Source organism: Capsicum annuum, chromosome 7 (assembly GCF_002878395.1).
Source record: "Capsicum annuum cultivar UCD-10X-F1 chromosome 7, UCD10Xv1.1, whole genome shotgun sequence".
Lineage (NCBI taxonomy): Eukaryota > Viridiplantae > Streptophyta > Magnoliopsida > Solanales > Solanaceae > Capsicum > Capsicum annuum.
In genome coordinates, this window is record NC_061117.1 from 10,735,772 (window position 1) to 10,792,498 (window position 56,727).

At 37.3% G+C, this 56,727-nt stretch overlaps 1 protein-coding gene across 1 annotated transcript; it reads left to right on the forward strand.

Annotated features, from left to right (window-relative positions):
• Positions 1–27,719: 27,719 nt before the first annotated feature.
• Positions 27,720–55,317, forward strand: LOC124885488 (uncharacterized methyltransferase At2g41040, chloroplastic-like). The gene is made up of 8 exons (XM_047415187.1): positions 27,720–28,151; positions 39,957–40,057; positions 40,149–40,289; positions 40,456–40,537; positions 41,823–42,016; positions 42,108–42,219; positions 54,478–54,582; positions 54,857–55,317. The coding sequence occupies exons 1-8, from the start codon at positions 27,984–27,986 to the stop codon at positions 54,983–54,985; spliced, it is 1,032 nt and encodes a 343-aa protein (XP_047271143.1). The 5' UTR covers positions 27,720–27,983; the 3' UTR covers positions 54,986–55,317.
• Positions 55,318–56,727: the final 1,410 nt, after the last annotated feature.

Genomic DNA, 56,727 nt, shown 5'->3' on the forward strand with positions numbered 1-56,727 from the left:
TAAAAACAGCTTTCCGTACTCGGTATGGTCATTTTGAATTATTAGTTATGTCCTTTGGTCTTACCAATGCCCCAGCAGCTTTTATGGACTTGATGAACCGTGTGTTCAAGCAGTACTTGGACAAGTTCATCATAGTCTTCATAGATGATATTCTGGTCTATTCTCGTAGTGAGTATGATCATGCAGACCATCTCAGGACAGTACTTCAGACTCTCAGAGATCATCATCAATTCGTAAAATTCAGTAAGTGTGAATTTTGGCTAAGGTCAGTAACATTCCTTGGTAATATCATTTCCGGTGATGGCATTAGAGTGGATCCTCAAAAGACTAAAGTAGTAAGAAACTGGCCTCGCCCTGTTACTCCATCAGATATCAGGAGTTTCTTGGATTTGCCCATCTATAATAGATGGTTTGTTGAGGGATTTTCTTTTATTGCATCCCCTATGTCCATATTGACTCGAAAGAAAGTCAAGTTTCAGTGGTCAGATCCTTGTGACAAGAGTTTTCAAGAGTTGAAAACTCACCTTAGCTCCAGTATTAGCTCTTCCAGATAGTCCATATGGTTTCGTAGTGTATTGTGATGCATCCAAAGTAGGTTTGGGTTGTGTCCTCATGCATCATGGTGAGGTCATACCCTACGCCTCCAGACATCTTAAGCCCCATAAAAGTAATTATCCTACTCATGATCTTGAGTTAGAAGTCATAGTCTTTACCTTAAAGATTTGGAGGCATTATCTATATGGAGTTCATGTAGATGTATTCATAGATCATAAGAGTCTTCAGTATGTCTTTTCTTAGAAAGATCTCAATCTTCATTAGAGAAGGTGGTTAGAACTGTTGAAAGATTATGACATGAGTGTCTTTTATCATCCGGGCAAGGCCAGCATAGTGGCCGACGCTCTCAGTAGACTATCCGTGGGTAATGTTTCTCATATTGAGGATAGTAAGAAAAACTTAGCTCAAGAAGTCCATCAGCTTGCCAGAATAGGTGTTTTCTTAGTCGATACAGAAGAGGGTGATTTATGGGTTCAAAGTAATTCATAATCATCTCTAATTTCTGAGGTGAAGAAAAGCAAGATAGAGATCCTAGCCTTGTCAAGTTAAAAGAGTCAGTCCAGGATCAGAAAGTAGAGGTTTTCTCCCAAGGGGGAGATGGTGTCCTTCGTTGTCAAGGTCGTCTCTGTATTCCAGGTGTAGATGACTTAAGGAAGCAAATTCTGGTAAAAGTGCATGGTGCGTGCTACTCTATTTATCCAGGGGCCATAAAGATGTACCACGACTTACAGAAAATCTATTGGTGGAGTAGGATGAAGAGAGAAGTTGTAGATTTTATGGCTAAGTGCTCTATATATCAGCAAGTTAAGATAGAGCATTACAAGCCTAGTAGGTCCATGTATGAGTTCAGTATTCCTACTTGGAAGTGAGAAGTTATGAACATGGACTTCGTGATGGGTTTACCTCGAACTCGTCATCAGCATGATTCAGTCTGGGTCATTGTAGATAGAATGACCAAATCAGCTCATTTTCTTCCAATTCATACCTTTTATTCAGCCAAGTATTATTCCAAACTCTATATCAAGGAGTTGGTCAGATTGCACGATGTTCCATTGTCCATTATCTCAGACAAAGGTACCCAGTTCACCTCTCATTTCTGGAAAATAATCCAAAAGGTTCTTGGTACCCAAGTTCATCTTAGTACAGCCTTTCATCCTAAGATAGATGATCAAGCAGAAAGGACCATTCAGACGTTAGAAGATATGCTAAGGGCGTGTGCAATCGATTTCAAGGAAAGTTGGGATGACCACTTACCTTTAATTGAGTTTGCATACAACAACAGCTATCATTCCAGTATTTAGATGGATTTATTCGAAGATCTCTACGGTAGTTGATGTAGATCTCCAATTGGTTGATTCGAAGTTAGTGAGGCCTCAGTCATAGGTTGTAACACTCCGATTTGCTGAACCGGAATGCTACACGGTGCTCATGACCCTGGGGGACCACAAGCTAACCCATGACTGATATCTGTACCTGTATACTACAAATCATGATATAATAATGTGGAATATATGGAACTGTAAGGCCATAAGGTTCAACTGAATACAATCATATGGGCAAAAATACCCAAAACAACTAAATCTGAACGTAAATCTGAAAGCCTTTAAACTGTCTGAATAAGAAGTTGAAGGGACATATCTCCAACTAACTCCGTAAAACTGAACTAAAAAATAAATAAATGAATCAAATCATATTATCCTCGAATCAATGAATACTCACTGTGTCTCTACGACTGGAACACTACCGCTACTGTTGGGCTGGAGCTCGTGTCTCAGAACCTATGGTGTAACATGAAAAGAAAGCACCATAGCGCAAATGCGTCAGTACAACTAGAGTACTGAGTATACGAGGAAGGTAGGATAAATATAAAGGGTTTTATGCATGAACAACACTGACTGACTAATATGAACGTGGGAGTGTAAACACACATATATAGAAACTGGGACCATGAATACGTGATAGCATGACCTGTAAGCTAATACATGGTTTACTGATAACTTGTCATGACTGATACTAAAACTGATAACATGGATGACTGTCTCTGACAGTCCTGTATATACTAAAATCTGAAAAACGCTTTGAGTTCTTTTACTGAGACTATTACTAAAACTGTTGGAAGTAGTATTTAACCGACATGCCTCGTGTATGCCGTTATGGCTAAGCTGGGGTCCAATCTCTGCCCCGATTGGAAGGGTGTCAATACCGCTCCACTGGTAAGGACAGCTGTGAGTGACCCTTATCTGGCGGGTACTCAATGAGAACGGTGGGAACCCTAAACTAACGGGTTAAGCCACCTCATCAACCCTGACCTGATGGGTTAAGATGTCTCAACCTACGCTGGCTACATAGTTCTGGAACACAAGGATTGCTACTAAGAATCACACCCTGAACTGGTGGGTGAGTTCTCATCCTTGGGTTCACTCGGTGCTAAACTCTACTCCCATCTGGAGGGACTAGGCATGAATAACTGACTGTGCATGACTTGATCTTACTGAATTCCATTGACTGGCGGAAAGTTATTGATATCTTACAACTGACTAAGATCATGAGGTTTTCCTGAGTCACATGACTGAATAAAGTCTATGGAATCATAGCTTGAGTTTGGATATCGTGAAGCATGACATGGATCTAGGCACACAGCTATAGTTTTTGGGTACAAGTACCCCCAGGACTCGATGGAAGGAAACTGACACACATGACTGACTTGATCATAAGAGTAGAGTCCATAATATATAATATCATAAGTAGGGATCTCATACTAAGCATGGTTATCAACAATGTATTACATGGAAAGGATTTCATATCACATGGAAGTACTTGTACAATCTTAATATCATGTTCATTGCATAATCCTATTGGCAACACATACTAATAGCATGGAGGTTCATATGGATTGCATGTTTATCATGCATCTTGTTCATAAGTAGGATTTGCAAGTAGACATAGTATAATCTCACAAGAATAGTTCATGAGTATTCCAACAACATTTACAAGGCACATTATCAATCATAGAAGTCATTGGCACGTATGGGTATATCATGAATCCTTCACTTAGTCACAATTTAGCTATATTGCATGATATCTAGTTCCTTAGGCATTTCATCAAACACCTTACATGCACATCTTAAGAATAGGTGAAATCAACAAATTATACATCATGAACAACCAAATTTACATGTTTCCATCTCATATGATATCATGAATTCAAAAAAACATATAAAGATTCCATCTTGGGAATCACCCAATATCAACAACATGATCATCAACACCCAACAATATAGAAATCATACTTTATAATGAGAAAAAGGAAAAACAAACAAGCATCAACATGGGTATGATCATATCACCATAATTAACCAAGATTTTGTATTTTAAAGATTTATTCTTGAACTCTATGAAAGATGAACACTACGCATACCTTAGAAGGAAGATTCTTGATGATTGGCGGAGGAATTTCCTTGAAATCAGATCTTCAAGCTTAATTATGCAACCCTAGTTGTTTTTATCCTTTAGTGCTCTTGGATGATGAGCTTTGAGATGAAAATAGGGTTGTAATATGTTTAGAAGATATATATTTCATAGGGTTAAGTTTAGGGACGTGTTAGGAGTATTTAACGACTTAATTACCTTCAAAATAACTTAAGACAGAGTGTTTTTGACACCTGGAATTGGCTTAGGCGGTGCCCAAGTGATCTCTTATGCATGGGTTGGGTGGCGCCTAACCAATCGCCTATGCTTGGGTTAGGCGGCACCTAACCAATTGCCTATGCTTACTGTCTCTCACGAAAATGGGCATAACTTTTTGCTCGGGTATTGAATTAAGGTGAAATTGGTATCGTTGGAAAGCTAATTTGATTCTGTACAATTTGGTGGGTTTAAATCACCCAAAGTACCACATTAACATCAAGTTATACTCGTAGAAAAATGACCCTTGCAAAATCAAACACTAAAACTTGATGGATTCAAAAACTCTTAGCTTGTATTACCTTAAGTGACTCATATGAATGTGCTTAATGCATCATAAGCTATCCCATCACTAGGATATTCATTGTAAGTCATGTACTCAAGTATGAATCACAAGATTAGAAACATGCAAGGTATTACAATATCTCCCCCTTGGGAACATTTGTCCTCGAATAAGAATTTACTAAGAAGGGATACAAGACAATAGAACCTGAACTGAACATGAAGAATTGAAACTTGATCTCATGACTGACATGCTAAACATACTGAACTCATGCATATCTGATGCACGAAAAACTGACACATGAACGCATGACTGAGTATAAAATGGTTAATAGGTACCACGTTTATACTGGAAACATGAACATGAAACTTAATAAGCTTAAAGAGAACTGTTACCTTGAGCTTGATCTGAATTGGCGAGGAAGAGGTGAGGATACGTGGTACGCATATCTACTTCTACTTCCCAAGTAGCTCCCTCATGAGACTGATTTTCCCAAAGAACCTTGACTAGAGGGACTTTTTTGTTCCTCAATCTACGAGTCTGATAATCTAACATTTCAACTGGAGTCTCTTCATAAGAGAGGCTGTTTTGAATGTCGATGCTCTAAATAGAGACAACAACTGCTGGGTCACCTATGCACTTCTTTAGCAAAGAGACATGGAAGACTGGATGGACTGAGGCTAGATTTGAAGGCAACTCAAGCTCATAAGCTATCTTGCCGAAGCGATAAAGAATTCTGAAGGGACTGACATACCGAGGACTGAGTTTCCCTTTCTTGCCGAACCTCGTCACTCCTTTTATGGGAGAGATCTTAAGATAGGCATAGTCATTGACGTCAAACTCGATATCCTTTCTACGAACATCTGCATAGGACTTCTGTCAGCTCTGAGCAGCCCAGAGTCTCTCTCTGATCAACTAAACTTTCTTTAAGGCATCGAATACTAAGTCAGGACCTATGATTGAGGCCTCACTAACTTCAAACCAACCAATCAGAGATCTATATCTCCTACCATAGAGATCTTCAAATGAAGCCATCTGAATACTAGAATGATAGCTATTGTTGTATACAAACTCAATCAAAGGCAAGTGGTCGTCCCAAATTCTCTTAAAGTAAATTGCACACGCCCATAGCATATCTTCAAGAGTCTGAATAGTCCTCTCTACTTGATTATCTGTCTGAGGATGAAATGATGTACTGAGATGGACTTAGGAGCCAAGACCCTTTTGGAATGCTTTCCAAAAGTGAGTAGTAAACTGGGTACCTCTGTTTGAGATGATAGATAGTGGAACACCGTGTAATCTGACTAACTCCCTGATATAGAGTTTGGCATAATCCTCGGTGAAATAAGAAGTATGAACAGGAAAGAAATAAGCTGACTTGGTCATCCTATCTATAATGACCCAGACTGAATCAAGCTGATGATGAGTTCTAGGCAAATCTGTCACGAAGTCTATGTTAACTTCTTCCCACTTCCAAGTAGGAATGGTGCACTCTTGCATGGAACCACTAGGTTTTTAATGCTCTATCTTAACCTGCTGACATATAGAGAACTTAGCCACAAACTCTGCAACATCTCTCTTCATTCCACTCCACCAATAGATCTCCCGCATGTCATGGTACATCTTAGTGGCCCCTGGATGAATAGAGTACCGCGCACCACGCTCTTCTGCAAGAATTTACTACCTCAATTCATCTACACCTGGAACACATAGATGACCCTGACAACGAAGAACACCATCTCTTCCTTGGGAGAAAACCTTGACTTTCTGATTCTGAACTGACTCTTTGAGCTTGACAAGGCTAGGATCCCTGTCTTATTTCTCTTTTACCTCGAAAAATAGAGATGACTCTGAACTACTATAAACACATACATCACCCTCTGAAGAATCAACTAAGCGAACGCCTAGTCTGGCAAGCTGATAGATCTCTTGAGCCATCTTTTTCTTACTATCCTCAATGTGAGAAATACTACCCATGGAGAGTCTACTGAGAGCGTCGGACACAACATTGGCCTTACCCGGATGATAAAGAACACTCATGTCGTAATCCTTCAAGAGCTCTAACCACCTTCTCTGGCGAAGATTGAGATATTTCTGGGAAAAGACATACTGGAGGCTTTTATGGTCTGTGAAGACATCTACATGAACTTCATAGAGATAATGCCTCCAAATCTAGGATAATTCTTCTCATGTGGCTTTAACTGTCTGGAGGCGTAGGCTATGACCTTACTATGCTGCATGAGGACACAACCTAAACCCACTCTCGATGCATCACAATAGACTACATAACCGTCTGAACCGTCTGGAATAGCTAGAATTGGAGCGGAGGTGAGTCAAGTCTTCAACTCTTGAAAGCTCTTCTTGCATGAATCTGACCACTGAAACTTAATCTTCTTCTGAGTCAATCTGTAAATGGGAGATACAATAGAAAAAAATTCCTCAACAAACCATCTGTAATAGATAGCCAAACCCAAGAAACTCCTAATATCTGATGGAGATATGGGTCTGGGCTAGTTTCTTACTGCCTCGATTTTCGAAGGATCTACTCGAATTCCATCACCTGAAATAATATGGCCAAGGAATGCTACTGATCTTATCCAAAATTTGCACTTGCTGAATTTAGCGAATAACTGGTGAGCCCTGAGAGTCTGAAGAACAATCCTGAGATGGTCTGCATGATCATGCTCTGTGCAAGAATAGACCAGAATATCATCTATAAAGACTATAACAAACATGTCCAAGTACTACTTGAACACACAGTTCATCAAATCCATAAAAGCTGATGGAGCATTGGTAAGACCAAATGACATGACTAGAAATTTAAAGTGACCATATCGAGTATGGAAATCTGTATTCAAAATGTCACATTCTGTAACTCTGAGTTGATAATAGCCTGATCTGAGGTCTATCTTAGAGAAGTAACTGGCACCGTGAAGTTGGTCGAATAGATCATCAATCCTGGGAAGAGGATATCTGTTCTTGACCGTGACCTTGTTGAGTTGATGATAATTAATACACATCCTGAGAGAACTATCTTTCTTGCGCACGAATAATACTGGCGCACCCCATGGGGAAACTCTAGGTCTGATGAATCCCTTATCTAAGAGGTCCTTCAACTGATCTTTCAGTTCCTTGAGTTTTTCTGGTGCCATTCTGTATGGCAGAATAGAAATAGGTTGAGTATCCGGAAGAAGGTCTATGCCGAAGTCTATTTCCCTTTCGGGAGGAATGCCTGGAAGATCTTTGAGAAAGACATCTAAGTCTTCATTAATAACAGGGACTGTTTCGAGGCTGGGAGATTCAAAACTAGAATCTTTAACATGCACGAGATGATACACACACCCCTTAGAAATCATTTTCCTTGCTCGAAGGTAGGAAATAAGTTGACCCCTGAACGCTAAAATGCTATCCTTCCACTCTAGGACGGGCTCATTCGAGAACTGAAACTGAACTATTCTATTTCTACAGTCGACTGCGGCATATCAGGAATGAAGCCAATCCATGCCGAGAATGACATCAAAATCAATCATCTCTAACTCCACTAAATCTGCTAACATGGATTTTTGAGATATCATAACTGGGCAATTCCTATATACCTGTCGGGCTATGATGGTTTTACCCACTAGGTTAGAGACTGAGAAGGGCTCTGCTAGGACTTCGAGACTGATTTCGAAATCGCCTGCTATGTATGGAGTGACAAAAGACAAAGATGCACCTGGGCCTAGCAAAGCATAAACATGAATATGGAAAATCTGTAACGTACCAGTAACGATATCAGGAGAATTTTCCTGATCCTGCCTGGACTGAAGAGCATAGAGTCTATTTGGGCGTTGCCCACTGGTAGCACTGGAAATGGCACCTTGCTGATTCGGACGACTGGACTAAGCTGTAGAATAATTTTACTGACCCTGAAGACTTGACTGCAGACACTCCCTAACCCTGTGGCCTGGCTTGCCACAACCAAAATAGACATCACTACCAGCTCTGCAATTGCCCTTATGTTTCTTACCACAAGTCTAACAAAGGGGATTCATTCAGGCACTGCTAACACTGCCCTGAGATTTAGAGCCTGGCGCTTTGTCTCTATTGCCGTCTCTGAACTTCGGCACTAGAGCACTGGCAGAGGAAGGAGCTGGAACGGATGACTTAGAGCAAAATTGTGAACAGTTTTCTCCATCTGACTTGGGTGAGCAAAGTTGAAATTACTTGACCTTGCTCTCTTGTTCTACCTCTCCCTTATCTTAAACTTCTGCTTTTCTACTAGCTGGGCATGGGTCATGAGTCTTGCTAAGGTCATATCACTAATCAGCATCACAGACCTACACTCATTTACCATGCTATCATTGACTCCTGACACGAACTTGCTCATCTTAGCTCTATTGTCTGCAACCACATGAGGAGCATACCTGGCTAGCTGAGTAAATCTGAGAGAATACTCCCTAACCGTCATATTCCCCTACCTAAGGTTGATGAACTCAAGAACTTTGGCTTCCCTCAGCTCTTGGGGAAAGAATCTATTTAAGAAGGCCGTGACAAATTTCTCCCACTCGATAGGGCCTGAATCATCTAACCTCTCAAACTTCTACTGTTTGTACCAATCATGAGCAGCTTCTTGTAACTGGTAGGCGGTTAACTCAGCACTCTCAATAGAAGTAGCACCCATGATGTCAATGACCCTCTGGACTTGGTCAATGAACTCCTGAGGGTCCTTATCAGACTTAAGACCAATGGAAAGATGGAGGGTTCATCCGGGTGAAGTCCCGAACCCTAGATGCTTTGGGAGTGGCCACTGGATTGGCCGAAATGACTATTAGCCATTCATTTTGTGCAGCCATGGACTGAGCAAGTGTGGTAAATATGGCTCTAAACTCTGCATGGGAAACATGTTCGCCCAAAGGATCTTCGGGCTGAGGAGCTGGTTGGTTTCTTCTCTTTGGGGCCATGGTCTGGAATCAGAGAAGAATGGATTAAACTGAAAGTTTAACTTGTGATTATGCTCATTAGCATGACATGAATAATGAATAAAGGGGACTGTTTCTAAAATATCTTATAGCCTCCCGCACATAAATGTGCCGCGCAACACACCCATGTATAAGACTCTACAAGATGCGGCTTTCAGACTTTATAGGACTCTATTGAACCTTAGGCTCTGATACCAAGTTTGTAACACCCCGATTTGCTGAACCGGAATGTTACACGGTGCTCATGACCCCGAGGGACCACAAGCTAACCCATGACTGATATCTGTACCTGTATACTACAAATCATGATATAATAATGTGGAATATATGGAACTGTAAGGCCATAAGGTTTAATTGAATACAATCATATAAGCGAAAATACCAAAACAACTAAATCTGAACGTAAATCTAAAAGCCTCTAAACTATCGGAATAAGGAGTTGAAGGAACATGTCTCTAACTAACTCCGTAAAATTGAACTGAAGAATTAAATGAATCAAATCATATTATCCTCGAATCAATAAGGACTCACTGTGTCTCTGCGACTGGAACACTACCACTACTGCTGGGCTGGAGCTCGTGTCTTGAAACCTATGGTGTAACATGAAAAGAAAGCACCAAGCGCAAATGCGTAACTGGAGTACTGAGTATATGAGGAAGGTAGGCTGAATATAAAGGGTTTCATGCATGAACAACACTGACTGACTAATATGAATGTGGGAGTTCAAACACACATATATAGAAACTGGGACCATGAATACGTGATAGCATGACCTGTAAGCTAATACATGATTTACTGATAACTTGTCATGACTGATACTGAAACTGATAACATGGATGACTGTATCTGATAGTCCTGTATATACTAAAATCTGAAGAACTCTCTAAGTTCTTTTACTGATACTGTTACTGAAACTATGGGAAGTAGTGTTTAACCGACATACCCCTGTATGCCATTATCGCTAAGCTGGGGTCCAATCTTTGCCCCAACTGGAGGGGTGTCAATACCGCGGCACTAAGAATCACACCCTGCACTGGCGGGTGAGTTCCCATCCTTGGATTCACTCGGTGCTGCTAACAGAGCATATATATATGCTTATGTAAATAGACATATTACAATAATCAAGTATGAAATAACTAAATATAATTATGCAGTTACATCTATGGCTTATGGGGTCTTAACAAGTTTTAATGGCATTACACTATAGACAGCTAAGTGTTTTCACCGTGACGGGACCACCAACAAGGTCTAAACGGATCGTAGAAACTGTATTGTTAAAAGCACAAAAAGCTGAAGAAAACAGTGATAAAAGAGATATAAAAGAGATGGAATAGCAGGGATTTCTTCACCGGGAAAGGAAATAGGCTCCCTGAGATGATCAGTTGGAATGCTGATATTAGCAGGCGGGGACGTAGGAAGAGAAGCCTTTGGTGAGGCTGATTGTAAGACTTGTTCCGTTAGAACATGCAGTTCGACCTGATCAAGTCTGCTCTTAAGGCTCTAGCGAATCGTCAAAATTCAACAGACGAGCATCTCGTAGGATAGCACAGACAGGAATATCTAATCCTTGTCAGAAAAGAGGCTTAAAGGTACCTTGGTCTGGTGCATGGTCTTTTTGTTCAACCCTTTATGCGCTTACTAAAGGTGTATTGACATTCTTGAACAGAACAACATTTAAGGTTATTAAATTCTGAAAACAGAAAATATTGGAAAGAACAATAGCTAATTAGTTGATTTTAACTGTTGCAGTGATCAATTTTTTACCATTCCATTGTTTTACTATTACATTGAATTAGTTACAAGATGGTTAGTTAGCTGGTGTATTTAGTTAGTAAGTTAGTGAAGTTGGTTTCCAGCTAAGAAAGTAAGGTGGATGATCTAGGAAGCTTCTAAATCAATTTTCAGTTTATTGAAGTTTTTGCTGAAGAAACCCTAGAAATTGTGGTTGTTATGATCGATTCGAGTGATCCTCGGTATATTGGACCTTTAGATGTGGCCATAATTGTCTTAATTCCAACAAACTTATTGGATCTGAGAACTATGGAGTGTAGAGTCAATCTATGAGGATTACACAGTTAGAAAAAAGGAAATATAAATTTGTGACTAGAGCATGTAATAAAGCTACACACAAAGATGAATTACATGAGCAAAGAGAGACTTGTAATGCAATTGTGTTGTCATGGTTAATGAGTTTAGTAAGTACAAAATTGTTAAGTGGAGTTGTATATTGTAACACCCCGAATCTCATACCCAGAACGCTACACGGTGCTCATGACCCCGAAGGACCACAAGCTAACCCATGACTGATATCTGTACCTGTACACTGCATAATATAACATAATAATGCGGAAACATACACTAAAAGGCCATAAGGTTCAATATTGAACATGATCTAAAAAATATAACATCTGTGTAGGGTAATAGAATACCCAAAACAAAACTGAACATACTGAAGTCTGAAACATGATAGTCTAGAAAGTCTTTAACTGACTGAACTGTATGAGTAAGGAGTTGATGGGATATGTCTCCAACTAACTCCAAATAATAAATTGATTAATGAGATAATAGGGAAATAATCATCTCTTCGAAAGATAAGGACTCACTTCTAACTCTGTCTGCGGATATCTGGAATCTACTGTTGCTCTGGAGCTCGTGCCTCTGAACCTATGGTATAAGAAACCATAGCGCAAATGCGTCAGTACTTTGAATGTACTGGTATACATGTGAGGTAGGATGAATGCACGGGGTTCATATGCATAAAGAATAATAATAACTAACTAACTATCATGAGCGTAAGAATACATGCATGAGATATAACAACTAATACTAATACTATGATAACATGATTACTGAATCTGAATATAACTGATAACATGAGTGACTATATCTAACAGTCCTGAATCTGATGGAACTATCTGAGTTCCATACTGTATCTGAGTTGACTATATCTGACAGTCCTAAATTCTGAAGAACTATCTGAGTTCTTTTACTGAGATTCATACTGAAACTGTAGGAGGTAGTCATCTAACCGACATGACCCAAATGACATATTATAGTTGAATTGGGGTCCAATCTGTGCCCTGATTGAAATGGTGTCAATACCACACCACTAGTAAGGACAATATGTAAGTGACCCTAATATAACAGGTAACTTTAATGAAAATGGTGGGAACCTCCATATAGCAGGTTAAGCCACCTCATCTACCTTCATATAGTAGGCTATGATGTCTCAACCTATGCTGGCTACATAGTTCTGGAATGCAAGGATTGCTTCTAAGAATCACACCCTCATATAACAGGTGAGTTCCCACCCTTAGGTTTGCTCAATGCTAATTTCTACTCCCATCTGAATAGAAACTGAACATAAATTACTAAACTGAATATGGACTGAGTTACTGACTTCCGTTGATTGACGGAATACTACCATATCTGACAACTGACTGAGTTCATGAGATCATGAAGATTTCCTGAGTCATAAGATTGTTTGAAGTTTAAGGATCATAGCTTGACTGAGAGTATCGTGGAAACATGACATGGCTTTAGGCACACAACTAATATTTCAGGTATAAGTACCCTCAGGACTCGATGGAAGGAAGTTGACAAAACATAACTTACTTGAACATATAACTAATATCATAATCCATAATACATTTATAGAAGCATTCCACCAAAACATGTGATAGGCATAACTTGTACATACATGGAGATTTCATGGTATCATGCTAGTTAGGCACTTTTCCTTCATCTAGGCATTTAATCAAACATATTGCAGGCATGATGCATGTAAACATCATTGTACAATAATTAAACATCATGGTTCAATTCTAATTTCATTATTCAAGGGTTTAGTCATAGATTTCCATAAATCTATAGCTATAATAATTTAACCCACATAGAATTTATCACCCAACATGGAGTAGAATTTAATTTCTCATTATCCACATGAACAAGAGTAGCCCAATCTTGAAATTCATAAGGAAATCCATAAACTTAAACTTTGAAAAGAGATTCTTGGGCTTCATGGACGGAAGGAGTCCATGAATGAACACTATGCATACCTTGGTTCGTGATTTCATGAAGATTGACGGAGGAAATTCTTGATTCTGAATCTTCTATGAAAAGTCCTAGGTTGTTCTTGAGAGGTTTTTTGAGAAAAAAGAGTGCATTTTGGGTGAAAATTGCCTGAATCATGTGTTATTGAGTTTAAATAGGGGTAGGAAATTGACCCTTTTAACCCTTGGATGCGTCTTTTAAAGTTGTAATAATTTCCCAAACTGGACCTTTAGCGCGATGTGGTGCTATCGTGCCGTGTCACTGGATTTTGACAATTGGGAAATTGAGGGATGGCGAGACGTAGGGCCATCGCTTTGCCACTTCCTTTATGACCTGGAACTTTGGCACGACGCAGGGAAAATCGCGCTGAGACATGGAAAATGGACAATTCTGAATTTGGGCCCTGGCGCGATGCACCATAATCACATACCCCTACTGTAATTTGCCAAATGTCATTTCCTCTTGTGGCGCAGCACGCCACTAACTAATACGGCTCTGTTTTACGATGGGAACTTGAAATAGTTGTTACTTCTGACCCAGTTATTGGATTTGGGCGAATCTTATATCGATGGAAAGCTTATTGAATTTCTCATATGACAAAAAAGTGAAAATCTTGAAAATTCCTCATGGAATAACCATAATTCAATTTATAATCTAATACTAGACATTCTTGAGATGAAATTATCTAGGAAAAAGTATGGGGTGTTACAATATCTCTCCCTTGAGAACATTCGTCCTTGAATGAGACTGACTGAGAGAGAAGAAAAGACAACTGACGTACATACTGAACATGAATAACTAGAATATGATCTCATGACTGACATGACTGACAAGCTGAACATATAATACTTAACATGCATATCTGATGAATGCGTAACTGATTCATGAATGCATGACTGAGTGTTCTGAAGAACTAAGTTTGTCACAATGAGAATGCATGTCTGATGCATAATTATATAACTGAACTGATACATGAGTGCATGAATAAATAGGCTATGGTACTTGATACCAAGTTTATAATGGGAACATGAGCATGAAACTGAGTAAGCTTAAGGAGAACTGTTACCTTGAGCTTGATCTGAGTTGGCAAAGAAGAGGTGAGGATACTTGGTATGCATGTCTGCCTCTGCTTCCCAAGTAGATCCCTCGATGGATTGATTTCTCCAAAGAACCTTAACTAGATGGACTTCTTTGTTCCTCAATCTACGAGTCTGATAGTCTAAGATTTTGACTGGAATCTCTTCATAAGAGAGAGTGTTCTGAACATCAATGCTCTGAATAGGACTACAACTAATGGGTCACCTATGCGCTTCTTGAGAAAAGAGACATGAAAGACTGGATGAACTGAGGCTAGATCTAAAGGCAATTCAAGCTCATACACTACTTTGCCAAAACAACTGAGAATTTTGAAGGGACCAACATATCGGGGACTAAGCTTTCTCTTGCCGAATCTCTTCACTCCCTTCATGGGAGATATATTTAGATAGACATAATCACCAATGTCAAACTCGAGATCTTTTCTACGACTATCTACATAAGACTTCTGTTGGCTCTGAGCAGCCCGGAGTCTTTCTCTAATCAATAGGACTTTTTCAAAGGCGTCGAATACCAAGTCAGGACCTATGTAATACCTCGAATATTTCTAATCCTGTGATTCATACTTGAGTACATGAATTACAATGAATATCCTAGTGATGGGATAGCTTATGATGCATTAAGCATGTTCATATGAGTCACTTAAGGTAATACAAGCTAAGAGTTTTTGAATCCATCAAGTTTTAGTGTTCGATTTTGCAAGGGTCATCTTTGAACGAGTATAACTCGATGTTAATGTGGTATTTTGGCTGATTTAGACCCACCAAATTGTACAGAATCGAATTAGCTTTCCAACAATACCAATTTTGTCTTAATCCAATACCCGAGCGAAAAGTTATGCCCATTTTCGTGAGAGACAGTAAGCATAGGCGATTGGTTAGGTGCCGCCTAACCCAAGCATAGGCGATTGGTTAGGCGCCGCCCAACCCATGCATAAGAGATCACTTGGGCACCGCCTAAGACAATCCCAGGTGTCAAAAACACTCTGTCTTGAGTTAATTTAAATGTAATTAAGTCTTTAAATACTCCTAACACGTCCCTAAACTTAACCCTACAAAATATATATCTTCTAAACATATTACAATCCTATTTTCATCTCAAAGTTCATCATCCAAGAGCATTAAAGGAGAAAAACAACTAGGGTTGCATAATTAAGCTTGAAGATCTGATTTCAAGAAAATTCCTTTGTCAATCATCAAGAATCTTCCTTCTAAGGTATGCGTAGTGTTCATCTATGGATTCAATTCATTCATAGAGTTCAAGAATCAATCTTTAAAATACAAAAGCTTGGTTGATTGTGGTGATATGATCATACCCATGTTGATGCTTGTTTGTTTTTCCTTTTTCTCATTATAAAGTATGATTTCTGTATTGTTGGGTGTTGATGATCATGTTGTTAATATTGGGTGATTCCCAAGATGGAATATTTATATGTTTTTGTGAATTCATGATATCATATGAGATGGAAACATGTAAATTTGGTTGTTCCTGATGTATAATTTGATGATTTCACCTATGCTTAAGATGTGCATGTAAGGTGTTTGATAAAATGCCTAAGGAACTAGATATCATGCAATATAGCTAAATTGTGACTAAGTGAAGGATTCATGATATGCCCTTATGTTCCAATAACTTCTATGATTGATAATGTGCCTTGTAAATATTGTTGGAATACTCATGAATTATTCTTATGAGATTATACTATGTTTACTTGCAAATCCTACTTATGAATCAGATGCATGATAACCATGCAATCAACATGAACCTCCATGCTATTAGTATGTGTTGCCAATATGATTATGCAATGAACATGATATTAAGATTGTGCAAGTACTTCCATGTGATATGAAATCCTTTCCATGCAATACATTGTTGATAACCATGCTTAGTATAAGATCCCTACTTATGATATTATATATTATGGACTCTACTCTTATGATCAAGTCAATCATGTGTGTCAGTTTCCTTCCATCGAGTCCTGGGGGTACTTGTACCCGAAAACTATAGCTGTGTGCCTACATCCATGTCATGCTTCACGATATTCGAACTCAAGCTATGATTCCATAGACTTCAGTCAGTCATGTGACTCAGGAAAACCTCATGATCTTAGTCAGTTGTAACTCCTCGACTGGTAATAAATTACAAACCTTTAAATGCTGTCCTAAAGTGGATCAGGCATCCAATCCCTAACAAAAGGGATCTTCTTAAGAGGACTTACAAAGCCAATCTTTACAGCAAATTTGATATGAAGTCAGGTTTCTGGCAAATCCAGATTGCTGAAAAAGATAAATATAAGACTGCCTTCAATGTCCCTTTTGGACATTACGAATGGAATGTCTTACCTTTTGGGCTTAAAAATGCTCCCTCCGAATTTCAGAATATCATGAATAACATTTTCAATGATTACTCTTACATGTTGATCGTTTATATTGATGATGTATTAATCTTTTCTGAGAACATTGATTCGCATTTCAAACATCTCAATACTTTCTTTAAGATCATAAAAGTAAACGGCTTGGCTATCAGTGCTAAGAAAATGAAGCTTTTTCAAACTTCCATCCGTTTCTTAGGACATGATTTGCACCAGGGAAGTCAAAAGCCTATTTGTCGGGCCATAGAGTTCTCTACCAAATTTCCTGATGAGATCACGGATAAAACCCAGCTCCAAAGGTTCTTAGGAAGCCTCAACTACGTTGCTGATTTTATTCCTAATGTTAGGCAGGTCTGTGAACCTCTCTATAAACGCCTTAAGAAAAATCCAGTTCCCTGGAATTCTGACCAAACCAATGCAGTCATAAAGATTAAATCTTTAGTTAAGAATCTTCCCTGCCTAGGTATCCCCAATCCTGATGCCTTTATGATTGTAGAGACTGATGCTTCGGATATAGGATATGGAGGTATCCTGAAGCAAAAAGTAGATAATAAATTCCCTGAACAATTAGTTCGATTCACCTCTGGAGTATGGAATACAGCCCAGAAAAACTACAGCACGGTCAAAAAAGAAATTTTGTCTATAGTGCTATGTATCACCAAATTCCAAGATGACCTTATTAACAAGGAATTTCTTCTTCGAGTTGATTGCAAATCAGCTAAAGAAATTTTACAAAAGGATGTTAAGAATCTTGTTTCTAAACAAATATTTGCTAGATGGCAAGCTCTCCTATCTAGCTTCGATTTTCAAATTGAATTTATTAAAGGAGAAAATAACTCCCTTCCCGATTTTCTAACAAGAGAATTTTTACAGGGCCATGAGACCAACGAATCTGGGCAATAAGCCCAAAACAGAACAACAAAAAATGGCAAGACCATTTGATTCACCAGCATTGGCAAACCCCTTACGGCCTACTGTTCCGCAAAGGCCTACACTCAAAACAGAAGTCCAGAACAAATACTCTGCTTTGACAGAGGTCCAGTTCCCAAAGCTCTCTCCACCAATTCCCACGAAATTGGTAGACCTGAAGACTAATTTACCCTTGGATAAAGGGCCCTCAGCAAGCTCCTCTTCTGTTCAAACTAAACAGAGTTATGCCATGAAGGCCCCAGAGACCTTCGCACAAGCCGTTGATCCCAACGCAATCAAAGCTACGCCATCCTCTCCTTCTAAGGAAGAGTTTAAGTTCATTACCACTCAAGTAATGCCTATTATTGCTCTTGACAAGGCCTATGAAGGCTATCCAGTGGCCCAGCTAATCAAGCCGGTATATAACAACAACAATTTTGTGGACACTGAAGATCCACTCAAAACTCGAAGATTTTATGACGCTATTCTGGTTGATACAGACTCCATTGAAGTAGAACATTCAATGGATAGCCGTAACCCAGACTATATCAGTTATTCAAAGTTTACCATCAAGAGGGTGCTAACCCCTTTTAATTGGTTTGTAGACCACCTACATACTCCAATTGCCCTGTCGATGCCGCACAGGCCTCAAACTTTTAATTGGTACGATTATAAGTCGGCATGGTTCAATTTTTTATTTGTTCGACCAGGACATACATGGTTCGTAAAATACTGCCCTGCCATGGTAGAAGCCATCATACCCAGATGGTTTTACGAATGGTGGATTTGTTTCGGAGGAACTAAAGGTGTTCTTCCTCAGCAATTCCTTAACAGACTTCCCGACTTCCTGATTAAGGAAGGTTGCTCCACACTGCCAGAGCACGTCCAAATGTGCAAATTTTTTATAAAAAAACGCATATCTTATATTATATCCTGGAACTTCTCAAAAGAAGAACAACACCGGATTAAATACTTATCCAAAGAAATAAAAATTAAGGGTTGGACTCCCAAGCCAACCATTCCTAAAACTCCCGACCGAGGAAAATCCACAGCAGGTTCTCCCAGTTCTTCCGCTACCAAGAAGGCCCTAAAGGAGAAATTGTCACGCCCCAAAATCCCATCGGGCCGGACTGGCACCCGAAGCCGAGAAGGCCCGGGAGAACCCGTTCAAATACCTGTACTTTCACTTACATGTCACCAAAAAAAAAATTGGACAGCACGTCGTTGCATATAGAAAGGTCTAATTACCTGTATCAGCACAACACACACAAATATATATATATAATACTTGGCCGTCGGGGCCACCACATATACAAATATAACGTTACTATATAAACTTCCATGACTTTACCCTTCCTTATGTCTACAAAGCCTCTAGGATATACATGACATAACTAGGGTCGGGACAAACCCCCGCCCACACGTGACTCATGTACAATAATAAAACATAAGGAACCGACTCGGAAAGCTCCGAAGCAAACTGGAGCTCACCAACAATAGCTGTATGACCTGGCTCCTACTTGTGCGGTGTATGAGTTGAGGTACCTGTGCCTGCAGCATGAAATGCAGGTCCCCCGTGAGGGACGTCAGTACGAAATATGTACTGAGTATGTAAAGCTGTAAATAATCACATATGATATAGGAGCTCAATAGAAATCAGAAACAAGTGAATAAGTCGTAATAGGAGTGGACCACACTTACTAGAACTTGTGACAACCTGTACATTGTATTTATTCAATCACTTTACCTTCGTTCTTATCGTCTTTGTAATCATTACTGTACTGTACTGTGACCATTAGGCTGCCTCCAGTACATATCAACTGGGATCGACCCATGCTAGGCTTATGCCCCTGGGATACCACCCATAAACACATAAATAGGGATCGACCCATGCTAGGCTTATGCCCCTGGGATACCACCCGATAAGAGAGAACTTTCATCACTTAGTTCAATTAATCTTTGAGATTGTTATTTCGGTCGTCACCACATTTTTGATACTTTGAAACAGTGATACATCAATAGGAACCAAGTAATAGACCTTCTATACAATAACGATATAATAAAGACTCATTGGTACATCAACAATGTGTTTCAGAATCATCAATATCACAACAATGAAATAGGAGTCTTTTGGTATATCAATGAAACATTTTGACACTTTATAGAATGGAAACAACTTCGTTGGTAACGTAGAACAATACATGTTTTTGGACAACCTCAGAATCTTACTTGATGGAACATTGGTGTTTTCATGCCAAAGAACATTGTTAGAGTATGCTTTACATACCTCGTTGTAGATTCAAATACCAATTCAACACAACTTCCCGCCTTTACAAATCACTTATCTACAATGAAATGTTTGGCATTTAATATTAGCAACCCAATACCACAATTCTCTTCCATAATTCCATACTACCAATATTTGCAAAACATTCCAAAAACCAACTTAAACAATAGGTTTATGTGTGTATATGTATATAATCATCATTTCAATACCACATCATCAATACTACATCATCACCCCAAATTCCTTCACAAGTTAACATAATCCAACCATGTACAAGAATAATCCAACATCATTTCCAATCATCTTTCAACAACAATCAAATAACATACTTCTTATGCTCACATGCATATATATATATATATATATATATATATATATATATATATATATATATACATATCCATATAAATAACACCAACATAATTTACATCCTTACCAAAAAAATGGCCCTTTTGATTTCGAAGTCCTGTTGGCACAAATAAGGGGTGCTTCTCGAAGCCCTTGATACGGTGAACACAACTACGGAATCAATTTGGATTTTCTACGGTTGAATCACAAGATAATTGGAGTTGAACTTAGGCTAGGGTTTCTTATTCTTCAATGATTTGGATGATAAATGGTGGATATAAGGCTAAGTATATGTATATAATGACCAATTTTCGTCCATGAGGTGATGGAAAATGACCATATTGCCCTTAAAAATTTAAGTAAATCCGAATCTGTCCATGGTGGACTGTTTTGATAGGCTAAAGTAAATCGGCCATAACTCTTTGCTCCGATATCGGATTTGGGTGAAATTGGTATCGTTAGAAAGATAATTCAAAGGTCTTTCATTTAATATAAATTAATCCACCCAGTTCGTCCTGTACAAGTAGTTATGATCGTTTGAAGTTGACCCTAAAAATCTGTTTTGAGAGGCTGAAGTAAAACGAGTATAACTCCTTACTCAGATGTTGGATTTGGATGAAACCAATTTCATTGGAAAGAAGACTCAAAGATCTTTCTTTTGATATATGGTAGCTCAACCAGTTCATTATATTGAGGGAGTTATGATCATTCAAAGTTGACCCAAAAAACTGGCAGGCCTCAGTAGTTTCCTGCACATTTTACTGTTCACATCCCGGCCACCGTTTTAAAGTTTCGAACGAGCTCGCTTATATCCGAAACTTATCCGTTTTTGGAAATCTTTATATCGTTGGAAAGCTTATTCAATAACCTTCGTATGGAATCATCGACGGGAAAATTCCGATATAAATAAAGTCGATTCCTATACACCTATAATCAAACTATACACTTGAAACCATCTCAAAATAATCAATACTCATACTTAAACTCATATATACCTAACTTAGGATCAATACATATACCCCAACACATATAACAATGACTAATGCACGTAATTAAGTACGGGGTGTTACAGAAATTAAAGCAAGCTTTGGCCAAGTTAGATAGTCCAGATAGCATGGATAATACAGAAGAATTGATACAACTCATTGCAGAAGCCTCGTCTACAGGTAGTAGCGATGAAAATGGCAATATGCTAGATCCTAAGGGAATAGCTATGGCCTACCTAGATCCCTATTATGAATAGGAGAATGACCCTTCAAAGAGATAGAGATTCAAAGAATCGGAATTATCTCTTCGAAAGGGCAACTTACTATTCCTAATAGGAATAAAGGACCACAGCTGTCTCTTTAAGAAAGCATCTGGCCAGCTTTTCAAAAAGCAAACATTGTCGGCAGAATCAGAACCGTTGATAAAGCCAAATTACTTTTGCTTTTCAAAAGCAACCACTCAGCTTTGTCGGTAATACTATTTCATGACAAAAACTGCCTATAAGATCATTTAATTACATTAATTAATTTTAGAACAAAAAAAGGCCTAAATTGGCCTTCACCTTTTGGAAATGATAAAAAAATGTCCATCATAATGCCCTTCACATCCACTCTTGGTCTCCAAACTGTCTTTCACCTCTACCTTTTCGGTCGGGCTCCAAAATGCCCTTATATTAAACAATCCCAATATTAAATTTTTAAAAAAAGATTTTATTAATGACGCGTCAGCTTTCCGTTGATCCTATTTAATTAATTAAACTATTAAATAATATATTTTCTCTTTTATTATTTTGTCCATTATTTTTGTGTTTGATCAGGTGAACAATTGTTATACTTATTTCTGATTAATAGATATTTTGTTAAAAATTATAGATGGGCATTTTTTGTAGGTTACATTTTTTCTGTATGATTTCAAATTTGAATTTGATTCTGAATCTTGCAATGAAAAATCTACACCAATATACTTGAATATTATTACTCTGTATTTTTTTTTGTCTAATTTGATTGTTTCTTAATCTCATGAGGATTTGGATTCTATGGGTCATATCAAATTTCTCTGAATGTGCGAAAAAGGATCTTAAAATTAGACTAAGGGAGCTCTTAATCTCTGGTATATGGTGTTTAATTAGCTTTATGGGTTTTACATTCTTGGATGAGGAATTTAGTTTTGACGCATAATATGGAACTGGAAGTATTACAGCTATGGAAAAACAATTTCATCGGAAATATTTCAATGGGTTTAGGCAAAAACACTAAGGGGTCGTTTGGTAGAGTGTATTAAAAATATAATACATGCATTATTCTTTGTGTATTAATAATACCATGCTTGGTATCAATTTTTAGACTATGCATAACTAATACTTGCATTAGTTATACACACTATTGTGTATTAAGGTGTGTGTTATTAATACTTACAATTTCCTATGTATTAGTAATACCAAATTTTTCAACACATGTATTAATTAGTAAATGACAAATTTACCCCTCAAGGCTCTACTAAAACATTTCCCCCAAGTCTTTTTTTCATGATTCTTTGCTCCTATTTCGCAGCTTTCAACAAAGAAAAAAAAATCAAAATCCATATCCCCCAAGTCTTTTTTCCATGGTTCTTTGCTCCTATTTCGCAACTTTCAACAAAGAAAAAAAATTCAAAAATTCATATTCCCAAGTCTTTTTTTCATGGTTCTTTGCTCCTATTTCGCAGCTTTCAATAAAAAGAAAAAAATTCAAAATTCATATTCCAAATCAAGAAGAAACAAGAGCTTTTCTTCATCTGAAAACAAACCAAAAATAACAGAGATTTCGATTTATACGTAATTTACACTTTCATTCTATAACAAAGCGAGATGACTTGTTTCATGAATAATTGTAGACTCATTTCTTCTTTGAAGTACGCCAAGTCTATAGTTCTGTAATTATGCCATGGATATGAAATTAATTTTTTTTTGTTTTGAAGGTTATAAATTTGGGGAAGAAGGGTTTGACTTTTTATGTTTAGATTTGTTTGAGGAAAAGGGTTTGAGTTTTTATGTTTTTAGTTTGCAGGGTATTTTTGTAAATAAATATTATTTTATAAAAAATATATTTTTATATTTATTTCTAATACACCAAATCAAACAAAGTATAAAAATTTATGCTGACATAACTAATATCAGCATTACTAATGCAAGTATTATTAATACAAGTATTACTAATACATTATATCCTGCATTATTCTTATACATTCTACCAAACGACCCCTAAGGAGTCGTTTGGTAGAGTGTATTAAAAAATAATGCATGCATTAGTCTTGTGTATTATAAGTACTTTTTTCGGTACATTTTTTAGTCAATGTACAAATAAATTAACTAAAAAATTGCCTCCTAAGTTAAAGACCTTTGATACAAGGATCAATAAATTAATTGAAATTTGCCTCCAAGCATATGTATCGCCAACAATTTGTAGATATAAATCACTCTCAGAAGCCACTTGGTTGGCCTAATTCCAGAATCTTTGGGAGAGTGTCAATCACTTAGTAAGATTAGAGTAGGAAAAAATTATCTAAATAGGTCAATTCCAAAATAGTTATTAAGTTTGCTGAAGCTTACTAGAACTTCAAGATAATTTGGATGTATCTATTAGCTTTTGGGTGGGGTTTTTAATTATTTTTTAATCAATGAAAAGTTGACATGTCGCTGATTAATTTTTTTAATAAATGTTGAGTTGTTAAATATAAGGGCATTTTAGAGTCTAAAGGTGGATGTGAAAGGTATTTTGGAGTTTAAAGATAGATGTGAAGGACATTTTGGATCCCAAAGGTGGATGTGAAGGACATTCTAGAGCCCAAAGGTGGATGAAGAATATTTTTACACAATTTTCAATAGGTGAAGGACATATTAGGCCCTTTTCTGCTTTTAGAATTATATGTCTCTTATTTGGAACCTAATTTCTTCTAAAACAAAAATTTTTAATGAAAGAAAAAAAATTCAAACAACACTTGAAATGTCCTTCACACGTTTAATATATCATAAATATAGATTATGATAGTCAACTCGCACATATATTGCCAATAATCCAATATACGGACTAAACATATTGGAGTGAATAACCATTTTGTTCAGAGTTGCATTTAATGGGCCTTGCTGGTTTATAATGACATTTCAACACAACATCAACTTGCTAATGCTTTTACTAAAACTTTAGGTATGCACCCATTTTAAATCTTAATTGCTAAGTTGGGCATTTATGACCTCCATGCTCCAACTTAAAGGGCAGAGATGCTTACTTGGTAGTTATTACACATACATTAATTCAACAAATTATATAGATTATTTTTTCTGCATCTCATTTGGTGTCCGGTAACATATTGGAGCCCGACTAATCCAGATTCGTGCCGAGTAGGGTCCCATTTGGGGGTAGCGCACCCAACAGAGTTTTCTCCATGCCCAGTATTGAACCCTCGATCTCTGGTCAAGGGTAGAGCAGCCCCATCCGCTGCACCACAACCCATGTTCATACAAATTGATTTAGTGTGCAGAGTATGTATCCTATAGGAATCTTCTAGGTATAAAATTTATGTTTTGGTAGGAATAAACCACAGCGCTTTATTTTATGTCTATACAAGTTTTTTTTCTCTTTTAATTGAATAATATAAATTGCTCTATCGGTCCCTTTGGGGACATCCAATAAAAGAAGAATGCTCTATTTAGTAAATTTAACAACCGTCAATAAAAGAAAAAAATGTCAAAATAGCTATCTTAGTACAATTAACCACCTAATACCATCCTTACTCCATCTATTTTTATTTATTCATATTTAATTTGTCACAATTCGATCACACCTCTTAAGAAACAATAAATAAAAAGATAAATTTATTATTTTATTCCTACTAATTACTATAAGTTATCTAGATGTTAAAAAATGAATAGTATTTAATAACAAAAAATGTAAAATAGAAGCAAAATAATAAATATATCTTGACTTTCTAAATTGAACAAATAAAATTGGATAATTTTTACTCCTTCCATTCATTTTTACAATCCACTATTTCAATAATAAATTTCACATTTACTTGTCACTTCTAATATATAGTCAAACTTCTCTACAGTGATTCCTCATTATAATGATATTTTACTATAATGGTTTGATTCTTCGAAATTAATTTTTCACACTATATTTTACTTCTCTATAATAACATTATATCTATTACAACAATAACGTTTATTATAGTGATATACACTTTGTAAAATTACCTCCCTATAACAGCTTATTGATCAAATTTTATGTACTATTAATTAATATTTTATAAAAAAAACACAAGACGAACAGACAAATATACCCTCCATTAAAAGGTGAACAGACTTTAAATTTAGAATTGATGAAAATTAAAATACTCATAGTACAGGTTAAAAATTTGTATCATTTCAAAGTCAATTTTTATCGGGTCTTTCCTAAATTAAAAAGGATCAAAATGACAGTTTAATGCACTAAACTTTCGTTATTCGCAGGATTCGTGGAAGGACCCAATCATAAGAATTTATTGTATGTAATCTTACCTTGTATTTCTACAAAAGTTCTTTTCAAAGCTTAACACTGACTTCATTATTACATAACAATAATTTTATCAGTTAGTTCAATCTTTTCTTCTTCAATATACTTGACCGCCGCATATATATAATAAATAAAAATGAATTAAAGGAACTAATATATTGAAAAAGCAAAATAAAGGGAAAAGGCTCAAATATGCCACTGAACTATCAGAAATGACTCATTTATGCCATCGCCGTTACAAAACTGGCTCATCCATGTCATTACTTTTTAACAGCCGGTTTTAAAAAAAAAACAAAAAAACTTGCCACGTGGCAGGTTATTAGAGGACCACGTCATTTTTATTTTATTTTTTATTTATTTTTTTAAAATTAATTTTCTTTTTAATTTTTTTTTGATCCATTAAAAAGAATCTACCCAATTTTTTGATCCATTAAAAATTAATTTGATCTATACTTTTAAAATTTGATTAATTTTTCATGATCAAACAAATAGTTAAAGATTTTTTTTTAAATCTACTACTAAAATTTATAACCAAACGCTATTGTAATTAAACATATAGTATGTCTTAGCATACATGAAATATTTTGTCAGCCGAATGTAAATAACTTTTTAGTTTTTTATTTTTTTATCAAGCATAGAATGACATCATCAGCATTAGGAACGTCTCAAGCAAATTTGTGGCTTAAGGCAAAAATCAAACGGAGGCTTTGCGTTTTATTTTTTTTATATAAAATTTTTCTTTTTTCTATAAATAGTATTTAATATATTTCTTAAAATTTGTAATTTATTAGTACTAAACAAAAATAGGCCCCTTAAATTTTGGGGTCTTAGGCAGCCACCTTGTTGAGCCGCCCCTAATCAGCATTCAACATTTATATGTAATACTTTATGCATCATTATTTATCATTACAAAAATAGGAAGGCGACTACATGACGACATATATAGTATACGTAGAGTTGGCAAAATGAGAAGCTAACTATTAATAATATAATAATAATATTTGATGTTTATATATTCCTTCAGTTTCAATTGAAAAATGTCAAAAGCTTTAGTTAACGTGAATCTTTTAAAAAAGTAAAATAAATAAAGTGATAAAAAGAGTGGAGTGTATACTCTCTCCGTTCCCTTTTAGTTACTCGCCCGTCAATTAAAATAATTATTTTATTATAATATATTTATTAAATGATGTTTACTATTGTATTTGAAATTAATTTGAAGAAAAAAATAATTAATATTAAAGGTAAAATATGAAAACAATCTTAATATGTCAAAAATGACAAAAAAAATGAATCAAATGAGAATGTTTTAAGAATATATTCATGAAAAATTAATCAAATTTTAAAAATATAGATCAAATTAATTTTCAATGGATCAAAAAATTGTGTGGATTCTTTTTAATGGATAAAAAAAATTTAATTCTTTTTTTTAAAAAAAATTAAAAAAAAATTAAAAAAATTAAAAATACGTGACCCTCTAATAAATTGCCACGTGGCAAGGCTATTTTTAAAAACTGGCTGTTAAAAACTAATGGCATGAATGAGACGATTTTATAACGGCGATGGTTAGCATAAATGAGTCATTTCTAATAGTTCAGTAGCATATATTTAAGCATTTTTCCAAAATATACGAAGGGAATATTAACTAGTGTTTTATCTTCAAACAAAACTACCCTAGGCCAATAAATAAAACTAAAAAAAACATGGTGGTGTGGCCAAAATTCATCCTCAAACAAAAGAACGAACTTCTGGTGATGAAAAAATGAATCAAAATCAACAAAAAATTCCTGCCCTTTTTCTCTTCTTTGTGAAAACACCAATTTATATAGGCTTGTTTATATATCTGTACACTCACAAAGAATCAATTACAAGAGTAAAAAGACAAGAAAGCCCTCATCAAGTCTAGCTGAATTGAATTTCATCAATGGCTACTACTGGTTCAGCTTCAGTTTGTTTGAATCAACATAGTGTTCTGATTCCAACACAACTAAAAGGGGTTTCTTTGACTTCAAGAATCAGTGTTCCTACAAGGTTTTACTCAAATGGATTCACTTCAAGAATCAGAGCAAGTTCTGCTGTTGCTGTTGAACAGGTTATTTTTTTTATTGTACTAATTATATTGAATGAGAGTCCTTCCGTAACTGGTAAATTTGTTACCACGTGATCAGGAGCCTGATCGCTGATTATGTTGAATGAGAGTCTTTGAGTAACTGGTAAAATTGTTGCCACACGATCAGGAGCCTGATCATTGATTGTATTGAATGAGAGTCTTTGCAGAACTGGTAAAGTTGTTGCACACTGATTCAGGCGATGGCAACAATCTCTCTTAGAAATGAAGGATAAGGCTAGACCTTTAAGTCTGGCCTTTCCTTGGAGTGTGTGCATGGCGGGAGCTTTTGTGCATCATGCTGCTCTTTAGTACTCCATCTAGCCATCTTTAGTTGTCTATATTTGACTTGACACAATCCTTAACAAGCAATAATTAGAAGAGTAATTTTACTACATCAACGCGAATAGTTATAAGTCATCTAAATAAAAGTCAGCACGGACCACTAAGCTCCCGCCATGTGCAGGAAAGGGTCCGATGAAAAGGATCTGTTGTATGCAGACTCGCCTAATATTTCTGCAAAGGGTTGTTTCTAAGTTTTAAGTCATCTAAATATTGGTAAGTAAATAGCGCTTCTCCGTTTCATTTTACTTGACTAACTTTAATTAGGTGTATATTTTACTAAATTATCCTTATTAATGATGCTTTGAAACTCGACGTCCAACTATTATTAGTTTATGTAGTTATTTAATAGTATAGGTAGAAAAGGAAAACTAACAAATTCTCTTGATTATGGACAAGTAAATTGAAAGAATTATATTTAGTTGAGGGGCCAAGTAAAACAAACTGGAGGGAGTATTTAATAGCAAGGGTAAAATAGACACAAGATGATAAATTATTTCTTGATTTTTAAAACTGAACAAGTAAAGTTGGACAACTATTTTAATTTGTCGGGTAAGTAAAAATGGACGGAGGGAGTACTGATTATATGCTGTGTAAAATTGAGGTAACCCAAAAATTGGAACTTGAATATATCAATCTGAGTCTCTTTTTGAGTATCAGATGTTCTATTGATGTTTGTTATTTTTGGGGGGGTTCTTGTTTATTTTTGGCATAAACAAACACTCAAGGTAAGCACTCCAACTTTCAGATTGCACATCTAGATGCCTCAACTTGATCTCAACTGACAAACATTTCAAATTGTCTCCATTGTGTCTGTGGACGCTGATGCCGGAGTGAAACATAAATTTTGGAGGTGTCTAGATGATCATTTTGTAAGTAGGAGTATTCAACTGACACAGTGGAGATGTGTTGAGGGGTCTAGATGTGCATACTCGAAGTTGGAGTGCTCACTTGCAAGTTGAGACCAAGTTTGATGGTCTTGGTTTCACTGTTCTGATTAAGTTGTCGGACCCTGAACTGACGATTTACGAAATGATTTCTTGCTTATTGCTGCTATGTTCTTGCAATTGTTAGCTATTTGATGAAGAATTTGGGAGAAGTTTTTATGATCTTATGTGTTGAATCCAATTGGATGTCGGGTAATGTTAGTTGAAATGTACATAGACGATTATTAACAACAACAACATAACAAGTGTAATTCCACAATTGGGATTGAGGGAGGATAGCGTGTATGTAGATTTTACGCTACCTTGGGAGGTACAAAGGTTGTTTCTGATAGATCATTAAAGGAAACATGTCAAAGCAAATTGAAAAGGAAATAACTAAAGTGAAGGGATCATGACAAAATACTATAGATAGCAGGACAAAGCATTTTAAAGGAAGGGACAACGACTACACCAGAAAGGTGTGATAATTGAAGTACATAGTAATAGAAATCAATGGAAAAGAAACTATAGAAGAAATACTACCACCCTAAGTATGGAAGGGTAAGAGAGCAACATTCTACTACCTGCTCACCTTTTATCCTAACTCGTATCCTCCACAATCTCCTATCTAAGGTCATGTTCATGGTAGCTGCAACTTCTTCATGTCATGTCTAATCACCTCTACGTCTCTACCTAATGCTTCGTCAGCCTACTTTTACCTCTCCTGAAACCATCCATAGACAACCTCTCTCACCTCATCATCTCAGCCTCGCTTCTCGCATCTTGTCCTTCACCGAGACTACTCCTACCTTTTCTAATCCTATCTCTCCTAATATGCCCACGCTTCCACCGCAGTATCCTCATTCCGCAATGTTCATCTTCTGAGAGTTCTTGAATGTTAGAGCATCTTTCCACCCCGTACAAAGGTTTCTTCATCTCTCACAGAGATATTAGACAGGGAGATCGTCTCTCATTCTATCTCTTTGTTTTGGTAATGGTATTCCTCAGTAATATGTTTAGGGAGGCAGAAATTTTGGGTTGGATTAGGAGACTTAATATTGGCAGAAATGACGGGGACGGTATGATACTTAACCATATTTTGCTGATGACTCCCTCTTGTATTGTGAAGCTGATAAAGACCATATTCTACATTTGAAAGCGGTGCAATTTTGTTTTGAGGCAGTCAATGGGCTTAGAATTAACCTGGCCAAAAGTAGCATCTTTAGTATTAATGCAGATGAGAATATAGAGGAGTTGGCAAACATCTTGGGATGTAAAGTAGAGAAGGTTCCTAGTGTCTACTTGGGGCTACCTTTAGGGGAAAAAAGATGGACTGTAGCATCTGGCATGGGGTCGGTGATAGGTGCAATAAGAAGCTCACTCCATGGAAAAAAGTAATACCTATCCTTCGGGGGCAGGCTAATTCTTATTAACAATGGGATTCCAACATATACTATATCTTATTCAGTATGCCTCTAAAAGTTGAAAGGAAATTATATTCTGTAAGGAGAAACTTCCTATGTGAAATTCAAACAAACAAAAAAAAGGCTCATCTAGTCAAGAGGCAAATGGTTATTAAAGGAAAAAAGGATGTTGGACTGGGGATAAGGAATCTGAAAATGCATAATAAAAGTTTACCTTTTAAATGGATTTGGTACAGTAAGGAAAGTGATGATCTGGACAACAAAAGCACCTATGAAAGTAGTTTTTTTGGGTTGGCTAGCAGCTAGCTAGGGGGGATGCTTGCCAAACACAAAATAAGTTACAAAGGAGAGGTTTTTCCTGGTGCGGCAGATGTTATTTCTGCAATTCGGAGGAGGAAACAGTTGGGCATCTTTCCATACATTGCAGATTTTCAAGACAATGTTGGGCTCTTTTCTTTAGCATAATGGGCATATCTTTGGTGCTACCGGAGAAAATTAGTGGCTTGTTGGAAGTGTGGAAATCACAGGAGGTTACAAAGAGCTTGAAGCCAATATGGAGAACTATTTCAATTGCATAATGTGGACCTTATGGCTATAAAGGAACAAGGCATGCTTTGATAGGAAGAAGTTACAGATTTCTAGAGTAAAAAATAAATGTATTAAAAATCAGTACTTTTAATGTTATAGCTACACTTTAGATATGATGGATAAGTATTTGGACTTTTTGCACTTGCTAGGAGATAATATGTAGTATTGGGTTGTAGAGTTTGTTGCTAAGCCATGTACCTTTTGTTGTAGCACCTTGGTACTCTTTGAATAAGATCCTTCAACAACAACATACCTTGTATATTCCCACCAAGTGGGTTCTAGGGAGGGGTAAGTGTATGCAGTCCATATCACTACCTCAGAGGTGAGATAGAGAGGCTGTTTCGATATACCCCCGGCTCAAGACAAAACAATCAACAAAAGAAATAGTACAGAAACAAGAAACAATAGGACAAACGAGACTCACCAATAATAATAATAACATAAACAAGACTCACCAAGTAATATGACAAACGAGAACACACTATGAAATAATACTAGTACTATAGCTACTAGCAGGGAATACAAAACAACGTCCTCCTACCCACTAGCAATGATGCACTCTTTTCTACTGTTCTTCTACCCTAATTCGCCTCTTCCACACCTTCTTGTCTAGAGTCATGTCCTCGATAAGCTGAAGCTGGTCTATGCCATGTCTAATCACCTCCCTCCAAAATTTCTTCGATCTACCTCTACCTCGCTTGAGACCATCCCTAGCCAACCTCTCACACCTCCGTACTAGGACATCCGGGTCCCTCCTCATCACATGTCCGAACCATCTCAACCTTGCTTCCCGCATCTTAGCTTCCACCGAAGTCACTCCCACCTTATCTCAAGTAACCTCATTTCTAATCCTATATTTCCTAGTACACCCACACATCCATCGTAGCGTTCTCTTCTCCGCCACCTTCATCATTTGTGTTAGATTATAGGTCATGGGTCACCCATGTGGACCGACCCGAGCCGACCCTTTTTTTGTCAGATTGAATTTAATTCAAAAGAAAAGGGGAGAACGGTTACAAAGTAACGGTTCCCGCCCCAAAAATACTTGCTATAAGTTCCTATTTTTTCCTTTTGACAAAACATGGTAACAGAATACAGAGAAGTAACAAAACACAAAAACAATAACACTAAAAAGCACAGTTAGTTCGTGAAATAACATTCCATTTCCAAGAGAAAGGAAATCGACTTGGAGCAAGATCCTTTCGGAAGAAAAATCAAGATCCGCTACAAATTCTAAGGTACACAATTTATTGTTTTTGCTCCGAAATTACTATCAATGGCATCAGAGACTAAGTTTAAATTGCCCTAATTTTACATGCAACATCTCGATTCTAAGTGTAGTGATAGGAAATCGAGTTAGTACTCACCTGTAAGAAAAATTGTTGATCGGATATAAATCGTAAAATCCGGTCAGACGTGCCACCGCCACTCTGGTCATAAGTGCCACCGCAACTCCGGTCGGACGCACCGCTGATTGAGGAAAAAAGTGACCGCCAGACATCGTCCATGTCAGTGGTGCAACCTTCTAACTTGCCTAGAGTTATAGTCAACTCTGAGATTGACACACATAGGCAGTGTTTTTTTTTGTTCTGGGGAAATCACCGGAGAAACCTCAACAAAGAAGAAGTTGAAGGTCTGTCTGTTTTATTGTTATATGGTACTAAAATTTAAGTAGCACGGCTACTACTAATTGTAGTACACACATATATATAAATAAAGAAAAAGGTTAATAGTGTGGCCACTATGCACTTCATTTAAATTATTATTAAAAGTTTTTGTGGAATCCTTTTATAACTCTAAATAAATAAGTGGTTGAATTAGACTTGATATTTTTTTGCCTTAATTAGTCCATATCAATTTTAACAGATTTTGTCTTCTACGATGACTTATGACATAAGTGCCACATTGAATGGTAAATCCATTCTTATTGTTTCTTGATTCCTATTTCAAAAATGGCTGAATGGGGACAAACTCGAATCACTCCAAGTGGGAGTTCTGGATGTCGAGCAAAGAGACAAGGTAGAAGAGCACGTCGTCGAAGGACATGTTTTCGAGGTCGTGAGATCATACGAAATGGTGTCCCCAGGGCGACACAAAATCTGTTACAGAATGAAAGGGCTATACTAAAGGAAAGAGAAAAGAAATTGAAAGAGTTTTAAGTCTTTTAAGATGTCACCTAACATTAGTGTTGCTAGTTTTATACATCTGTTTGAAATTAAACGTGTAGAACTAGAAAACTATGTAGAAATCTCGGATTGGGAAGCATTAGCTATATTAGCAAATTCTCTCTGTGATCCTTGGGGCAAGAGATTAATTGATGTTTACCACGAGATTTGGCCTAGTGAGCCTTTTTGGGTGTACATAAGTCGTCTAGAATATTTGTGGAATGACTTTTATTTTTAAATTGACTTGTAACATGAAGTTATTTATTAACTTTATGTTATATATATATATATTAAGTTGCTTATCTCTTTTTACGTGAATTTCATTCATTTATTTGAGTTTAAAACGATTTAATTGAAAGCTATCATCCTAATAAACATTAAGAAATTAATTTCTAATTTTGGTCAAGTGTTTAGTTCGTATATGATGATTGGATTCTTAAGTGTCCTTTCGATTTTACACTAAACATGAAACCTTTAGGTGAAATTATTTGCTTAAATGTGTAATTTGCATGCATAATTGATAACACACTTGCGTAATTGTCTCTTAATAACAGACATGACATCTAAAAGCATAATTGCTGACTTGAACAAAGGAGAAAAACTAAATGGAGACAACCACGACATTTGGAGTCGTAAGATGTGGTATGTACTGGAAGAGCAAAACGTTCTTAAAGGTATAAACCATGTCTTAAGTCTACCCGAAGAGGGCAATATTGCACAACACAGAAGAGAACTTAAAGCTTATAAGGCTTGGAAAAAGGCTGATTCCATTGCACGTGGAATCATTGTAAGTTCTGTGGTTGATGACCTCATACATGAGTGTGAGGAATTTCCTACTGCCAATGCCATCTGGGCACACTTGCGAGGAACATATGGGGGTACTTCTGTTACCCGCCTCAGGCAACTGACTATTAAATTTGACACTTACAAGAAGCGTCATGATCAGAACATCAAACAACACCTTAGGGTGATGTCGAATATGATAGCTTAACTCAAAAGTGCTGGTTATGTTCTCTCAGATGAGCAGCAGGTTCAGTCAGTGATCCAATTTCTTCCCAACAGTTAGGAACACCTGAAGGTTAACTTAACCCACAATGACAATATCAAAACTTTTTCTGATGTTGCACGTCACGTTGAACTTGAAGATGAGCAGCTTGGTGCTGCTAAAGCTGCTTCTAATACCTTTATGGCAGAATCAAGTGGTAAGAACTCTTCAGGATTCAAGCGTAAGAAGAAGTGGAAAAAGAACGAGAAGGGTAAAGAGACCGAAGAAGGACTCTCTGAGAAAAAGAACAAGCCAAATTCCAAGAAGGGAAAAAGGTTTTTCAAGAAGAAAGACAAGAGCAAGATGAAGTGCTACAATTGCCAAAATCTGGAACATTTTCTCGTGAATGTCCTGAGGAGAAAAAGGTAGCATTTTTAGACGCATCTCTAAGTGCTACATATGTTTCTAGCACTGTTTTATTAACTGAATCTTATCCTATGTGGATTGTAGGCTCAGGAGCCACCGATCATGTGAGTCGAGATCGAGAAGTGTTTGTGGAGTTCCGTCGAGTTTCACCTGGATCAAGGTGGATCTATGTAGGAAATAATGCAAGACTTGAAGTCAAAGGGATTGGCACTTGCAAAGTAGATTTGCGTGGAGGCCGGTCTTGACGTCCTATATGCTCCAGAAATTCGACGAAACTTAAGTGTCTGTGTCTGTTCTTTTAGATGTTGGTTTTCATTTATTCTTTAGTCATAATTGTGTAAGAATTACTCTAGATAATGTTTTTTATGGTTTTGGACATCGTTATGATCGCTTTATTATTTTAGATTGTAATCCTTCAACTTATGACTATTATGTTGACCGTTGTGTAATGTCATGTTATTCTAGTAATAATGATGTTGCTATAATGACATGACATGCTAGATTGGGTCACATATGGCAAGACCGAATGAATAGATTGGCAAAGGAAGGACATCTAGGTTCTTTCTGCAAAATTGAATGTCAATTTGTCAAAATTATCTTGTCGGAAAAATTACACGTAAACCATTTGGGAAAGCTAAAAGAGCTGAATTTCCATTGCAATTAATTCATTCTGATATCTGTGGTCCAATGAATGTGAGGGCAAAGACTGGTGCTTTATATTTCTTACATTCATTGACGATTTCATGCATTTTGGTTATGTCTATTTGACATTTCATAAATCAGAAGCTCTTGAATGCTTCAAAAGATATATGAATGAAGTTGAGAATCAATTAGCCAACAGTATAAAGACATTAAGAACCGACAGAGAACGTGAATATCTGTCAAAACAGTTTGAAGAACTGTGTATTGAAAAAGGCATTGTCAGACAATTGACTACTCCTTATACACCTCAACAAAATGGTGTAGCCGAAAGAAGGAATAGAACATTGTTGGATATGACAAGGTCCATGATGGCGTAGGCAAATTTATCAATCTCTTTTTGGGGAGATGCGTTATTAACTGCGGCCTACATATTGAATAAAGTGCCTTCTAAATCAGTATCTTCTACTCTTTATGAATTATGGACTGGTAATAAACCAAACTTTAATGATCTACGACCTGGGGTTGTGCTGCATATATTAAAGATCGTTTTGGTAAGTTTGGAAAACTAAGTCCAAAAGGAAAGAAATGTATCTTTATAAGATACTCAGAACACTCAAAAGGATATATGTTCATTGGTGAATTGGAAGATGGAAGTACTACTGAAACTGAATCACGAGATGTCACATTCTTGGAAAATGATTTTTCAAAAAGGAATGAAATAAAGGAAAATGAGCCTATTTATGAAATGTTGAATTCAGATGATCAAATAATGTCGCAGGACATGATTGATAATTCAATTGATCAAGAAATAATTCTTGGTTCAAGTGGGAGTCATGAATCCCGAAATCCTATTGAAGAATCTGAACTTCAATTACGTAAGTGTACCAGAAAAGGTGTACCTAAACGATCTTATGAGATTGAGGATTAAGTTTTCTTGGTAAATGCCGCAGAATTGGAAGAACCTAATTCTGTGACTAGGGTTTTATCAAGTCCTGAAAAAGATGAATGGATAAAAGAGATGAAAGGAGAATTAGAGTCCATGAAAACCAATAAAGTTTGGGATCTAGTTGACCTTCCTTCTGGGCATAAAGCTATTGGGAACAAATGGATTCTCAAAGTTAAACGCAAATCAGATGGGTCAATAGAAAGGCATAAAGCACGATTGGTGGCAAAAGGTTTTACTCAAGAAGCTGGAATAGATTACAAGGAAACTTTTTCACTAGTTGTAAAATTTACCTCAATTCGCTTGCTTTTGGCTATAGTTGCACGTTTAGATTTAGAATTACACCAAATGGACGTGAAGACCGCTTTTCTCAATGGAGAACTAAATGAGGAAATCTACATGGAACAACCTATAGGTTTTGTTGTTAAAGGCCAAGAAAAGAAGATTTGTAAATTAAACAGATCAATATATGGTCTTAAACAGTCTTCAAGGCAGTGGTACCTGAGATTTCATAAGTGATTTCATTTGATTTCACCATGATCGATGAAGACCATTGCATTTATGTGAAAAAGTCCAATGAAATGTTTGTGATTCTTTCGCTTTACATGGATGATATTTTATTAGCTGGAAATAATTTGGAGTATATAAAAACTGTTAAGTCATGGCTTTCAAAGTCATTTAACATGAAAGATATGGGTGAAGTAGACTATATATTGGGTGTTAAAATCTAAAGAGACCGTTCCAAGAAAATTTTGAGTCTATCTTAAGAAACATACGTAATAAAAATTTTGGAACGTTTTTGAATGAATAGTTGCAAATCCATGGATACTCCTATAGCAAGAGGTGAAACTTTAAGCCTTGAAATGTGTCCAAAGACTGAAAAAGAAAAAGAAGACATCTCGAGTACCATATTCCAATGCAGTTGGGAGTTTGATGTACGCTATAATGTGTACTGGCCAGACATTTGTTATGCCGTAGGTCTGGTTAGTAGGTATCAATCTAATCCTAGAAGAGAACATTGGAAAGCAATAAAAAGAATTTTTTGATACCTGAAGGGAACTGCTGATTATTCACTATGCTATAGTGGATCCGATTTATCCATAAGAGGTTATACAGATGTTGATTGGGCTGGTGACTGGTATGATAGAAAATCAACTTCCGTTTATGCCTTCTTGCTAAATGGTGGTGCAATTTCGTGGAAAAGCAAGAAACAAACTTGCACAGCCTTGTCAGTTATGGAATCCAAATTTATGGCTTGTGCATCTACAGTACAAAAAGTTGTTTAGTTGAAGATATTCTTTGAGCATTTGAACATCGCAAAGCATTCTAAGGGTCCTATGATTTAATATTGTGACCGTCAAGCGGCTATCGCATATATGAAGGATCCTAAATATCACAGCAAGACCAAACACATTGATATTAAGTATAACTTTATAAGAGACATAGTAGCAAGTGGAGAAATAATTTTACAATACATTTCTACACTAGAAATGATAGCTGATCCCTTTACTAAGGCGATATCTAAAGACTTGTTTGAGAAACATGTTATGGCTCTAAGATTACGTAGGATATGATTATTTTTATGTATTGTAGATGACTTGATTATAATTATTATCAATATAAGAATCTTGAATTTATGTTCAATCTCATATGCATGTGAAAATGTGTTGTATTAAAATAGTGTGTCGAATAAGTCGCGAAGATTGGCACTCTCATACGAGCAATCGCCTCTTACGTCGAGGAACGTGAAGAGAAAAGTTCCATCATAAGATAATGACTTGTTTTGTAAAGCCAGATGTGAGTTTCTCTAAGAATATGGATTTGAGGATTATTAAAGAAAGAAACTCAGGTTAGACATTTAGAGGTGTCTAGACCTAGATTTGTACGATGTTGAATGACTAAAAGAATGAGACACACGCACTAATATAAGGTGATAACATCGTAGCGCGTGTTTCATACCACGTGTGCTTAGCAACCAATGGGTTAATGGAAGAATGAATCCCTGCTTCTTCATTGTGTGAGACCCACAAAGTTATCCACAAAGTTATTTTAACTTTTCATTGAAATATCCTTAGACCTTTAATTGTTTCTTGAAGTTTCGATCAGTGTTGCTACTTTAGCATGTTACTAATAGCCATGAGAGATTCGGCAATGCAGTGCATGTCTAAGAAAGCAGTTGATTGGAACAGATAGATTCGAGTAGAAAGGGAAGACGATTAAAATGAGTATTTTAACTTGTTTACACAAGCCGGCTATTACACTAACCATATAAGAGTCAAGTGTAAATGTGAATGTAAAGTTAATCATGAACTTGAGTTCACCTCTTTAAGAGGATGAGGGATCGGATAAGTAGCTACTGAAGTAGTGAATAATGTCTGGGGTATTGTGAGTATTAGTATCCTCATATTAGTAGAGAATTCTTTCCACACGTGATTGGATTCCTAAACATAGCTTGTAAAACCTTATAGGTAAAACTCGTGATGCTCACAGGTCGCACGAACTATTTGCCGTATGAATTGATGATTTGTTGATGTCGTACTGGCTCGGGTAATGTCCACCATGTGTGAAGTAGGAGATGTTAGATTATGGGTCATGGGTCATGGGTCACCCATGTGGACTGACCCGACCCGACCCCGACCCATTTCTTTGTCAGATTGAATTTAATTCAAAAGAAAAGGGGGAACGGTTACAAAGTAACTATTCCCGCCCCAAAAATACTTGCTATAAGTTCCTATTTTTTCCTTCTGACAAAAATGGTGACAGAATACAGAGAAGTAACAAAACACAAAAACAATAACACTAAAAAGGGCATTTAGTTCATGAAATAACATTCTGTTTCCAAGAGAAACGAAATCGACTTGGAGCAAGATCCTTTCAGAAGCAAAATCAAGATCCGCTGCAAATTCTAAGGTACACAATTTATTGTTTTTGCTCCGAAATTATTATCAATTTGGATATGAGAGTTCTTGACTGGCCAACACTCTGCCTAATACAACATACCCGGTTTAGCCACCACTATGTAGAACTTGCCTTTAAGTGTATAAACGATTAAATTGAAATATTTATCTTTGTTTTATGGCTCAACTCTAATTAAATCAAGAAAGCTAGTCATAGCTATATTTCTTTGCTCTTCCTCATTGATGCATAGGATCGTGATCAAATGTTGCAACGATAAGTTTTTTGCTGCAAAATTGCTTTTGTTCATTCTTGTCTTTGTTTTTCTTGAAACTGGAGCTATATTCATTCTCGCCTTTGTTCATTTGCTTAAAGTTTAAAACTTAATGTGGTTAAGTGATGTATTACTTTTTGTTTTGAGTTCATGTATAATATTTTCTCCCATCTTGTTCAGGAATTGAAAACTCCAGCTCAGGATGCTACAGAAGCTGAATTATTTGCTTGCCCAATTTGTTATGAACCACTTATAAGAAAAGGCCCTTCGGGCTTTAATGTGTAAGTTTAGTCTTTCAGATAGAAAATGCATAATAACCGTGATTTGAGGTGAGGCCTAATTGTTGTTTGACTTTGAATTTGAAACTTGCAGACCTGCAATCTACAGATCGGGCTTCAAATGCAGAAAATGTAACAAGTCATATTCAAGCAAAGATATCTACCTTGATCTCACTGTTACGTCTGGAACAAAACAGTACAATGAAGTTAAACCAGCTCGGAGTGAATTATTCAGGTACCATAGCGATGTTTCAGAATTCATGTCATTGCTTGACTAAATTTTATTCAGTTCTTCTAGTACTTATTTTTTTATTTCTGATTAGTTAAACCAACTTGGACTCTAAATTTTTTGATTTTCCAGATGTTTATTTCTAATTGCTGGTGCTGTTACATTTTCCTAGGAGTCCAGTTGTTTCATTCTTGTACGAGAGAGGCTGGCGTCAAGCTTTTAACCGAAGTGGTTTTCCTGGTCCTGATGAAGAGGTAAAAGTTTTTGATTGCTCAGATCAGATCTATCTTAGTATCTTTATGGGTTGGATAACCAAAAATTAATCTAAAAATAGCTATGTTCTTTCATCTTGCTACGGTTGGTCAATAGATAAGTAACTACTAATATAATGGTTTTTACTGACCTATTGACTTTTCCATGTTGGAGAAATTTGGGCATGAGAGGTTTAACATGTTTGCCTCTTAAACAATGCCTTTACTCTTAAAGGATTATGTCATAGACAAATTAGTCTAAATAGCTACGTTAAGTTACGTCTCTCCCAATGAAGCTGCTTTGATTTTTCCTGAAGTAAATTAGCCAATAAATGCATTTATTTCCCAAAAGTTTTTAGAATCCATCTTGTCAAGTCGCGGTTGTAAGGTCACCAAGTATATGGTGATTTCTGGAACGGTGAGGGAGCTCATCCTAGACAGGTTTCATGCTGATAAACTATGGTTCTTTCCTGATGTATAAACAAACTGAAAAACTGTGTAACAACCATACTCTAACCACCTAATATGTCAATGTATGATGATAAAAGAATTTATCTATGGATATGATATATGAAAGATAAAAATTGATTTCATTACATGGATTATCCCCAACTATATACCATAACATAAAAAAAAAAGTGACCACTACAACAACGACAACATATCCAGTGTAGTTCCAGAAGTGGGGTCAGGGAAGGATGAGATGTACGCAGACCTTATCCCAACCTTTGTGGGGTAGAGAGGTTGTTCCAGTAGACGCTCGGTTCAAGGAAAACGGTTTTCAGAACAGGTTTGCAAAGAATGCATAGTAAAGAAAACTATGTTGATAATATTGAAAACAGAAAGTACTAACAGTAAAAATAGTAAGGATAATCAAAGTAAGAAACGAAGAAAATAGTATAGATAACCAAGGTAAGAAACTAATACTTAGAGGAATAAGATAGTGCTAGCATAATAGTAATAATACTGGTAAGTGAGCAGATAAGTGCGCCAGTCTAGTACCATGCTCTACCACTGGGAAGAGAGAACTCTCAGCTATCTCCTAACTGTCTGCCCTAATCCTTGACCTCCATGCTCTCCTTTCTAGGTTCATATGTTCGATAAGTTGAAGATGTGCAACGTCTTGTCTAATCAACTCTCCCCAATTCTTCTCGGTCTACCTCTAGAACAGAGGAAGAGGTGGAAAAGAGTAAAACTAGTAATTTATCCTATATTCAACATTTCATGGCTAGGTATAGTTCAGTGATGGCTGACTGCTACCTGATTGTCATTTTGATACTAAATGCAGTTTAAGATGGCTCAAGAGTACTTTAAAGTTGCTGAAGGTGGTGTTCTTGTTGACGTTAGCTGTGGTAGTGGATTGTTTTCTAGGAAATTTGCCACATCTGGTGCTTACTCAAGAGTTGTTGCACTCGACTTTTCTGAAAACATGCTTCGCCAGTGTTATGATTTCATCAAGAATGATGAGAGTATCATAAGCTCGTAAGTGATTTTCGATAGGATATCTCATTAGTTGGAAATTGTCTTTTAAGATGAGAAAGATTTAAATTTCTTAATCTTTAAAAAATTGCAGCAATCTGGCTCTTGTAAGGGCAGATGTTTCCAGATTACCTTTCTTCTCGGGATCAATTGACGCTGTGCATGCAGGTGCTGCTTTGCATTGCTGGCCATCTCCGTCGAATGCAGTAAGTTCTTAAAATGTTAATCTTTCCTGGGCAAATGGTCCTATACTTCATGACTTAATAAAACACCATTTCTGAATTCCAAACTAGTCGAGGTTAGTCGTATTAGTTCTCGATATCCATTCTGCTCTATCCGGTTGTAACGAGCATCCTGAACCATGAAGGCCCGGGCGTTCTTCTAAATCTGGTAATCATGCACAATATTCATATAGTATAAGAAAATTTGCGGAAAACAATACAAGACGGTACCATGGTCAAACTCATAAACTTGAACAATTTGAAAAGAAGTTTTGAATATTCAAGACATGTGACACCCGTCTGCGAAATCTCTAACATTACAAAATCCATCATAAGTCTGAAACAAAACTGGGACAAGGCCCCTCGTCAGACCCAAAATAAAATGTAATAACAATGCTCTAGAACAGGCCTTCCAAAAGAAAGAAGGCTCACCAACTGCACACTGCTATCTGACACTTCTACTATTTAGCGGGACCCCTGGACGGAGTTTTAGACCCTGAAATATAGGGGGTCAATACAAATGTACTGGTACGCAGAGCAATCTAAAATAATGCATTTATATATATAAAATGGATCCCCACTGTGTGCGAATACACTGGGTTTGTTGTTGTTGTTGTAAAATAGATGAGAGCAAGTCATTAAACATTATGCATGAAATAGTTTAAATTACATGGGCCATCTCAAATGATCTCAAAACAATCTTGTCAATGCAACTCTATGCTTTGTATTACTTCTGAGCTAGGTGGTATACCCTACATATGTGCTACCGCATGGGCTATATGGGATCCGCCCTTAACTCGGCGGCCAAGCCCCCAACCCAAGTTTGCCGCAAGGGTTAGAGTATCTGAATCTGCTACGCCCCAGGGCCGTCGTCAGCGTACAATAATAATATACCCGTATCGGCAAAACAAGGTTTCGGGCAATGAATTTTATGGCTCATGCCTTCTTCGGGCAACCACCTAACATCTCTTAAGTCCATTTTTAGTATGTTCTAAACATGCATATGTCTAAGTTCAAAATCTGAAAATCTAAAATGAAATCTGTATCTTTAATCTGTTATAAATCTGCTATGGCATTATCTGAATTGGTATCGTCATACCAAGACTTGCAAGTCGTATATCTGAGCCATAAGGTATCATGCAAGATTCTTTCACTTAAAACAATGTTCAGACCACCAATGCATTCAGACAAGTATGAGAGAATTCATATTTCGAAACATAAGTCAAAACCATGCAAAGATTCTCATCTTTTCAACAATTCCAACAAACATGTGGTGGTCATATATTTTTGGCAAAATCATGCAATTCTTTCATTATAAATTTTCAGCATTTATCAACATGTAAATGGTAAAGTTGTTGTCATGTGACCAGGAGGTCATGGGTTCAAGCCTTGGAAACAGCCTCTGGCAGAAATACAAGGTAAGGCTGCGTACGATACACCCTTGTGGTGGGGCCCTTCCTCGGATACCACGCTTAGCGGTAGCTTTAGTGCACCAGGCTGCCCTATCTACATGTAAAACCCCCTCTCTTCAAAATCAAAACCCTCGTCAAGGCATTTGAAATCATGCTTCTCAAAATACATTCAAATAATCAAGGCTTACGAAAACAAGAAATCTTTCAACGAGAGGGATTTTCAATAATTGATGCTCTCAATTCAACTCTCAATTTCATCAAGTGCATGCATTCATATATATATATAAGAGTTCAATTTTCTAGGGGAAGGTCTTAAGACCAAAGCAATAATATCATTTAAGAGTTCAAAATGCACAATTGTAATGTAAATTTCCAAAACCCCTTTGTAATTCATGATTTCTAAACTTTAAACCAAAATCAAAGTGTTTCAACTAGCCCATGTAGTTTTAGGAAAACCCCACGTAGCTTAGATTATTAGGTTTGAAAGATGGAACCTGGATCTTGATCCGTTTCTTGAAATCTTGATCTTAGGGATGAGTTCTTGATCTTTTGGGAGGAGTTAGGGTTTTGATTTGAGAGGAAAATTGAATTATAGTGTATTATGCCTTTTGGGGGCAGAAATCGAGTGTTATAGGTGGATTTGGGTGAGGGGGAATGACCAAAATGCCCCTTGACCCATTAGAAACTGAAATAGCGTGTGAAACAGCTCCGTAACGCGCAGGCCGACGCGTCGCGTCGACATCGCATCGGCTTACTGCCTCACACGGAAAATGTCATAACTTTTCGCCTGGTTATCGAATTTTGGCGAAATTGGTATCGTTGGAAAGCTACTTCAATTATCTATAATTTGGTGGGTCTTAAGCTGCAGAATTCTATGTGTATCAAAAGTTATACACGTTCAAAGTAGACCCTTGTAGAATCGAATATCCAATTTTGGATTAATGAAAGGTTCTTAGCATATCTTTGCTTTAGGCCATTTCTATGAACATTTTCACCTCATAATCACTTCATATACTAGGCGAAAGATCATGACACATGAATCTAAACATAAACTATGGAATTAGACATGTAATTAGAGCTTACACACGTGGGAACAACGATTCAATTTCTAGCTCGAAAATGCGGGGCATTACATTTTCTCTCCCTTGGGATCATTCGTCCCCGAATGATAGGTGGAGGGACCTTTTGGAGCTCTAAAAGTGTAGAATAGAGAACGTAATCTCGCATTGGATAATTTTCCTCAACAAAACATACAAAGGCATCAAACGAGCTTTCATGAAAACCCTAGTGAAACGTGAAAGCACGAAACATGGGATAATGAGACTTTACATAGAGATGATCTTGCACATTAGTTCTATGAATCCTAATCATAACAATATAAGGCAGGGGTTTATTTGATGATAGTAGACCTGATTTACATTGGTACTAATCATGAATAAGATTTCACGGAAGATAGGATTAGAAGCATTCTCTACCTTACAAAGTACCACGAATAGACTTAAACTTAGAGGCGCTAACCATATGCACCCCAAACAATAAATAACATATTTCACACTCGCCAACTTGCAATTCTCCAATCACAGATCTAGCCACAAGAGTTTGAGTCCCAATGCAAAACGCTTTTATGTTGAAGCCTAACTCAGAGTAACAAGGTGGTAACTTAAGCTACAGGACCCTGTACTATACATCCCCTTAAGAATATTTCTTCACCTTATCAGTATCATCAAACACCCTCGAAATTTAATTTAGAGAGTACTAACCACATATCACATAGATTTGTATTTTCAGCAACCACAACATTCAAGCCTAATCATTACTACACCCACTACATAGATTCCCCCACTAAGACCAACAATTTCAAACACCCTCACAAATATTTTTGCCACATTTCTCCTTCTTAGCTATTTCACACCACAAAAGTTCATCTCCCCTTTTTTTTCCTTTCACCTCTATCCTTGCTCGAGAATTCACATCAAATTTTTCACCTTCAAGAACATATACTCCCCTACCTAACACATCACCACGCTTCCACATCCACCATCATACTATCATACGGAGGGTCATTAAGGGACCTGAGAATAAATGTCATGAATGGAAAAAACACTACTCAATTATAACCCATACCTGTTGATCTACATCAAGATGGGACATGAACTAAAGATACGATAAAATAGACCCGAAGTGCTCCATATATCAGGTGTCTATATCATAAGTAGAGTGTCATTCGGAAGAAATACAAAGAACAGTGAGAAAACGTTGGTGCATATATCAAGATAAAACAAGGGAAAAAGACTGAATTTCCCTCTTGGACTCGAAAATCAGTAAGATGAATTGGGCACCCGACACGTTAAGCGATGCGCCGCGTCGGTCCCTAGCGCGACGCGTCGATATTGCGTTGGCCCACTATTTTGATTGTCCAAACATGCCTTAAACATCGTCTTAAAAATCTAAAACTTTCCTGGGACACCCCTGATCATGAATCAACTCAAAAATCTACGTTTTGGGGTCGGGAGGATCAATTTGAAAATCATGGAAGTTAAGAGCTCATAAATATGGCTTAAGTCTTTTATCAGTTAGAAAAATTTTCAGGTTGTTAGCTCTCCATACATGCAACCAAAAGTGGTATTGAGTCGAGAAAGCTACGGGGTGTTATATTACAACTAAGACAAAGATTTTGCTTGAAGCGATTGCTCCTCATTTAAAGAACTGAGATTTGCCATGAGTTTGCATAAACTTTATCACTTTGGCTAAACCGGACATAGGATGAATCGGCGACATATAGAAACATATTTTCTTAGGACCAAGCATGCTGAGAGACATAGATTCTCATGGCTCACGAACAACATAACATATGGCTTGAATACCTGAAAGACTGGATTACTGAGAGACATAATTGCTTCTAGTTTGGAGGTCAGCTCATAAACAGAAGTCCATAGAGAACTCGAACCATAGGCATGACTTGAATAGATGACGTAAGACATTAGCAAGATACTCTCCTAAATTGAAGTAGAAGGATTATGCTTGAGTAGAATTAGGTCCATTATGGTTCCTCCCCGTAACTTGCCACACTGAGGACATTTGGGAATTCCCCATCTCCCCCTTAGATCAAAGTCACAATCCTAGACTTACGGATACATCCCCTTATCAGATCTATAGCCACAACTCTCAACATAAAAGAGACATCACCATACTTAAACTCTAAACTCTCCCTGAAGAACTATACCCTGAAGGCCTTGCTTTTTTGTAAATGCTACTTTTAACTTCCGCTAGCCTCTATAGCCATCACTCTATGACTCCCATTCTCATGAGCGCACGCATTCACACTCCTTATCACAAAAAGGGGTATCAGTATATATATGAACACAAACTCCTCTCATTAATCTTAATACAGAGACACTAAATTATTTCCTAGGACATCCCCTTTCAGGGACATTAATCGTAATATCTTCCAACTCCCAGAGTCATCAACTTACGACTAACATTTTCATGGGTAAAGACATCCACGCTTCTAAACACTTAACACTCCATCCTCCACTCCTTAGAATACTATCATTACACCTCTAATCACATAACCTACAACTTAACAAAATTTGTAAAACAATACCAAAGACGCATATTGCCTACCTACATTTCCTAAATTCAACTTTAATGAACATTAGACCCAACTCCCCATACTTCTCCATACCATAAGATTCGAGAATGAGATCTAGGTGCTCGTGACACACACACATCGCAACTTATCTAGCAACATGCTACCTCGGGGTTCAACTTATTCCCATATACTTACGTTCTCATCCACTTAATGATTCAACCACATTTCATCGTTTTAACACTAGTCCTCATGTACACATATACCTCACGATTACCACTTAAACTTTTCATAAATCATCAACCTAGGCCATTTCGCACATCACATCAGGCCTGCCAATTACTCCACAAAACAATGAATCATTAATCTTAAGCTATTATTCTCACCACTACACTCCACACCTAAACTCCACATCTACAGTTCAAGCATGTTATCTATCCTCAATTATATACCACCGGTAAAGCATGCCACATACTACACTAGTCCATCAAATTGGGAAATCAACTCAAGTACTTCACTTCACTTAGCTACTACCTTCAATCACAACCCCGCCATTACCCCACTATTACAACTCAAAATCCACTACATTCCTTCTCACATGAAGTACTAGTTTACCACTATTAAAGAAAAGACCATCAAAGGGTAAAGTCACGTGATAGGATTAGTCAAAAGTCACGTGACAGGATTAGTCAATCTTGATCTTATATTATAACTCATTACAATCTTATCAACATATTCTACTTTCTCACATCACAGTTACTTACCTATGCATACATTTAGACTACCTCCACATTTCATTCACACTACTAAGTCTCCATTCATAACTGATTGACTAATCTACCCCTTTTCATTCACAGCCTATACATGATTTCTACAACCACCATAACAATCCATTATGAGATCCTACCCTATTTTTGAACAATTAATAATCTTAGCCAACCACTTTCTTTCACAGACCACCAGACAATCTAAAAATATTGATACCACATTAGTCTATCACAATACCGTGGCAACCCAAATCCCAATCCACGATTATATAACTAAAACCATTTATTTACACAAAAGTCACCCTCACTCTGACTTCTAACATTGTGACTTCATATCACATACTTCTTGGCAAATCTCGCTACCTATAGGTCATGACACTTTAACATACACTACTACTCGGGTGGAAATACAGTTCCAACATTCTGCTACACATCATTACCCTTATGGAAGACATCTGCAATAAGAATTTTGAAAGGGGACTGAATGCACTCCATACCTCAGGTTCAACCGCACGACTGATGCAGATAGGGCTATATACTTAGATAAACACACATTAAAGCACTCATGGACTCCTCTCAAGTCCTTGTGCAAATTTATAACTTTATGGACAACTCAATCAGAGAGAACTACATCGCTGGGGAGCTAGACTCTTAGACTTGTATCGCCTTGACAATGAGGCATGACCAATGAAACTAGAGTAAGGAACGAATTTGGATAACTTTTTTATGGACAACTTTATAGCACGAACTAGAGTATGAAAGAATAAGAAACAACTCCTAAATGCCTGGTAGCCTCCTGATTATAAGTATGGTGCACAACACACCCATAAGCAAGACTCTACTAGACACGATTTCGCAGACACCCTGGGACCATGAACCTGGCTTTGATACCAAGTTTGTCACGACTCGAGCCGGGGCCTTGGCCGTAATGAGCATCCCGAACCATGAAGGCCCGAGCGCTCTTCTAAATCTGGTAATCATGCACAATATTCATATAGTATAAGAAAATTTGCGGAAAACAATACAAGATGGTACCATGGTAAAACTCATAAACTTGAACAATTTGAAAAGAAGTTTTGAATATTCAAGACATATGACACCCGTTTGTGAAATCTCTAACATTACAAGATCCATCGTAAGTCTGAAACAAAACTGGGACAAGGCCCCCAGTCAGACCCAAAACAAAATGTAATAACAATGCTCTAGAACAGGCCTTCCAAAAGAAAGAAGGTTCACCAACTGCACACTGCTGTCTGACACTTCTACGATTTAGCGGGACCCCTGGACTGAATTTCAGACCCTGAAATATAGGAGATCAATACAAATGTACTGGTACGCAAAGCAATCCAAAATAATGCATTTATATATATAAAATAGATGAGAGCAAGTCATAAAACATTATGCATGAAATAGTTTAAATTACATGGGCCATCTCAAATGATCTCAAAACAATTTTGTCAATGCAACTCTATGCTTTGTATTACTTCTGAGCTAGGTAGTATACCCTACATATCTGCTACCCCACGGGCTATATGGGATCCGCCTTAACTCGGCGGCCAAGCCCCCAACCCAAGTTTGCCGCAAGGGTTGGAGTATCTGAATCTGCTACACCCCAGGGCCGTCGCCAGCGTACAATAATAATATACCCGTATCGGCAAAACAAGGTTTCGGGCAATGAGTTTTATGGCTCATGCCTTCTTCGGGCAACCACCTAACATCTCTTAAGCCCATTTTTAGTATGTTCTAAACATGCATCTGTCTGAGTTCAAAATCTGAAAATCCAAAATGAAATCTGTATCTTTAATCTATTATAAATCTGCTATGGCATTATCTGAATTGGTATCGTCATACCAAGACTTGCAAGTCGTATATCTAAGTCATAAGGTATCATGTAAGATTCTTTCACTTAAAACAATGTTCAGACCACCAAGGCATTCAGACAAGTATAAGAGAATTCATATTTCAAAACATAAGTCAAAACCATGCAAAGATTCTCATCTTTTCAACAATTCCAACAAACATGTGGTGTTCATGTATTTTGGCAAAACCATGCAATTCTTTCATTATAAATTTTCAGCATTTATCAACATGTAAAACCCCCTCTCTTCAAAATCAAAATCCTCATCAAGGCATTTGAAATCATGCTTCTCAAAATACATTCAAATAATCAACGCTTACAAAAACAAGAAATCTTTAAACGAGAGAGGGATTTCCAATAATTGATGCTCTCAATTCAACTCTCAATTTCATCAAGTGCATGAATTCATATATATTTATTCTCTATTTTAAGCCGAGGGTCTATCGGAAATAGCCTCTCTACCTCCTCGGAGGTAGTGGTATGGACTGCGTACATTTTACCCTCCCCAGACCTTACTTTGTGGGAATATACTGGGTCTGTTGTTGTTGTTGCTGTTGCATGCATTTATATATATATATATATATATAAATAAGAGTTCAATTTTCTAGGGGAAGGCCTCAAGACCAAAGCAATAATATCATTTAAGAGTTTAAAATGCACAATTGTAATGTAAATTTTCAAAACGCCTTCGTAATTCTTGATTTCTAAACTTTAAACCAAAATCAAAGTGTTTCAACTAGCCCATGTAGTTTTAGGAAAACTCCACGTACCTTAGATTATTATTAGATTTGAAAGATGGAACCTGGATCTTGATCCGTTTCTTGCAATTCTTGATTTTAGGGATGAGTTCTTGATCTTTGGGGAGGAGTTAGGGTTTTGATTTGAGAGGAAAATTGAATTATAGTGTATTATGCCCTTTGGGGGCAGAAATCGAGTGTTATAGGTGGATTTGGGTGATGGGGAATGACCAAAATGCCCCTAGACCCATTAGAAACTGAAATAGCATGTGAAACAGCTCCGTAATGTGCAGGCCGATGTGTCGCGTCGACTTACTGCCTCACACGGAAAATGTCATAACTTTTCGCTCGATTATTGGATTTTGGCGAAATTGGTATCGCTGGTGGTGGTGAACTCGGGCTTCCCGAAGAAGGACGACCACCTGATCACTTTTCGGAGCGCGGTAGCCAGGACCCAGATTGACTTCTTGTTGCTTAGGAAAGGGGATAGGGCGCTGTGTAAAGATTGTAAAGTCATCCCGAGTGAGAACCTTTCGACCCAACATAGGCTCTTGGTTATGGATTTGGGTATGAAGAAGAATAAAAAGAGGAGGAGTAAGGAGTGTAGACCGAGAATTAAGTGGGGCGGTTTGACGCCAGTGAATGCGTGGGAGATAGGGGAGAGGTTGGCGGGAATGGGGGTGTGGGAGTGTAGGGGGGACGTGGATAATATGTGGGACAGGGCGGCAGCGTGCATCAGGGAAAATGCAAGGGAGGTGTTGGGTGTTTCTAGGGGCCGGGCCGGACATCATCGGGGGGATTGGTGGTGGAATGAAGAGGTGGGGAAGAAAGTGGAGACCAAGAAAGAGTCGTATGCTAAGTTGGTGGAAAGTAAGGACGAAGAAGAGAAGCGGGTAAACAGGAAAGAGTACAAGCTAGCAAGGAAGGTGGCGAAGTCAGCGGTCACGGCAGCTAAGACGGCTGCTTTTGAGAGCTTGTATGCAGGGTTACAGGGGAAAGGAGGGGAGAAAAAGTTGTTCCGACTCGCTAAGGCTAGGGAGAGGAAGGGTCGTGACCTCGATCAGGTGCGGTGCATTAAGGGGGAGGACGGTAGAGTGTTGGTGAAGGACGGCCACATAAAGAAGAGATGGCAGTCGTACTTTCATAGGCTCTTGAATGACGAGGGGGACAGAGCTATTGTGTTAGGGGAACTGGAGCACTCAGGGGAGTGTCGGGATTTTAGCTATTGTAGACGTTTTAAGGTAGACGAGGTTAGACAGGCAGTCCGCAGGATGCGAAGGGGTAGGGCGACGGGGCCGGATGAGATACCGGTGGAGTTTTGGAAGTTCGTTGGAGAGGCTGGTGTAAGGTGGTTGACTGCATTGTTCAATGAAATTTTCAGGACAGCAAAGATGCCCGAGGCGTGGAGGTGGAGTACCATGATCCCCCTCTATAAGAATAAGGGGGACATTCAGTGTTGCAATAACTATAGGGGGATTAAGTTACTGAGTCACTCTATGAAGATCTGGGAGAGAGTGGTCGAGGTGAGGCTGAGACGGATAGTGTCTATCTCGGAAAACCAGTTCGGATTTATGCCCGGCCGCTCGACGACGGAGGCAATTCACCTGGTACGGCGGTTGGTGGAGCAATATAGGGAAAGGAAGAAGGATTTGCACATGGTGTTCATCGACCTAGAAAAGGCGTACGACAAAGTCCCCAGGGAGGTGCTTTGGAGATGCTTGGAGGTGAGTGGAGTACCGCAGGCATATAGCAGAGTAATTAAGGATATGTATGAGGGAGCGAAAACCCAGGTGAGGACGGAGGGAGGAGACTCAGAGCATTTCACTGTCCTGACAGGATTGCATCAGGGATCTACTCTTAGTCCCTTTTTGTTTGCGCTAGTAATGGATGTGTTAACGCGGCGTATCCAAGGGGAGGTGCCGTGGTGTATGCTTTTTGCAGACGATGTAGTCCTGATAGATGAGACGCGAGGGGGTGTGAACGACAAATTAGAGCTGTGGAGGCAAACTCTGGAGTCTAAAGGGTTCAGGGTGAGCAGAACCAAGACAGAGTATGTGGAATGTAAGTTTAATGACGTAAGGCGAGAGAATGAGGTAGTGGTGAGGCTAGAAGCGCAGGAGGTAAAGAAAAGGGATAAGTTCAAGTACCTCGGGTCCGTGATCCAGAGTAACGGTGAGATTGACGAGGATGTCTCGCACCGTATCGGGGCGGGATGGATGAAGTGGAAACTTGCATCGGGGGTGCTGTGTGATAAGAAGGTGCCGCCCAAGCTTAAAGGTAAATTCTATAGGGTGGTAGTCCGTCCGGCCTTGCTGTATGGAGCGGAGTGTTGGCCAGTTAAGAACTCCCACACCCAAAGAATGAAGGTGGCAGAAATGCGGATGTTGCGCTGGATGTGTGGACTGACCCGAAGGGATAGAGCTCGGAATGAGACTATCCGGGAGAAGGTTGGGGTGACTTCAGTGGAGTGTAAGATGCGGGAAGCACGATTGAGATGGTTCGGACACGTGAAGAGGAGGGGCATGGATGCCCCGGTCCGTAGGTGTGAGAGGCTAGCGTTGGATGGTTTTAGACGGGGTAGGGGTAGACCGAAGAAGTACTGGGGTGAGGTGATTAGGCGGGACATGGAACAGTTACAGCTTACCGAGGACATGACCCTAGATAGGAAGGTCTGGAAGACGCGAATTACGGCAGAGGATTAGGGCCTGTTCGGGTCGCTAATGTAGGGAGGTAATTGGTGGGGGTGTATTCCTGGTATGATTCCGTATTCAATGTTCTGTTCCGTGTTCCGTGTTCTATGTTTGTTACGAATCTGTGTGCTTTCCTCTGCTTTATATTCCTGCATTCCTGCTTTACTCTGTTTTATATTCCTTATGGCTGCAGTATCTATGTTATGTCATCTGCTTCTGTGCTGTACTATGTGTTTGTTTGATATCTCGTAACTTGAGCCGGGGGTCTTTCGGAAACAGCCTTTCTACTTCATCAGAGGTAGAGGTATGGACTGCGTACATCTTACCCCCCCCAGACCCCACAAAGTGGGAATACACTGGGTTTGTTGTTGTTGTTGTTGTTGTTGGTATCGTTGGAAAGCTACTTCAATTATCTACATTTTGGTGGGTCTTGAGCTGCAAAATTCTCTGTGTATCAAAAGTTATTCACGTTCAAAGTAAACCCTTGTAGAATCGAATATCCAATTTTTAATGAATGAGAGATTCTTAGCTTGTCTTTGCTTTGGGCCATTTCTATGAACATTTTTCACCTCATAATCACTTCATATACTAGGCGAAAGATCATGACACATGAATCTAAACATAAACCATGGAATTAGAGCTTACACACGTGGGAACGACGATACAATTTCTAGCTCGAAAATGCGGGGCGTTACTCCGGTCCCAGCTAGTTAGTATGGAATACAAGGATCCTTTGCTTTTATTATGTTCTATTAGTATTCTACATTGATTTCATTAGCTTGTCAATCCTTGTACTTGTAATATGATACTATGAGTCTTACACTTTGAGCCAGTTTTTCCAACTTGGGATTGACTTTACGGTGACTTAGCCTTGCAAATTTGGAAATAATGGTAGAACAATTTCAGTTTAAGCTAGCGAACTTAACGTCATTGTTGTCAACAATTCCATTATTAATGTCACCAAGTGCAAACGGAATCTGATCGTTGATGAGCTAGCCGACCTTTTCATTGCATGCTGCTTTTGGTTGTAATTAGTTCTGTACTAATTCATTAACTTACCATTTGGATTGCTGCCGAATAGTTTTATTTGAATTCTTTGCTTCTTGCTAAAGTTCATTGATTTATAAGCACTCTCAAGTTCAACGAATGAAGTTGAGTTGACAATTGATGATTCTGTTATTGTTTGCCAGATTGCTGAAATTAACCGGATCTTGCGTAGTGGGGGTGTATTTGTTGGTACTACATTTCTTCGAGTCAATCCTTCAGCTCCTACGATAATTAGAGCCTTGGAGCAGGTACATTTCATTTTCCCTTCTCGTGATCATATTCTACACTCCGTATTAGTGGTAAACAAATAGTTACCTACACATGATACAACATAAAATTCTTGAACTCTCTTCCCATACTTATATTAAAACTGTTGGACGCTAACTGAAGAACGTCAACATGAAAGAAAGCCACAAGGAAATGTATGATCAAGAGTATATTGGAAAAGTGCTAGCTCGTATGATAGATAGATTATTGTTTCTGTAAGAGATATACAGAAGTAATTTGCCTTTTGATTCGCAGAGTGCTACGCGAACTTACAGTTATTTTACTAAAGAGGAGATTGAGGACTTGGTGACAAGCTGCGGTCTCATCAACTATACCAGTAAAGTTCAAGGCTCTTTTATCATGTTTTCCGCGCAAAAATGCTGATTTTTGGCTGGTCTACAGTGCGTTGTTCATTGTTTTGGTATATAGTTGCTCTCAGATATGCAATGTATCTCAAGCTTGTATAAAAATAGTGCATAAATAATGTTGATTCAGATAAAGAACATTCTTTCTACTGGACACTATAGTAGCATATCAACTCCAGTAGTAATCCTCGAATAAGTTATCTCGGGATTAACATCCTAAAGTCAGACTTATTTATCTCACCTGGCCGGTGGGATAAAACAATACCAAGACTGGATAAGGTGGCTAATGGGTCGCTTGGTTCATGGATAAGATTAGATATTTTAATAACATAGATACCAATCCTTTTGGAAGACTCTTACCCATTTTTTAAATTATTTTACTCTCTTTCTCTATAAAATAGATATAACATAGCCGATATATATATATATATATATATATATATATATATATATAGCATTCTGTGAATATGTTGGGATTTTTGTAATATGTTTAGGGAGTTGATATTTTTTGTAATATTGGAAACATGAGTTGTGTATTTGTGTAATTTTTAGTAAATTTAATTCGAACTATCCAATTTCAAATAGCTTATCTTTTCTCTGACTTCTAAGTTCTAACTTTAAAAACTTCTAATAAACGTTATGAAAGCGTCTGCTGACCTAATATTTTCTAAAGAGCAGAGAAGTTTAAGGGTGCGTTTGGAATGTTGGTCAAATTGTTTTGAAAAATGTTTTTTCCTAGAAAATATGTTCTTATAAATAAGGAAAACAACATTCTTAATGAACATATGGGAAAATAAATTCTATGCCACATTTCTCAATCTTCACCCCTTGATCATCTCACTACGGAAATCCCACTCCCCACCTCATACTGATACGAACCTCGTGATGTGATTTGCAAAATTATACATTTTTTTTCAATATTATAGATTAATTCTTGAACTAATTTATTCCACTTGAGATGTGAGATAAAATAATAAGTTAAATGGAATGCAGTGAGATATGAGAAAATTTCCGTGAGATATCAAGAATAAAATTATACCTTCAATCAAATAAAGGGAAAATGATCAAATTTATTCCTTTATTTTTTAAAAATAGCTAAATATATCTTTTATCATATTTTTGGGTTAAATTTCCTCTCGTTATTTTGGGATTAAATTTACCCCTTTACCTTGAAAATTTGACTAAATATACCTTTCGTCATACTTTGGGGCATATTTATGTCATACTTTGATATCAAATTTATCCTCATTTTAAAATTTTTTTTTACATATACCGTTCTTTTAACAGAAAATGTCAAATCAATGTTAAGTAACTCATTTTTTAAACAAAACACACTCTAATCTAACTCACCTGATCCGATCCATAAAAAATACACAAATAAATACAACTCCCTTAGTTTTGTTGGTCGATTTTTTTCAATGAACAAATATACTTTTCTTCAAACGTGCAACATTGGTAGGTTGTTTATAAATGAACAAAAAATAAAATAAAATGAGATAACGCGAAAATATGGAAATAGAGAAAATGCTTATTACAAACTATGCTCCTGTTCCGATTTTGTTCAAATTTTAAAATTTGGTATGCAATTATATGTGCATTTAAATTCTAGAATCAATGGATAAATTTTTTGAACAAATGACATGATGAAAAATTTGTGCAAATCTAAATTATATATAAAAACATAAGAATGAAGAGATGTCACGATTGGTAAATAAGGAGACATTTTAATTCAATCATTTAGAGAAATACCCAATAGACCTA

Excerpts from the sequence above, each read along its gene's own strand:
- LOC124885488 (XM_047415187.1), top strand. The coding sequence starts at position 27,984 with ATGGCTACTACTGGTTCAGCTTCAGTTTGTTTGAATCAACATAGTGTT. Across the intron at positions 28,152-39,956 it reads CTGCTGTTGCTGTTGAACAG|GAATTGAAAACTCCAGCTCA; the intron begins GTTATTTTTTTT and ends CATCTTGTTCAG. Across the intron at positions 40,538-41,822 it reads TTCCTGGTCCTGATGAAGAG|TTTAAGATGGCTCAAGAGTA; the intron begins GTAAAAGTTTTT and ends TACTAAATGCAG.